This window comes from Podarcis gaigeae (genome assembly GCF_964106915.1).
Source record: "Podarcis gaigeae genome assembly, chromosome: 2".
Lineage (NCBI taxonomy): Eukaryota > Metazoa > Chordata > Lepidosauria > Squamata > Lacertidae > Podarcis > Podarcis gaigeae.
In genome coordinates this window covers 14,241,669-14,313,757 of record NC_139679.1, presented here as the reverse complement: position 1 = coordinate 14,313,757, position 72,089 = coordinate 14,241,669, and the positions used below count along the sequence as shown (strand labels likewise).

The 72,089-nt window shown below is 44.0% G+C and overlaps 1 protein-coding gene and 2 long non-coding RNA genes across 5 annotated transcripts; all 3 read left to right on the top strand.

Annotated features, from left to right (window-relative positions):
* The first annotated feature begins 7,145 nt into the window (after positions 1 to 7,145).
* Positions 7,146 to 18,366, top strand: LOC310840015. Its single transcript, XR_014561760.1, has 4 exons — positions 7,146 to 7,265; positions 7,673 to 7,795; positions 16,426 to 16,513; positions 17,915 to 18,366. It is a non-coding gene; the product is annotated as an uncharacterized lncRNA (long non-coding RNA).
* Positions 18,367 to 33,350: 14,984 nt separating this feature from the next.
* Positions 33,351 to 43,162, top strand: LOC310839998. Of its 2 annotated transcripts, XR_014561737.1 has the most exons (4): positions 33,351 to 33,682; positions 33,966 to 34,174; positions 41,105 to 41,229; positions 43,088 to 43,162. It is a non-coding gene; the product is annotated as an uncharacterized lncRNA (long non-coding RNA). The 2 variants fall into 2 exon arrangements; XR_014561738.1 differs by having other exon boundaries at positions 33,351 to 34,174.
* A 12,444-nt stretch (positions 43,163 to 55,606) lies between these two features.
* LOC310838650 (claudin-34-like) lies at positions 55,607 to 59,418 on the top strand. 2 transcript variants are annotated; one of them, XR_014561100.1, is made up of 2 exons: positions 55,607 to 56,045; positions 58,290 to 58,478. XR_014561100.1 is itself a non-coding variant. In XM_083726202.1 (2 exons), exon 2 carries the CDS (start codon positions 58,291 to 58,293, stop codon positions 59,215 to 59,217), a length of 927 nt encoding a protein of 308 aa, XP_083582328.1. In that variant the 5' UTR covers positions 57,261 to 57,587; position 58,290; the 3' UTR covers positions 59,218 to 59,418. The 2 variants fall into 2 exon arrangements, 1 of the variants encoding a protein (XP_083582328.1); XM_083726202.1 differs by lacking the exon at positions 55,607 to 56,045 and adding an exon at positions 57,261 to 57,587 and having other exon boundaries at positions 58,290 to 59,418.
* The last annotated feature ends 12,671 nt before the right edge of the window (positions 59,419 to 72,089 follow it).

The following is a 72,089-nucleotide window of genomic DNA, read 5'->3' as shown; positions in this document are numbered from 1 at the left end:
GGTCTCTGCCCCTTCTCACGGCGCAAGCCTAATAATATCTGTATGCCTGAGTCCCAGCCAGCCCAAATAGCACTTACTCCCAGGGAAATATGACTCGGGCTGTGGCCTGGGTTGGACTGGTCATGTTGTGCGGATGCCCGATTATCGTCTTCCAAAGCAGCTACAGTGGTACCTCGGGTTACAGACGCTTCAGGTTACAGACTCCGCTAGCCCAGAAATAGTACCTTGGGTTAAGAACTTTGCTTCAGGATGAGAACAGAAATTGTGCTCCGGCGGCAGCAGGAGGCCCCATTAGCTAAAGTGGTGCTTCAGGTTAAGAGCAGTTTCAGGTTAAGAACAGACCTCTGGAACAAATTAAGTACTTAACCCAAGGTACCACTCTAGTCTATTCTGAACTTAAAAATGGAAAGCATAATGCTGGTGGTCAACAAAAGAGTTTTAAAGACTGTCTCAAGGCAAATCTTTAAAAATGTAGTATAAACACCAACAACTGGGAAACACTGACCTGCGAGCACTACAGTTGGAGAGCAGGCTTTACCAAAGGTGTCATGGGCTTTGAAGACACTCGAACTCAGGACACAAGGGAGAAACGTGCTAAGAGGAAGGCACACTTGGCAAATCCACACCGTGATCAACTCCCGCCCGGAAACCAATGTCCCCCACTGTGGAAGGATGTGTGGGTCCAGAATTGGCCTCCACAGAAGAGTCGATGGAAGAAGATTGAAAAAAATTTAAAGTATATTTAAAAAAACATTGTAAAATTAATGAATGTTAGAAAGATGCTGGAATGAACTTACATGGTCTTAGCAGAAAGGTCACAAAGAATTAAGTTAAAATGGATTGTTAATGGGTTAAAGTGTAAAATTTAAGGTTAAATTGCGTTAAGATAAATTATGGAACAAAATCTGAGAAAGAGGGAAAGGACTTGCTGAAACAATTATGAATTAATACAAAAAGGGAGGCACGAGGAAGTCATGGAAACAAGTAAATGAAAGATAAAGATATGAAAATACTGGATGTTAGTGTTTTTAAATGTTATTTGTGTATCTGAAGAAGTGTGCATGCACACGAAAGCTCATACCAAGAACTGACTTAGTTGGTCTTTAAGGTGCTACTGGAAGGAATTTTTTTTGTTTTGACTATGGCAGACCAACACGGCTACCTATCTGTAATTTAAATGTTATTGTTTGGCTGTATTGTTTTGGGGTTTTCTCTTTTTTTTCTTTTTCTTTTTTCCCTCTTTTTTTCTTCTTTTTAGTATTGTATTTTCCTTTATTTTTGAAGTATTGTAATCCTTTTTATTATTATTGTCTGTTCTTTTTTTGTAATTGTTAAACTTTAATAAATATGTTTTTTTAAAAAAAACAACAACAAAAAACAGAATTGGCCTCCACAGTCACTTATGGACTCACGGTTAAAACTGTGTTTATGGAAGACAATATTACTCGGCTACGAGTGATAGCCAAAGAAGAAGAACTCACCACTGCTGCCTTTCCCATGAGGGTGGGCGACTGCCTCAGGTGGCCCACACAAGGGATGAGGTGACTGCCTCAGGTGGCAGAATCCCAATATGGCACTTTATTGTCAGCCATATCCCTGATGTAGATCTTTGCTCACCTCTTTTCCCCCAGCGGGGAAGGGGAGACACCATTTTGTGGCTCGCCTCAGGTACCACATTGGCCCTGGTTGGTGGACTCCCAACTCTCACCAGTGTTCCAGAGACTCTGGAAGAGGCAGGTCCCCCCGAAAAATGTGGAGGGCCCTCACCCGACAAGTTGCTTCTCATGGGTTGCAAGCAGTGCCTCCTACCATCCAGACTCTGAGGTTGGTCGTTCAAAGAAATAATTAAAATCAACTGTAAGTTGAAAAGAGATTAAAAGGCATTCTGCGTGCGTGGATAAGCTTGCATATAAACAAAAATGTTTGAAGCAGGTGCTGAAAAGAGTAAAGGAGAAGGCAGGGAGTTTCAAAGTGTAGTCAGTAGGCAGGGAGTTCCAAAGTGAAGCCGTTGCCATGCTAAGATGTTGATTTCTTACAACTGCGGGACCAATATTGTATGGCACCTGTAACAGTGCCACTTGAAGCAGTCAGGTGGGCACATATGGGGCTTGGCGATCCTGCAAATAAGCTTGCAAGTCTTTTAAGGGTTGTATATCAGAATAGGAACAGCTTGAACTTGACCCAGTAGCAAATTGGCACACAACATAGATCTCTGAGCAGAGGTGTTAGATGTGCCAGTAACCATGCTGCAGCATTCTGCACTGACTGCAGTTTCAAGATCAAGCCCATAGTCATACAGTCTTGAAATCACTAATGCCTGTACCACTTGCGTCAAGATATAGATATAGATAGTTTTTCTATTATTTAGTATCCGCTAATCCCAGAATCAGCCACGACTGGACCTAATGGTCAGCGGTCCCTTTACCTTTTAATCCAAAATCAATGCAGTACTTTCTTCTGTTCTTTTCCCACTTTCCCCTCTGTGTTCTAAACTGTAGTACAAATTACAGGCTTTATTTGAATTGCATACTCAACTATTAGCCTAAGATTAAGATAAAGTAATATTAGTCACTTTTCACATATGAAAATCACTACTGTATCACGAAAAGCTTTCCTTGTGAAACAGAATCATGCTGGTCCAAGTGTACTAAACCTGTTTCAAATTTCTTATTGGCCTGAACTAGCACAGTGTCAGCTGAACTAAGAAACACATTACTTGCTTTTCTAATTACAGTTACATCACTTTTGTAATGCATTACATGGAGACCAACAAATTATTTCTGTTTGATTTGACAAGTAAGCTATATTATAAATTCTCCAAGGAGCCCAGAGCAGCACATATAGGGTTAATCTTCTTACAACCATCTTGTGAAGTAGGCCACTCAGAATCTTTTCATGCTTGGGGGGCAGTCCTAGTTCATCCGTGTTTGCAGCAATAAATGCACAATGGGACCTGGAGACATATTTAAGTGGACACATTCTAAGAGTCCCTTAGTTTAGAAATAGACATCCCTCCTAGGCATTTTTAATGTCTGTCACAGCAAACACTGATCAAACGTTCTGTCCAGACTGCCGTATAATCTATGAAATCATGTAATTTGGAGTGAACGTGGTGCCCTACAGATGTTCTGGACTACTATTCCCATCAGTCCCAAACAGCCTGGCCAAAGATCAGGGGTGATGGGAGTTGTAGTATACGTTTGCTACCCAGTTCTCAATGAGATTTGAATCTGGATTTTCTGCCCAGTCTCAAAACTCTTCCCGATACATAGAAGGGGATATATATGATTACAGTATTGGACATTGTGTGAGGAAGGCTAGTTGATTATCTTGGTGTTCATATCTCATTTCCCCCCCTACAATAGGACAAAACAGACATTTAAGGCACCAAATGTGCTTCCCCACTTTCCTATTCCCCTTAACCCTTACAGGCCATCTTTATGTGAGTTCTAGTTTGTGTTGTGTATTGAGTGAAATGATTTTATATCTGTATTATTATTGTCTGTATTGCATTAGGGTAAAGTAACTGCCTTTTGGTTCCAGAGGGTACAGCTACTATTGGTTCATTTAAGCTGCTATATTTGGATCCTCTGTCTTATTGGTTTCCTCCAAAAGGCAGGACTGTGATTGCCTGATATTGTTCCCTCCAAAATGTATCCTTTCTAGCTTGTTCCCTGTCCCTATAATGTAGCTCTCCCCTCCTCAAGTCTCAGTCTTGTTTGCTTTAATAAAGAAGTGTTACTAGAGAACTGTCTCCAGCATATTATGTCAAGAGAGCTGAAATCACAAACCCCACGTCACAACAGTTTGAACAACCAAAAGCAACTTTTAGGTTTCTCCCAGGATAGCATGGGAACATGGCCTAGGTCAAAGCTTAATGACTACGTAACCATTCCAAATTTGAGCAGTGAAAACCCATAGCAGCCCTGATTCCATTTAATTTGATGCTTTCTCCTCTGAGCTTGAAAGTACTTGATTTGTACTTGCTGTATGGAAACCAACAGATTAGTGAGGTAAGCACCTCCTCACGTGCGTGCCTTCTTGTCAGGAAGGAAACAGTGCGTCAGCATAGAATGTGCACCAAACAAGAATCCAGGGTATTTAGCCAAAAGAAAAGGCAAAGGATTGTTTACTTTTGGACAGCTCATACATTGTTAACAGTCTGTGGTTTAAAAAGAAAGATAAATATTACTGAGTCAATTCCGGAAAGTCGGGGGGGGGGGGGGAATAGACCATTGGATTTATTCCATATTATCCTCCCAGGGGACGCGGGTGGCGCTGTGGGTTAAACCACAGAACCTAGGACTTGCCGATCAGAAGGTCGGCAGTTCGAATCCCCGCAACGGGGTGAGCTCCCGTTGTTCGGTCCCTGCTCCTGCCAACCTAGCAGTTCGAAAGCACGTCAAAGTGCAAGTAGATAAATAGGTACCGCTCCGCCGGGAAGGTAAAAGGCATTTCCGTGTGCTGCTCTGGTTTGCCAGAAGTGGCTTAGTCATGCTGGCCACATGACCCGGAAGCTGTACGCCAGCTCCCTCGGCCAATAAAGCGAGAGGAGCGCCGCAACCCCAGAGTCGTCCACGACTGGACCTAATGGCCAGGGGTCCCTTTACCTTTACCTTATCCTCCTCCCAAATCCCAATATAGTCCCCTTCTTGCTCACCCCCACATCAACTGCACAGGCTTGGGGTGGGTATTTTCCAGAGCCATGCTTCTCACAGCAGTGCAGGAATAATAATAATAATAATAATAATAATAATAATAATAATAATAATAAAATAAATAAAAATTATGCCACCCATCTAGTTAAGAATGGGCTGATAATGGAGATGTGAAAACAGTGGAGATTTAATTATATTCTGCTATTGAAGAAAGCCTATGGAGGCTTAAATAAGGCTCTTCATAGTCTCCTATCTGACTACTCATCAGATCCTCAACTCCTGAGGATCCATGCCATGGCTATAGGACTTTGGTAGCAACGTTTGAGAAGCCAAGTGAGGGCTAGCAGAGGGTCTGCCAACACCTACTACCCAGTGGCATAGTGTGGGTTGTCAGCAAGGCAAATAATTTGCGCCCCCTAACCCGTGGATTTGCACCCCCTAACCCTAACCCCCAGATGTTGCGCCCGGTGCGGCCGGCCCCCCTTGCACCCCCCACGCTATGCCACTGCTAATACCCCTTCCCTGCAGTTGTCACATGCTTTGCATAGATCCCAGGTTTAGTAATCACAGGATTCATCTAGCTATTCATCAGTCCCTGTCAGTTCAGACTCCATGTGTGTATATGTGAAATTAAGATTTCTTTTTGCCCCAACATGCATTATTTTACACTTGTTTACAATTAATTCTGTTTGTCATTTTACTTCCCATTCACTCGGTTTGTGGGGGTCTGTTCTTGTTTTAACGACCCTGAACAATTTAGTATCTTCGGCAAATGAAGGCTGTGAATGAAAATTAATATATATATTTAAATTAGTTTTTTACAAATTAAAAATTGCACTGTAGATGCAGATATAGTCCAGGGTTACAGTACTCAATATTGCTGAGCTGGAGAGTGGCTTGCAAAAGCTCTGCAATGTTGTTTGGTGTCTTTATCAAACAAAAAACAAAGGAGAGGGCCTGTAATTGCACAGAAAACACAAATAAAGGCAATGGGATTCATAAACAGTATACAGTATGGCTGTGTACATATTAGCAGTTAAACATGTAGAGAGGTTCGCTTCAAGTTGCATTTTACCTTGCTGTGTGCACCAGAGAGGAGGTGGGGATGTTGTCACTGGATGTTCATTAGCTGATGTGTTTCCTTGAGCCTGCAAACCACCAACCAGAGGTTGTCATCTGCACACGTGCAACAGCTGTCTTAAATGTACACACCTCAACTTAACTTCTAAGTGATTGTGGCTTATGTTTTCAGTTTGGATGGAGCCTGGTTTGAGGGGGAAATGCATCAAGCTGCAGGATAGATATGGATTATGGCCATAGCTGTCAACCTTCCCTTTTTTTTGCGGGAAATTCCCTTATTCCAGCGCTGTTTCCCACTGCTTCCCGCTGCTATCCCGGATTGTTAGATATCCCATAGACTGTCCCCAGGACAGGTGAGGCTGCTGATTCCTTATTTTCGAGGCTGGTGATCCCTTAATTTCAAATCTGAAAGTTGACAGCTATGATTATGGCTAAAGTCAAATGTACTAGAGTTCAAACAGCAGTGGTGTGAGCGCACCGGAGCCAGTGTAAACAATAATGTGTACACAGGATGTTTTTGACAGAAAGAGCAATACAATATTGTGTCTGTGGTTCTGATGTTTTTATTCACATGTCAGAATAGGCAGGGGGTGTGACACCCTTCACACCCCCACTGAATCAGATCAGGACTGTGGAACTCCCTGTGCCATTTTCTCAACAAAGATAGCTCCCCTCATCTAGCTGCTGAAACAACACAAGTGATGGAAATGTTCCCCCAGAATGGATAATTGCATATAAGTGAAAGAGTACCCAATCACCTACTCTGGATGATTACCTGAATCAAGTATAGGAGGTAGCCTGTCTGTATAGTTAAACCATGGGTAGGCAAACTAAGGCCTGGGGGCCGGATTTGGCCTAATTGCCTTCTAAATCTGGCTCGCAGACAGTCCAGGAATCATCGTGTTTTTTACATGAGTAGAATGTGTCCTTTTATTTAAAATGCATCTCTGGGTTATTTGTGGGGCCTGCCTGGTGTTTTTACATGAGTAGAATGTGTGCTTTTATTTAAAATGCATCTCTGGGTTATTTTAGGGGCATAGGAATTCATTCATATATTTTTTTCAAAATATAGTCCAGCCCTCCACAAGGTCTGAGGGACAGTGGACCAGCCCCCTGCTGAAAAAGTTTGGGTTAAACTGACCAATATGATTTCAGAGAGTGGTAGAGAAGACAGGATTATGATCATTTTGTTGAAAATTTACTTATACTTTTATTATATATAAATTACAGGAAAATATAAACCCACATGTGTTGCTGGGAGTGCTTTGAGATTACATATCCGATTAAATTTAATGTAGTTTTGGGAGTAAATACTACCTAGGTTTTGTAAATATATTTTCTGTTATTGCTGTATTGGTTTGTTAATTATAATTGTATTCTTTTTATTTTTCTCTCATTTTATTTAGTAGTTATTCTATTTTTTGCTGTTTTTCTAGCAAAAGAGGTGCCGGAACTCACCATGAACACCTCCCTTGTTCTTGTACAATGCAATGATGCCTACCTGAGTGGTGCCAGAACTGAGTTCTGGTGAGTTCCGGCTAGAAAAAGCTCTGGTTATTCTGATTATTAATATATTAATGTGGTACTATTGCCGCATGATGTTGAAAATGTCATTGTGATATCACTGATGCAGAATGCTAAAAATGTTAAAGAAATAAATATGCCATTTCAGTTTCCCCCTCAAAATCTACTCCCATCCCCACCTCAATGCTGCCAGCCAACTGAATGCAGATGTGCTGTGCTTTTACTCGCTAACAGCATAACATGAATATCCAAAGTCCAAATGAAAACCAATCTCTGTGGCTTAGAATGAAGGCACATCTGAGAGAAGGGGAATACTTTAATCTTTTACCTAGACTTCCAAAAATACCTAATACTAGTCTTTTATTAACTTTATTTGAGCTTAAATACATGTACTCTGTTTACCCACACAGCTGTTCTGAAATGGGCCGGACTGAAACTGTGACTCAGAATAGAAATCTGAATATTCCACACATAGTTGTATAAAAGGAAAGAATTCTGGAGAGCACTAAGCGAGGAACAGAAACAAAACAATGGTGAGACATTTTATATCGTAAGGGCTGTAGAGTTCAGATAAAGGCACATTACAGCATACTCCTATAGTACAACTTATAAATTGCACAAGTAATAAATTGCAGCAGATAATGTGTGGAACAGCATCAGATTTTTGTACAAAAACATGTGTTACAACTAAGGATGGGGAGAAATTTGATTCAGTTCTCAGTTAAACACAAACCTATCAAAAGTTATGCTTCCCAAAACAATATGTGAAGCAAAACATAGCCATCCTTTGAAATCCACAGTTTTCTTAATTTTGCGGCCAAGTAATGTGTATTGGGACGCAGGTGGCGCTGTGGGTTAAAGCCTCAGCGCCTAGGACTTGCTGATCGAAAGGTCGGCGGTTCGAATCCCTGCGGCGGGGTGCGCTCCCGCTGCTCGGTCCCAGCGCCTGCCAACCTAGCAGTTCGAAAGCACCTCCGGGTGCAAGTAGATAAATAGGGACCGCTTACCAGCGGGAAGGTAAACGGCGTTTCCGTGTGCGGCTCTGGCTCGCCAGATGCAGCTTTGTCATGCTGGCCACGTGACCCGGAAGTGTCTCCGGACAGCGCTGGCCCCTGGCCTCTTGAGTGAGATGGGCGCACAACCCCAGAGTCTGTCAAGACTGGCCCGTACGGGCAGGGGTACCTTTACCTTTACCTTTAATGTGTATGGAAATTCATATGCTGGAGCAAAGTATGCATAAAACTATATATATTAGTAAAAACAAGATACAAAAATGCATTCTATTAGGGGAACTTGCTCTGTGAAAAAAACATTAGGAGAAAGCCCATTAAAAAAATGGATTAATTTTCATGAGAACTTTTTTTTAAATCACAGATTAATGTGGAACTGTGAAGAGCTGAATTTACTATTGGAAAAATGAGAACCTGAGAGAACCTGAAACTGACAGATTCACACCTCCCTAGTTACAACATTACCACACACAGACATGTTGCTATTGTGATATCTCTCAGTGTGCAACATTTCTGGTTCTTCCACTGTAACTGTCTAAATAGTCCACAGTTGGTCAATCATTTCCTGCCAGGCGGCCATTCCTTTGAGAGGGAAATTGCATGTGCACTGGGACTATATTTCTTAGTATTCTGTGGTACAGAAGGAGGACACATAGGACAGGGATTTCTTAGTCATGAAGGCAGAGCTGTGGGACCTCCTATAAGAAGGCCAACTGACTCCATCTCTGTAGGCCTGCTGCCGCCTGACTACTTGGTATAGTACCTGAGGGAAAATCTGTTTAGTGGATAGTCTTTATTCACATTTCTGCTGAGATGTGTTTCCCCCCCACACCTTTAAAAAATACATATTGATGGTGCTTAATCAGGGTTGACTCAACATCTGGCTTCCAGAACCTAATCCACTGGCAGGGCCCACTACTGATGTCTGTCTTTGGTGATCCTTAATTTCCTCTCTGGTCCAGCATTCTTGGTTGCGCTTGCCAGCTGTATTGAGTCACTGTTTTAATTTCCCATAGTGCCCTTGGCAGAGCATCAATTTAGCCTCCCAATGCTTCCTGCAGCCTTCATATCACAGCCAGGCAAGCCAATCAGGGCTCACTGATAGAAAAATGAACCTATCAGGGTACATTAACTGCTGGCTGGGTGGGTGGGTCCTTTTAAGACAGGCAAGTGAGGTATACTTATTATAATTAATAAAATTCAATTGGCAAGAAAGTAACTTTCTGAAAGCAGTTTTTTGCCAGCTGTCACACAAATACTACTGAGAATATTGTTAGTGCCAGTTTAGAACTACTACCAGTCTTAAAAAAACAAAAACCCGACACCATGAATGTGGGACTTTTTGAAAAGACATAACTGGCCAAGTTGAGAAGAAATTTGGGGACATGTCTCCTCATGTCCAAATGGTTCAGCCCAAAAATTGTTTCACAGTTCAGTTATACAATTTCCCACAAATTGTAAAGATTCAGGTCAAAGAATCCATATTATATGTAGATGGTTGTATTTCATAGGGTGATACATTGCATATAATTTATATGCCTTCATACCAGACATCTAACAAAGCTTCTCTCCTGCTTCTCTTTCAACTCCTACTTCTTTTTGGGCTCAACATTAAAGGGAGCAATTAAGAGGGATTATTTAATTAGTGTGACCTAATATTTTATGAAGTCAGATCAATTAGGTTTTATCTTTGTTGAAAGACATAAAAGGCAAAAAATGTGCTGATCAGGACAATTAACACACAGGCATGAGCAAATACTGCAAGTCTTTTAAGGCATAAGCACACGTGCTGGGTCTGTGCCCTGAGCTCAAAGAAAAGGGATAAGCTCTGGTCAGTTCACAGGACCATGTTGCATATGAAAGCTATGGGGAACAGTGGTATCTGAATGGTAGAGCATCTTCAGGTAGGGCTGAGAGTGACTCCTGCCTGAAAACCCAGATAGGCACAACTAATAATAATAATAATAATATAATAATAATAATAATATCTTTATTGTCATTGCCCCCTCTCGGGGACCACGAAATTACTTGGCTGCTCCATCCACCCAGGTAGGGCACTCCACTCAAAATCAGAACAACTATAAAAACACTAATTAAAACAATATAGTATAATACAGCAAGGAAGATTAGATGACTTTCAAAGTCCAGGTTTCCCATTCAGGGCCGAGATCGCTCTGGAGAAGAAGCTGTTCTTAAGAGGGCTCGTTCTTGTCTTCATCGTCCTGTATCTCCGTCCCGAAGGCAGGAGCTCGAAGAGACAGTGACCAGGATGCGATGGATCTTTTACCATGTCCAGTGCCTTCCTATGGCACCTTGTGGCATAAATCTGCTCTAAGGTGGAGAGTGGGCAGCCAGCAATGCTCTCTGCTGCCTTAACAACTCTGTACAACCCCATCCTGTCCTGGGTAGTACAGCTTCCGTACCACACACATAAGCCATAAGTGAGCACGCTCTCAATGGCACAGTGATAGAAGGCAAGCAGCAGTTTCTGCGGAAGATGGTTTTTCCTTAGGATTCTCAAAAAGTACAGTCTCTGCTGCGCCTTCTTCACAAGCCCCCTTGTGTTGACAGTCCAGGACAGATCCTCTTGTAATTCAATACCCAAAAATCTGAACGTTGTTACCCTCTCCACACAGACCCCATCAATCAAAAGTGGCTGGACATTGCTCTTCTGTCTCCTGAAGTCCACCACAAGCTCCTTTGTCTTCCTTGTATTTATGAGCAAGTTGTTAGCTCTGCACCACTCTGTCAGCCGCTCCACCTCATCTCTATAGTCCGTGTACTAGTGTACTAGTCAGTGTACACAATACTGAGTTGGATACAGCAAGCTATCTAACAAACAAACAAATGCTGGCTCCTTCGGCCTGAAAGTGAGATGATCACCACACCTCATAGTTTCCTTTGACTTAACTGTCCAGGGGTCCTTTACCTTTCACCTTAGATAGAGCAATGGCCTGACTCAGGATAACACAGCTTCCTCTGTTCCAGTGGTGGGGCCCAGGGTTAAGAGGCTGAAGTTCATTATTTTCTGGAAAACCTTCAAAATTTGGGTTCAGTCAAGAGGTGATGAGTTAAGCTTGCAATAAAATTTGGATCCTTTGCAACTCCAGTTCAAGGCACAGAAACAGTAGTAGTAGAAATCATATCACAATATATGAGAAGGAGCCTTGGGAATCTCTGCCTCCCAAAATCATTTACATGCAGATCCTAACCATGTTTACATCGAAATAAGTTCCCCTGGTTTCAAATAGGGCTTCATTTGAAGGCAGCAGGGCATACCCAGAACTAGTATAAAATGCACATTTGGGCAATGGTATTATCAGGAGAATCGAAATGTTACAAAATAGTGTGCAAGCTTTGGAGTTCCCCAGAACTCTTAATCAGACAAGGAATTAAAAATGCAAATGGCGTGTTTGTAGGGGGAGGAGGAAACTGTTGGTGTCATTCACATCATCATTGTCTGATAAAACTCTTCAGGTGGTGTGTGGGAGGAGTTAACAAACATTCAAACAGAGTCTTTTCAGATGCTTGATTCAAATTGCACCCTGGCTTTCTGAGAAGGAGAAAGCACAATATGAAAGATTTCCCAATCTCTGCAAATAAAACAGCCAGCAATTACGCAGTTCTGGCTCCTTAAATATAGTGCTTATTCCTGCCCTTAAGATACCTTGATTACTTCCATTCCAGTGTCACAACAACTGGACATTGGACTGGTCTCAACAACCCTGAGAGCTTCAGTCAATACATTTGGTTCCTGAAAATGGCTTCGGTGTGGATCAGCCACAGAGGAAATTCATGTTGGGTATAGCAGAGTGGTTAATGAGACAACCCACACACCATTCGAGCTTGCAAATAAGCTAGACTGGCTGCATTGAGACCAATGAGATGTACACTTCAATTTCCAAGGTCTGCTTCATACCATATGGAAATAACCAGAGCTTGCACTAAGTGCCACAGCTTGAGAATTTCAGCTGAAGCCATTTTGAATACCAGAGCCTCACCTTGCAGTTTGTGAATCACAGACTAAGGCTGATGTTTTAGTTTGGACTATATTAAACCACTGCTAATATAGTTTGGACTATATTAATCTTTGACAAGATTAGAGCGGAGCAGAATATCTTCCAGATGTTCAGCTTTAGCTTCTGCCATTCTCAACCAGCATGACTAACGATCAGAAAAGGGAGCTGGGCTACATTCAACAGCATATGGCGGGCACCATGGTTGGCCCTCCCTGATCTACAGTGGGCAAAATGGCAATCAATATATTAAGAGGCAGTGAAGTTCATCCCAGTCTCCTGCTTTTGCATGGCCCCCCAATTGACCTTGGGAGTTGCCAAACTGAGCTGATTTTATTATGTGGGAAATTTCATTGCATGTCTCTGATTTCTCTGGTAGAAATTCAAAAGGCAAACCTCTGAAGTCTGTTGCTTCTTCCTCCAGGGCATTATCTGCCATTCTTATTAAAGATCTAGTTATGTTCTTTTTTCCCCCTTTCATCTGGCCACCATAAATTCAGTGAATTCTATAGCCAAAGTTCAGGACAAGTGAAAAGTTGGCTGAAATATTACCATTTAGTACAAATATTTATTATGCAGTAAATCCACCCGTCTCTCTACACATTGGTCATTGATTCATTCAACAAAGCTAGGGCGTGTTCTGCCTATCGCTCAATGTGCTGCTGGGAATCCTACCAATGCGCAATTCATTCTTGATTCATTCATGCTTAGTGAATGTTGCAAAACCCACCAGTTGTTTCATACATTAAAAAGAATATGGAAACAAGATGTGTAAAGATCCAAATAAATCAGAGGGTTTATTTATTTATAGAGGGGAAGTATCCCTTTTTTCCACAGCAGCTTACACATTGAACAAAACACTGCAGTGCAACCTATTACAAAGCAGGGCATCCATCCAGTCAAATAAAAAAAGCAGCACATCTTTAACTCTCTGTGCTACAAATGGAAAAATAATGTGGGAACTCAAAGCACATAATATCAGCCATTGGTAAATCAAGGCATTGCAGTGGTCCTAAAAGTGACTAAACTGAACGGAATGCAGTGAAGTTGCTACAAGTTTGCGGAAAATGTTTTGCCAAATGTTGGGAGATCTCCCAGGGGCTGAATGAGTCTCCCCCACCCTGATGAGTTTTCCCCTGATGCAGAAGATTCTTTTGCAGAGCGTAACAACTTTAGTCTTACATACAAGTAGTTGGGCAGAACATCCATTTCAATGGCAGCATCCTCACTGCAAGGGAATGAGTTACAGCCAGCAAAAATACATGGAGTTCCCTGTCACTTTAAAGATCAAACACATTTATATTTTAGTAAAAAATATTAAAAAGCCCCTGCAATTCTGGGGTGCATCAATAGGAGTATAGCATCTAGATCAAGGGAAGTAATAGTGCCACTGTATTCTGCTCTGGTCAGACCTCACCTGGAGTACTGTGTCCAGTTCTGGGCACCACAGTTCAAGAAGGACACTGACAAACTGGAACGTGTCCAGAGGAGGGCAACCAAAATGGTCAAAGGCCTGGAAACGATGCCTTATGAGGAACGGCTAAGGGAGCTGGGCATGTTTAGCCTGGAGAAGAGGAGGTTAAGGGGTGATATGATAGCCATGTTCAAATATATAAAAGGATGCCACATAGAGGAGGGAGAAAGGTTGTTTTCTGCTGCTCCAGAGAAGCAGACACGGAGCAATGGAACCAAACTACAAGAAAGAAGATTCCACCTAAACATTAGGAAGAACTTCCTGACAGTAAGAGCTGTTCGACAGTGGAATTTGCTACCAAGTAGTGTGGTGGAGTCTCCTTCTTTGGAGGTCTTTAAGCAGAGGCTTGACAACCATATGTCAGGAGTGCTCTGATGGTGTTTCCTGCTTGGCAGGGAGTTGGACTCGATGGCCCTTGTGGTCTCTTCCAACTCTATGATTCTATGATTCTAAAAGCTTTCATAAGCTGGAGTTAAATGGTCCTGCAATGCACATTCCAAGCCCAGTTTCTGTACAGGCTTGATAAGTAGAAGGGGAAGCAGATCCACACCATGGGCCGAGCTTCTGTCCTTCTCGTCCTCTGTCGTCCCCTTCTTGTGCCCTCCATCTTTCCCAACATCCTGTCCTTCGCCACCCTCTCACACTGATGCTTTGAGTTTGGATAGCTGAAGAAGGGAAACCTACAGACAGATGCGTAGCCTTCCGTGCAATCTGGAACTCTGGTTGTGCAGGGTTCCAAATAACTTGGAAGTCTATGCACATAGAATCCCACATATGAAGTTTCCCTTCCTCAGACATGGCCATCAGAGGGCCAGGAAGGCAACTAACATTGGGGGCAGGGCAAACAGTGTGGCCCCCGCTTCCCTTTCTACTCATGGAAACTTCTTAACTCCTATATAAGCCATGAAGGGCAAAGGCAGAGAAAAGTGGGTGCGGTGGGTGTTGCCCGCCCCAGGTGCCATCCCTGGGGGGTGTGTGTGTGTGACATCATCACGCTGCTCCCTGATGCTCACTGTGGGCAGCTCACCCCCAGGAGGCTCATGGTGAGTGACGCGCACCCCGGGACGCTCACCCAGCCCCCCTGGAATGCTCGCCCCACTCCCATGGGCAGCTAGCCCCACTACAGCAGGCGGCTAGCCCCACCCCCTGGGTGCACACCATTCCAGGTGCTGCAGCAGCTGGCTCCGCCTCTGATGAAGGGGACTTTGGTTTGTCACTAAAAGCCGGTGTGGTGCAGCTTGTTAAGGGTGCTAGGAACTGTGAATCTCAGGGGCAAACTACACCTCCCAGAATTCTTTGGAAGAAGTTATGTGCTCTGTATGGAATGTACATAGAAAAGAGAGCAAACCCAACACCCTGAACTTTGCATGCTGGAGGGGGTTTGTTGTTTAGTCATTTAATCATGTCTGACTCTTTGTGACCCCATGGACCAGAGCACGCCAGGCACCTCCTGTCTTCTACTGCCTCCTGCAGTTTGGTCAAACTCACGCTGGTAGCTTCGAGAACACTGTCCAACCATCTCGTCCTCTGTCGTCCCCTTCTTGTGCCCTCCATCTTTCCCAACATCAGGGTCTTTTCCAGGGAGTCTCCTCTTCTCATGAGGTGACCAAAATATTGGAGCCTCAGCTTCAGGATCTGTCCTTCCAGTGAGCACTCAGGGCTGATTTCCTTCAGAATGGGTAGGTTTGATCTTCTTGCAGTCCATGGGACTCTCAAGAGTCTCCTCCAGCACCAGAATTCAAAAGCATCCATTCTTCAGCAATCAGCTTTTTTTTATGGTCCAGCTCTCACTTCCATACATCACTACTGGGAAAACCATAGCTTTAACTATACGGACCTTTGTTGGCAAGGAGATGTCTCTGCTTTTTAAGATGCTGGCTAGGTTGGAGGGAGTTAGGATATGGTATAGATGCTCCTCCTCTGACCTTGGTCAGCCTCTGCTGCTGATGTGGAGACTGTCACTGCAGAAGTCTCTGCTGTGCCCATGAGAAGTGCAGAACATGGACACCTTCCACAGGCAGCAGTCAATACATGCTCTGGAAACAGGGCATTACAGGTGGGGGGGACGGGAGAAGCAGAGCCAGCCATGGACCTGCTGGATCCTTAACTACCCCATTCCCCCGAGGGGCCTGAGCTGAGCTGCCACAGCAAAAGAGAAGCTGCAACACCCCCTGCCATCCCCCCCCCCCCCGGCTGGCACATGCTTACAGAGCTTTGGATACACTCGTTGATTTGTTGGTTTGCTACTCCCTGGTAAAAGTTTGGATTGCTCTTTGTAGCCATCTGCTTCTGGGTACAGCCAGTGCTTTCTGGTCAGGATGGGGACAGAGCAAAGTGCCTCTTCCCAGTAGTTTATTCCTCCACTGTAGGGGCAGCAGCGGAGGAATAAACTGCACAAAAAGCACAAAAAGCAAAAGCACGCCGTAATTCAGACAGAGATGATGTGGGGGCAGCAGATGGCGGCTGTTTAAAATTGTAGATGCAAATGCACCTGAGTAAACTTAATAAAAGTTAATCCAAGGCTCGCTGCTTTTAATGACCGTGTTCCAAACATAATTGTAACATTAGGAAATCGACGTTATTTGGAGGAATGCTAGAAACATTTTCTGTGATTCAGGGGTAGCTAGATGGGCACCAACAAGTTGTCTTCTTTAATCTCGCAGCTATCCCACTTCACATCGCAAGGCATCTTTGTGGAAGGAGCAAGATCTTTCTGAGTCAAGATCTTTGGTTGTTGGGCCATTTCTTCAGGTGGGCTACACTGAATGGTAGGTAGAGGGCTGAGGCCTACAACCACCACCCAAGCCCCTGCTAAATCCCCTTCTTGTTACTTAAAAGGAGTGTGCGAGTGGGGTGGGAGCCACTCTAAACAAAGGAAATTTTTAATTTTTTTATAATAACAAAAATGACCCTGAGTTCACATGATTATTTTTTTTAAAAGGAATCATTTTCGTCTGATTCATGTTAGAACTGGTGTGGGAAATCTTTTGTCTTCCAGAAGCTGGTAAACTACAACTCCCATCATCCCTAGCCAATGGCCATGCTTGTTTGGGATGATAGGAGTTATAGTTCAGAAGCATCTGAAGGGCCAAGCATTCCCCCTACCTGTGTTAGTGGATACACATTTTCTAGATCTTCTATCTCTTTTTGTAAGATGTGTGATATCTTTTGACCCTTCCTGGCCCTCAGGAGATATTTGCCCCATCTCCTTCCATGTGGAGACAAACGGTGAACCCAAAGGAAGAGATAAAATCTGAAATAAGTGTAGAAGAGGCAGCAACACAGATGAGCCATCTTTACCAGGCTCGACAACTTTAATTTGCCTGGAGGAAAATGTTTTGCTAAATGTTTTAAAATTGACTTAATGGGTGCAGATCAGGAAAAGAACTTGTTATGAAATTTTGATCTCTTGTTTAAAGTCAATTTTAAAGTGCTGAACTCTGCAGTCAGCTGGAATGAAGAATACTGATGAGTGTGATGCACAGACTTTGTGAGAAGTCTTCCTGAAAACATTTCAGGGCACCAGAGAGCCAAGGTCAGCTTTTCCAACAACTGGGCAACTTTAGCCAGTGAAAATTCCTTGGAAAGAGTGCTTCTGTAGATGGGAGTTAGGGTTTACAGATTGCAATCCTTCTGGCTCCCACTCATTTAAACTTTTATATTAATGATTTGGTGCCGTATTTAGCGAACAGAAAGATCTCAATCTTGATGCATGCAGATGATTTAGTGTTCCTCTCTCTTTCCCGATCGGGCCTCAGAAATCTCTTGGAAGTGGTCAGTACATACTGTAAACGGGAAAACCTATCAATAAATTACTCTAAGACCAAGATTATGATTTTTGGCAAACACAGTCCTATGTATAGATGGTGTTTAGGACAGCAAGTTATAGAACAACCTCACTGATATAGATACCTGGGTGTACTCTTTAGCAAAACCCTCTTTTGGAAGTGTTATATGAAGGCAGTAAAAGTCAGAGAACAGAAAAACATAGGAGCATTGATGAAGTTCTATTACAATAAGGGAGGGCGGCTGATAAAGCCTGGCCTAAAGATAAATGCTCTATGGTGTTGAAATCTATGGTTCTGATTCAAAGCCCATTAACGTTTTGGAAACTGCAGAATTTTTTTTGAAAGCTATGCTCTCTAGCAACAGGAATAGCAGCTCTTCCTCATACAGAATCTGGATGACCATCAGTTAAGCAAGAGCTGACTGCCCCCAATTAAAATATATTAAAAGTATTGCTACTATGCCAGCTGAGTGTTTTCCTGTACTGTGCTATATGGAATTGAGTAATAACCAACTCTGGAAAACAGCTTGTTGAGATGTTTTAGGCTATTATTATTATTATTATTATTATTATTATTATCCAAAACTGAGCACTGCTTTGAGTTTGAAGAAGTGTCAACTAAGGGATTGACTCTTCTGGATAGAATCTATTCTCTTTTGCTCCTTTTCTGTGCCCTGATGTCATGCTTATCCAGAATTGTGATGTGGTACTAGAAATTCTCTAGTGCGGGTTGTGTGATGACAGCCTGACATTTTTATGTATGTAAGAAGATGTAGAAAAATGATCTCCATAAAAATAATGTCCAAAAAAAGAAAAACAGACATTAGCTTTTTCAGAGAATTGGAAGCTTCTCAGAAGAACTGCTATTGTTCTCCGTACAAATGTTCATCTTTCCTGCTCTACCGCATGGAATCCCATCAAGTACATTTTATTCCACTCTGGGCTTTCTTTAGAAAAAGCCTAATTGACATGTACATACACATCTTAAGCATGAGTCACAGGCTTCAGCTTGTTCAGGGTTTTTTAAGTGTGCAGTTTGAAATAAAATTCAGAGTTGGGGGGAAAGTTGTGCAGTTGGAAAGCTGATATTGTGTCGTTTGAATTAGACACATTAGACCTATGTGTTTAGTAAGCACTTAAATGACAGGCAATGTGAGGGGAAGCATGTTGTTGTTGTTGTTGTTGTTGTTGTTGTTGTTGTGGGTATCTGTCTTTCTCTAGAGGCAATGGAGTCTGCCTCCAGGGGTGAAGTCAGATGACTGCATTAGCAGTACCAAAGTGACTTCCCTGGGGCACAAACCTGGGCAGTGTGTGTAGGTCCTGGGCTGCCCAGATAACAAGACCCCCTCTTGTCCTCCCTGATATGGTCCAAAGGAAAACAGAGCAAGATGTTTGGCACAGCTTGGCTGCAGGAGTTGCTGGAAGGAGGTGTACAAGGCACCATCTAACCTTCTTAAAAGGTAAAGGGCCCCCTGACCATTAGGTCCAGTCGTGGCCGACTCTGGGGTTGCGGCGCTCATCTCACTTTATTGGCCGAGGGAGCCGGCGTACAGCTTCCGGATCATGTGGCCAGCATGATTAAGCTTCTGCTCTTTAGTGCTCAGTTGGAGCAAACAGCAATTTGATGTTTTTCCAGATTGACATTTTCTTCAGTTTAGCTTAAGAGAGTGGGTTTTCCTTGGGAAAGGAGTAGGGCGGGGGGGGGGGGGGAACCTCTCAGACCCATTCTTTCTAGGCATGGGAGAAGCAGAAATGTCGATGATCCCTAAGTTAGGTCCCTTATGTGATGTATCTAGTCCCTGTGCATTGTTCCTTTAAGAACAACCCAGCTTTGAGAGTTGCTCCTTCCCCTCTTTCCTGCAACTCGGAGAAGCTCTGATGCAGGCCTGTGTTCAGAGCTCAAGAAGGCTGTTAAACAGACACCTGTGCTCAATAACTTACTTAGTGCTTAGTTCAGTAATATATACAAACAATGATATTGGATCCAATCCTTTTTTTGTTTTTTGTTTAAATGGTGCTGGTACTTCATAAAAGTGATGTGGGTGAAGTCAAAGATTCAACAGACAACACATACCTTCCTGAGTTGCTGCATTCACAGCCCCCAATCTTGTATAAACGCAACAGGTTTGAGTCCCTATGCTTTCAGAATTTATGCGCTGAGGAAGAAAATCCATTGGACATATTATATATGAATGGGTAGATCCAGATCAGTTTTACTCTGAGGACAGACGTTTCCAGTCAATGAGTTCATCTCTAGAGTGAAAGCCAACATTTATTTCTTTTTATGAATTACATCTCATAAAACATCTTGAAGCAATTTCACAATGAAAACAATTACACAATTTTGCATAGAAGCACAATGGCAACAATTAAAAAAGCACTTTCAAATGTAAAAACAACTTCAAATCCTAAAAGTGACGTTGCCACAGATTGTAAACTTGGATTCTTAATTATTGACACCCCCCCAACACACTAACAAAATAGATAAAGTTTGAAGCAACCCCAGTATAGTGATCCCCCGTGTTCAAAGAAATGAAGCCATGATTTCAGCTCCTCTCCTGATGTCAGCTACTTCTATCACCTCAATAGATTTATGACACTGCAATTAACTTCCTTCCCAGATCAACTGTGGAGACTGGAAAAGTGACATGTAACAACAGCACCTTGTTCTAAATTGCATAGATGGCCTAATGTCGAGGCTCATGAGTCACTCTTGACAGATGTGAATTTTCTTCTGGCATAGACTGATAGCGAGATGATGCGATAGAATCTTAGATAATATTCCTGAGAAATTTTTCAGCACGGCCCTGTGATGTAAGTAACCTGTTCTAGGGAAATGTAGCCCATGTTCCCATATTCTCTCTGAGTACAAAATCAACTTAGGGAGGAGGATTTTGAGCAGGTTGAGCAACGCTTAAGGCAGTTCCTTCCCAACTGGTCTTCCACTTCAGCTCACAACCTCTTATTGAGGCTGTGCTTGGTTAAAACAAAACAAACAAACCAAAATGGTGGGAAGTTCCACACAACTGCATGCAACATCTGTTTGCTTCTTCGCTAATGATTCTTCATGCCATGTTGCATTAGAAAGTTGAGTCTGGAAAGACCCATGTTCAAGAGCTGGAATCTCTCTCTCTCTCCCTCCCTCTCTCCCTCTCTCTCTCTCTCTCTCTCTCTCTCTCTCTCGCCTCACAGTGTTGATGTGAGGTTAAAAGGAAAGGTCTATGGAGCCAGTATGGTGTAGTGATTAAGAGCAGTAGACTTGTAATCTGGTGAACTGGGTTCGATTCCCCGCTCCTCCACATGCAGCTGCTGGGTGACCTTGGGCTAGTCACACTTCTCTGAAGTCTCTCAGCCCCACTTACCTCACAGAGTGTTTGTTGTGGGGGAGGAAGGGAAAGGAGAATGTTAGCCGCTTTGAGACTCCTTTGGGTAGTGATAAAGCAGGATATCAAATCCAAACTCTTCTTCTTCTCTTATTGCGACATTTATAATATTGCATTATACATTTCATTTAATTATCAGTGCTGGGCCCAGTGCATTGATTATTCATCAAGCCAGCACCAACACCCTTCGGCAACTGCCTTTAGGGCAAGGCCCACAGCTGTTGCCCATATTGTACACCTGGTTTGGCAGCCACCTGCTATTTTTAGTTCTGCTGTAGCCTGTGATGCGACCGTGGGAAAATGTAGGAAATCAAAATGGCAGTCCGTGTCTTTGCAGTGCTGCTGTCGCTCCCCACCAGGTTAGCCCACTGTGACCCCACCGTGTAAGAGCAAGGCCACAAGATGCAACTGCCCTTTGGCTTTAACTCAACTGCACAAATGTTAGCTGCTGTGTCTCATTTTTGTCTTTTTTGTTGCCCATATGGGCCAACACTGGGTTTTGATACAGAGCTTCAGCCATGTTACGCTTCTGGGTACAGAATCCATAGGTACTAGCCCTAATACTGGTATTAGCTGTAATCTTGAAATAGCAAACAGTGGTCCATGAAGCCTGACAGACAGGGACAGACCAATTTCTAAACAACCGAGAAACATGTTGTTTTTTGCCCTGTTACAGTCAGAAAATCTAAAGTTTGTGATCAGACTTGGTTGTTCTTCTTTTAAATTACTTTTAAGGACTCATGAAGAAGGGATCATGCTTTTCTAGAGAGGACAATGTTCTCAGGCATGCAGGAAGGTGGTACTGCACATTAGATCTATTTTCTATTGCTGAATGTTACCTCTCCAAGTTGATTGGGATAATATTGCTTGTTATGTAGGTGGGTTATATTGGTGTTATGTTGCAGCATGATGTTTGATAATGATCCTACAGTTATACAGCCACCATTATTAAGTGGCACTTGCAGGAAATTTAACAGTTAATTTAAGGGAAACTCTGTACGGGAGTTATTCTGCCCACTCTATGCATTCAGAGGTGAATGAGGACAGCACCGGGGTCCAAATAAGTTGGGGTTGTGTCTGTTTTGCAGGAAAACTAACAAAACAAACACTTTTGTGTCCCAGAGTGAGCTCTATAAAGGATTCTGCAAGCATGCATATATATGTGTGTGCCCAATGTCATGGTATCTAAAGGTAAAGGTAAAGGTACCCCTGCCCGTACAGGCCAGTCTTGACAGACTCTGGGGTTGGTGCGCCCATCTCACTCAAGAGGCCGGGGGCCAGCGCTGTCCGGAGACACTTCCGGGTCACGTGGCCAGCGTGACAAAGCTGCATCTGGCGAGCCAGTGCAGCACACGGAAACGCCGTTTACCTTCCCGCCAGTAAGCGGTCCCTATTTATCTACTTGCACCCAGGGGTGCTTTCGAACTGCTAGGTTGGCAGGCGCTGGGACCGAGCAGCGGGAGCGCACCCCGCCGCAGGGATTCGAACCGCCGACCTTTTGATCGGCAAACCCAAGGTGCTGAGGCTTTTACCCACAGCGCCACCTGTCATGGTATCTACTGGCTAGTATTTCTGACATCATAAATATTACTCTTCTTTTCCTATGGCCAAAGCACTTTGAAAACTGTTTTTGAAATATTCCCTTCTCTGTTTTTGCAACAGGAAAGGTGGATTTGGTAAGAGAACACCCTCCAATATTTTTGTCCCCCAAATTGGGAGATCAGGAGGGGCACACCTTCCAGTCTTGTTCTCTGATGATTGTTAGCAGGGTTGTTCCAAAGCACTGAACCAGAAGATGCTTTGGCGCAACCCTGTTAATGATCAACAGAGTGCTGGACCAAAAAACAGAGCATTCTGGGATTGGCTTCTTTGATCCGGTATGTCCCACTAAAAACAGGACACTTAGGGGGTACATAAGGGTTGCTGGGAATTATAGGTCTAGAGCAGGGTTGCACAATCTGCGGCCCTCCAGATGTCTCTGTACTACAACTTCTGTCACCCCTGATCACTGTCTTTGCTGGCTGGGACTGATGGGAGTTGTAGTCCAGAAACATCTGGAGGGCTGCAGGTTGTGCACCCCTGGTCTAGAGGGATAAACCATAGTGCCCAGAATTCTTTAAGGGAAGGAATGTGCTTCAAATGTGTTTTAAAGGTATTGTCTGTCCACAGCCTAAGGCTCACACAATTTACCTGTCCTTAAGTGTGAGCAACAGGATGCGGGTGGCGCTGTGGGTTAAACCACAGAACCTAGGACTTGCCGATCAGAAAGTTGGCAGTTCGAATCCCCGCGACGGGGTGAGCTCCCGTTGCTCGGTCCCTGCTCCTGCCAACCTAGCAGTTCGAAAGCACGTCAAAGTGCAAGTAGATCAATAGGTACCACTCCGGCGGGAAGGTAAATGGCGTTTCCGTGCGCTGCTCTGGTTCGCCACATGACCCGGAAGCTGTATGCCGGCTCCCTCGGCCAGTAAAGCGAGATGAGCGCCGCAACCTCAGAGTCGGTCACGACTGGACCTAATGGTCAGGGGTCCCTTTACTTTACCTAAGTGTGAGCATCTGCAGACAGACATAAGATGAATGTGCATTGCCCCACAAACTTGGCACTTTCAATAGGGACTACTGGAGTAAGTGAGAAGTCATTAGAGATTTCAGCAGGAGGAAACAAGTACCGGTAGTTCAGCTGGTTTTAAACTTAAGTCATTTTACTTATTAGCATGCCACACACACACACACACACACACACACACCAGTCTTACTTACTATGAGGTCAAATGGACATTTTGTTGCTGTTGTTTAGTCATTTAGTCGTGTCTGACTCTTTGTGACCCCATGGACCAGAGCTTGCCAGGCACTTTAGGTAGCGGATTTGGGGCCACCTTTAAAAAGCAGCCAATTGGCAGCTATGTGACACAAAATGAAACTGTACCATAAAACAGACACATGGTATACAGGGCAACTACAGTCATAAAGGTAAAGGTAAAGGTACCCCTTCCCCGTACGGGCCAGTCTTGACAGACTCTGGGGTTGTGCGCCCATCTCACTTAAGAGGCCAGGGGCCAGCGCTGTCCGGAGACACTTCCGGGTCACGTGGCCAGCGTGACATCGCTGCTCTGGCGAGCCAGAGCCGCACACAGAAACGCCATTTACCTTCCCGCTGGTAAGCGGTCCCTATTTATCTACTTGCACCCGGAGGTGCTTTCGAACTGCTAGGTTGGCAGGCGCTGGGACCGAGCAGCGGGTGCGCACCCCGCCGCAGGGATTCGAACCGCCGACCTTTCGATCGGCAAGTCCTAGGCACTGAGGCTTTAACCCACAGCGCCACCTGCATCCCAACTACAGTCATACCTTGGGTTAAATGTGCTTCGGGGTGAGTGCATTCGAGTTGCGCTCCGCGGCAACCTGGAAGTAACGGAGCGCGTTACTTCCGGGTTTCACCACTTGTGCATGCACAGACGCTCAAAAGGATGTCATGCGCATGCGCAGAAGTGGCGAAAAGTGACACGTGTGTTCGCAGATGTGCCATCGCTGGTTAGGTTTGCTTCTAGATGTGAATGGGGCTCCGGAACAGATTGCATCCAGAGGTACCACTGTATACATCATGAAGTGGGTTGGGGAGGAATCAATGTGGGAGCTGCCATTTTCTTCACAATGTACCCATTATGAGCCAGTGTGGTGTAGTGGTTAAGAGCAGTAGTCTTTTAATTTGGTGATCCAGGTTCGCGTCTCCGCTCCTCCACATGCAGCTGCTGGGTGAGCTTGAGCTAGCCACACTTCTCTGAAGTCTCTCAGCCCCACTCACCTTGTGGGGGAGGAAGGGAAAGGAGAATGTTATCCGCTTTGAGACTCCTTCGGGTAGTGATAAAGCAGGATATCAAATCCAAACTCCTCCTCCTCCTCCTCTTCTTCTTCTTCTGCTCTTTGGCGCTGTGTCTTTTATCCCTTGGGGAAATCATTTACATTTCTCTCTCAGGGCAACAAATTGTCTTGGGCTAGCCTTGGCTGAACTACTTACCAAATACCCTTGGCAAATACCCCTGGTGTCTTTGCCACAGCCTGATGGGTTCTGCAAAGATGGCATGGAGACTAAGGAGGAGGAAGCTGACGGGCTGTAAGTAAGAAGGCCGGCAGATGGGGACTGGCTGAGGGCAGACTAAAGTTAGTGGGCAGAGGTGCCCATTTGTGCCCAGAGCATGCGCTGTACGTCATGCTTGTGTGACATCATGCGTCTGACACGCATGTGTGATGTCATGCACAGGATGTGCATCTCATGTGCAATGTCACATCATTGGGAGGAAGTTGAGTGCAGAGGGGGAGCTGGTCACTGAAGCTGCGCCTCCTCCACTCCCTCAGCATTGAGGGGCCCAGCCCCCTCCCAGCAGATATGGGGGGGGGGACTGAAGACACCTCAGCCTCATACAGTTGGCACCCCTGCTGGTGGGGCAGTTGTCCATTCACCCAAATGGAGCAGCCTCCACTCCCTGCATGCATTTCTTATTTCTCCATGATAAAAAGAATAGCAATTTACAGATCAATTATGCGCACATTTGAATAGAACATGCCTTCAAGTAGACATTATACAAAGGTTTTAGCCACGCACAAGGACATTGCTGGATAATGTTATGGTATGTGAAGCATTGTATGGAACCTCCATTTGATGAACTTTTCAAATTCTGCATTTTGAGGATTTAAATATGGCACCTGGCAGATCCAAGAAGCTGGGAGCAGCCCAGGAAACTTTAGCACCCTCCGCTATCCAAATGAGACCTCAAAAGGCTTGTGATATTTGATTGATTGATTGAATTTATATACCGCCCTATACCCGAGGGTTTCAGTTTGAAGACAGGAAAAAGTTGGCTTATGGAAAAGTATAAGAGTTGAATTTTATTATGGTGTAAGAATTTTGCATATGTTTTTAAAGCTGATAGATGGAGAATCAAAAGTGTTTTCTTTTTCTTTCCTTTCTTTTAGTCTTCATGTTAAAAAAACCAACGCTTGATATTTGAAGTTGACTTCAGAATATTGATTTCTTTGTTTTTCTTTGCTGTAATAAAAATAGCTTTACAGACAAATTAGACCTCAAAAGGTGGGAGGCATTTTTCACTCAGCTCCAGTTTTAATTCCTCTTCCAGCTAAATGCAGAAAAACATCACTCATGGGTGCAAACCTGGAAGCAACTTTGCTCCGTGTGCATATTATTTGTAGCTTTACTGTTTATTTAACACAAAAGCTGAAAATTCAGGAAAGGGGGAAAGCTTTTAGGGTGACTTTGGGTTTTTTTAAGCTCAGTGCTCAGCTCCAGTACTGCCACCACCACCACCGTACTGTATATAGATTATATACTTCCAAAATGCAGGCATCTGTATGCGTATCACTCTTATTGGTTCTGAATCCAACATGCAATTGCCTCGTTGCTTTTGTGGATAGAGTAAAATACCAGCCTTAGAACCCAGGCAGGAGATAGCCCACGGAGATCAAATTAAAAGCAGGTTTTACCAAATAAATAGACTGACAGAACAGTTGAAAAAGTTCAGATTTGACCAATGGGCTGACTACCCACGCCTCTTGCAAGGAATACAAAAATCCCAGCTGGGATTGAGATTTTGTCTGTTGAAAATCTAAGTTACTTATTTACATTGAACACCCTATGCAAATAATACTATGTAAATTCTGTCACAATTATCAGTTCTATATGTGTGTGCGTGCATGTGCACATGCTTCTGTGCCTACGGGTTTTGGCCCAGGCTGTTTAGAAAGGCAAGTTGGGACTTCAATCCCGCAGATAGTTTTTGTTTTTATATAATAATTTTTATTAGTTTTTTAACAAAAAGACAAACAAAACACAAAACAAAAACATATAAAAAACATTTAAAACATGACTTCCCCATACCTCCCTTTCACTGCATCCTTGTTTTACAACTCTTTAGCAACCCTTCAGTCAATTTCTCTAGTAGTTTTCTTTAAATTTCCTTAATGTTAATGTTTACAGCTGTAATTCTCTATTTCTTACCCCCAGACATCTTATCAGTCCTCAATTTTACAACAATTTTTAAGATATATTTTATATTTCTTCCAGTCCTCTTCCACTGTCTCTTTCCCCTGGTCACGGATTCTGCCGGTCATCTCTGCCAGTCCCATAAAGTCAATCACCTTTGTCTGCCATTCTTCCAGAGTAGGTAGTTCTTGCATCTTCCAATACTTTGCCAACAGGATCCTTGCTGCTGTGGTCGCATACATAAAAAAAGTCCTATCCTTCCTTGGCACCAACTGGCCGACCATGCCCAAGAGAAAAGCCTCCGGTTTCTTTATAAATGTCCACTTAAGGACTTTTTTAATTTCATTATAGATCATTTCCCAAAAGGCTTTGATCTTTGGGCAGGTCCACCAAAGATGATAGAAAGTACCTTCAGACTCATTACATTTCCAACATTTATTATTGGGCAAATGGTAGATTTTTGCAAGCTTGACTGATAGTACTGGGCAATATTCCTAGATTAGTTTCGGTACGGAGTGCACAAGGTATTTGAAAATTATTATTGATCTACAGAAAACTGTACAAGGAAAAACACACTTGAGACGCATTTGACCTATGATTATTGGACAAGCATGTCTGGATACCACAAATCACCCTGGAGTCTTCAGATGACCTATTTATTGAGCATTCATTCCATACCCTCCAAGTGTCCCTATTTTCATCAAGAAACGTTAGAGGGCATGTCATCCTGATTTGCTTGCCTAAAGTTTGTGCAGATAATATATCTGCTATTTATTGAGCGTTGGCTGGGATTTCTTTGTGGGGAGATTATACAGCAATGCACATGTTGTGCAATGTTTATGTATCTTCCTGTCCATCATTAATTCATCCCACATGCTCTTAGTGAAACTCTAACTGCGTAAAGTCGGTTTCTATTCAAAAGCAGATTTATTGTACTAGGGTGACAGAGCACGTTAATCCACCCTAATTGTTCAAACAGCAGCCACGAAATTAAAAGACGCCTGCTTCTTGGGAGAAAAGCAATGACAAACCTAGACAGCATCTTAAAAGGGATGCATGAATCAGCTTTCCTTTTTCTCAGTTTCTCATTTTTCCAATCTTAAGTTCAGTTCTCTATATCCGTTTGATAATTATGTTTTTATTAGTTTTTATTAAAGTTTTTTGTGTTACCAAACGAACAGATAAACAGGGAAAGGCACACCTATTGCCTCCGATTTCAATTCATAGTCTTATTCACAGCATTTAATACACACATTCCTGCATGCAGTTTTGCCTAACATACACATTTTGGCAAGCCTTTCCCCCTAATATTATGATTTTTTTGGTATGTTATTCTTCACTAATATGTTCATTTTTTGCACACTTTACACCGATATGTCTGGAGGGCTGCATTGCAGAATTCAGAGAAGTGTGACTTTTAAAGGTTCACATATTGAAACAGTTCATGTATTGTTTTGTGATGTGCAAGTTACATAGATCCGTCTTTGAATGAGAAGTGAATGAAATTTCTCCCCTGCCCCTGACCTGCTGTCAGTAGTGAAGCTAGATAATTTTAGACTCTGGACTGAATGGTCTTATGGGGGCGGCCCCCTTCAGGTGTTAATGTGGATTACTTCACTTTCTTCAAAATGTGCTAGATTTGGGGCCCATTCTTCATGTTCCCTGGATATCTGCCTGAAAGTACAGTGGTACCTCGGGTTACATACACTTCAGGTTACATACTGTCAGGGGTTCAAAAGGAGAGACACAGGAGGGGGAGCAAATGGAGAGTGAGGAGGAGGAGTACGAGGGGGGCGCAGGCAGTGACAGTGGCCAGAGTTATTCCACAAGCCTCTCTAGCGAATCGGAGGACTCATAGAAGGGAGTGCCGGTGGCCAGAGCGAGGGGGGCTCCAGGGGGGAAGCCCCAGGAGGAAGGGGCCAGCGGGGAGTCCCTGAGCAGCAGTTGGAGATCAGGACCAGCGTCTCCACCAGAGCGCAGTGGGGAGGGGGAGTCCCAGGAGTCGGGACCAGTGTCCTCACCACCAGAGGGAGGAGAGGAGTCAGGTTTGGCAACGCCCACATCAGGAAGCGGGGAAACGGTCAGAAGGAAAGTCACCGGCTGGGCGCGCGCGCCAAGTTCAAATGTACAGGAGCGCGGCACAGCGGGGAGCCCGGGAAGGGAGCCAGGTCCTAAAGCCCGCCGGAGGGAGGGGCAAGACTCAGGGGGCTCAGCGTCAGAGGAGTCCAGGAAGGAGGAAACCCCAGAGGGCAGAAGGACCCAGCGAAGGAAAGAACAGCGTAAGAGGTGGAGCCGGGCTAGAATCTTAAACTGGTGTGGGTGGAGCAGTGAGTCAGAGGGGACTTAGCCGGTCTAGCGTCAAGACGTGGGTCTGCGCGCCCAGAGCTTGGAAATGGAAACTAAACTTTAATAAAGACTTTTGTATATAACATCCACTGGGCGTTGGTCCTCTGTGAGCTGGGACCTAGCGGCAGTCCTGACACATACGCTTCAGGTTACAGACTCTGCTAACTCAGAAATAGTACCTTGGGTTAAAAACATTGCTTCAGGATGAGAACAGAAATCGTGCTTTGGTGGCACGGCAGCAGCAGGAGGCCCCATTAGCTAAAGTGGTGCTTCAGGTTAAGAACAGTTTCAGGTTAAGAACGGACCACCAGAATTAATTAAGTTCTTAACCCAAGGTACCACTGTATTATACTGCCTGCCGCCTCTGAGACTGGTATGGTAGCAATAGCCACATGGTTTCTGCCGGAGGGGTGTGTGTTTCCTCTGTGGAGGTGTCTGAAGAAGATTCTTCAGCAACAGGTTCCTGAAATAGTCCAGGGAGACTATTCACCACGCTTAGGTGTCCTCATATCCCCGTAGTCCTGGGAGCATAACAGAAATGCAGTGAAATGGCTTGAACAACTGCTAATAGCAAGTAGTGCGGACAGAGTAGCGTCGCACGTCCCAGTGGAAGGGCTCTCTTTATTGAATGTTAATTCACAAAGTCGTTTTGCCCTGAGGATGATTCACACAACACAAGAAGAGCCCTAATGGATGAAGTCCAAGGCCCATCTGGATCAAGCCAAAATCCAACCAGATGCCTGTGGGAAGCTCACAGTCACAACATGAGCAAAACAGCACTGCCTCCATTTCTGTTCCTCAGTACCTGGTATTCAGAAGCATACGGAGACCTCCTCAAACAACAAAGGTGTTAGGTATATAGTCATCACAGCTAATAGCCATTGATAGCATCCTCCATGTCTTTATCTCTTAAAGTTGCTGTTCATCACTACATCTTGTGAGAATTAATTCCATAGTTTAACTGTGTACTGTGTGATGAAGGCTTTCCCTTTGTCCTGCATCTTCCAAATTCCAGCTTCATTGGTTCTGTCATTAGGACAGAGGGAGAAAAACATCTGTTTCTGCTCACCATGCATAATTTTATGCACCACTGTTATGTGTCATCCTTCCTTTTCTTGCCTTTTTACTGAACTAAAAAGCCCCAAGTGTTGTAACCCTTTTTTTTGAAGGGAGCTGTTATTTTACGTGGCGAGGCTGACTTTTCCCAGGTCATTTCAGCGCAGTGGCATGGTCTTGGAAATCATTCGGTGTCAACCGAGACTGTGACTCACCAGGTCCTGGCTTGGCCTACTTTTCAGGGAAAGCTTTCTAGGATGTGGAAAACAAGTCCTTGTCCTGTGTCAGAGTATTCGTAAGACCCATTAACTCCCTTCTTCTGCCAATATCCCCAAGAACTCAAGACTCCTTCAAAGCTGGATTTCCTTTATGTTATTTTTATTCACTCACTTTATAAACCGTCCTTTGGTAACAAGACTCTTGGGGTGGCATATAATTTAAAATCAAATACAATCAAGTCACAAAAAAGAAAAGGGTAAAACCACAGAATCACAGAGGCTCTAGCAAATCTCACTAAAAATCCAGTATAGCTATAAAACAATGGTAAAGCCATCTTTACAGAAAATTCAGTCTAAAATTGCTGGGTATTTTGTTGTTGTATAAAAGAAATGTTCCATCCCCAAAAGGGCATACAAATGTGTGTCAGGCAGTCTTCTCTGGCGAGGGCATCTCACAACAGTCCTAGGCTCTTTTATTTTTATGTTGTGAACAGTATACAAATATAATAATAATAATAATAATAATAATAATAATAATAATAATAATGCTTTTTCTTATTAGAGCAGGGATGGGAAACCTCTGGTCTGTGGGTCATTCTTGGCACATCAAGGGCTGCCTTTGGTTTGCAAGGCAATTTCCCCCAAACCATGCTTAGCTGTCATTCACATGGGCAAGGCGCGGGTTCAGTTCTGTGTTCGCGCACAGCAGAATGTAAACCCCACTCCTTGTTCTTCAGCAGATGAGCTTTTAAAACAAGAGCTTAAAACAGAGTCTACCACCTTCTGAGGTAGTGCATTCCACTGTTGAACAGCTCTCACCATCAGAAAATTCTTTCTAATGTTTAGGAATGTCTTATCCTTTCTTGTAGGTTGAATCCATTGGAGCTGCAGAAAACAAGCTTGCTCCATCTTCTAGCTTCAGATATTTGAAGATGGCTGTCATATCACTTCTCAGTCTCCTCTTCTTCCAGGCTAAGCATGCCTAGCTCCTTCAAACACTCCTCATAATGCTTGGTTTCCAGGCCCTTTATCATCTCATTCATATGGGTTCCAACTTGTCAATATCCCTTCTTAAACAGTGGTGCCCAAAACTGGACACTGTACTCCAGGTGGGCTTCAGAATCCTTTAACTCAAAGGTTGGTGGACCTTGGGATTCTAGTAGAAAGCAAAGTAGATCCCACAAGCCTGAAGTCTACTCCTCTCTGCTCGGAGGAGGTGGGACCAATGCACCCTTAACCGATGTCTCTCTGTATACACCACACCCTCAACAACAGCCCTACTCTCCACTGTCAATGCAAGCAGCCTGAAGCTCTTTAAAGAACCTTTGAAGTTAAGAAGAAGCAAAAGAATCTTGAACTCAAACGAACCCATGAATGGGACCAACAATTTACCAAAGTCACATTATGAAACCAATACCGGAGGAAATTACAGTACCTCTCACAGCACAATCAACATCTTGATTAGAGAGGTGCGTGGGAGGGCAATTCCACCAAATAAAACTGCTTTGATGGAAATTACTGATGATTTTAAGAGAGGCAGCACTCTGAAGCATAGTGTGTCTGTATGCGCAGAGGGTGCATGACGCCTGATCCTTCTCGAAAGGCAAAGGAAGCCACGGCAAATCTAGCGAACCCGACAGAAAATTGTGCGCTCGCACCTGTCGTGAAGACAGAAGAGCCGTTCAAACAACTTCATAAAAGTTACTGCACCATAATATATTTTAACTGGGTCTACACATCTGCCTACACAAACTTGGGTGTTAGTCATTTGTGGTGCCTTGTAAACCTGAAAGGGCATGGGAAAGAAGTGACTTTTCTCAGCTAACAAACTGAGTGCCAATTCACATTTATGGCAGTCCCCGTATGACAAGACTGGAAACAGCGACCAGTTTTGCCAGGGCGTGTACCCACTGGGACTGGTGGGGTGGAAGTCGGAGCAGTGCCAGGTTTAGGGTGGCACAGCAGTTCCCCTGCACAGGACGCTAAGCCAGGGGGGTACATCATCATCACCCCCACCCCCACCACCACCACCACCATCATCCTCATCATCATATCCTATATTTGTATAGGTGCCTACTGAGAAGAACCATTTAAAACGCAACTGTACCCAAAGTAGTTATTGTGAAAATAAGAAATGGGGGAGGGGGATTTTGTCCTTGCTCAGGGCACCAAAGTATTACCAAAGTTCACCCCTGGTCAGGGAGGCCAACAGAATAAGTGGAGGCTAAGCCACTGAAAAGCAAACCCAGCTAATCTAAGTTTTGCTCCCAGCCTCCTCCCTGTTGTGCTCCATGAAGGGCAAAAATGAGGTGGAGGAGGATGAGGAAGCTGACATGCGGTGCTAACCTTTGGACTGGATTTAAGGAAGGAGGCAGGCAGAAAGGGGCTGGCTGAGGTTGGTGGGGTTGTGCCCCACTTGTCCTAAGGTACCAGTCTCCACTGCATAATCATCATCATCTCCACCTGCCCTGGTTGGTGCATGCAGTGGGGCTGTGAACGCAGTGGTAACATCACTTGAGGACACCCCTATGTAAGCATCTTCTGGCAACTGTCCTGGTTTCCATGGCAACAGGATGCTGCAACAAAGGGGTGACTGGCATAGCAGGTCCCGTGATACCAGAGGCTGAAGAGGGCAGAAAGCGTGTCAACCTTGACCAAGACCTTTGTACTGCTAGCCCATACTGCCACCAGAAGCAGTAGCCTCTCCCTTTTCTTTTGCTTTGCACCAAGTGTTTTTGCGTGGTTGGAATCTGCCTGCTAAACTCTGCTAAGGCCTCTTGCCAGTGGTGTAGCATGGGTTGCCAGCCCCCAGGGCTGTATGGAGTTGGAATGGGGGAAACAGATGGAGTTTTCATGTGCATTCAACTGCCTAACAGTGTCTGCGTCACCCAGGAGATTGCAGCTGCAGAGAAAAGAAGAGTTGTTCTGTTGTCTGGAGCGGTCACTTCCTGGTTCGCATGGAGAAGCCATTTGCAATGAAGCCCAGCTACAGAAGCACGCAGCTGAATTGTGGCAGCACCAGGGGTTGAAATTTTGCGCCCCCTAACAATGTGGTACCTGGGGCAACCACCCACTACCTCTTGTCTGTCTGAATGGAGGAGAGTGGGGAGGGGTGTGTGAGCATTTGTAGAAACTAGAGATGTAGGTAGAATTTACATTCATTGCCCCACTCACTTTTGCCTCTGGCCTCACAGCCAACGGCATGTGACCCCATGAAATTTCCCAGAAGGGAATGCAACCCTCAGGTCGAAAACAGTTCCCCACCCCTGTAGTAAATGAAAACACAGGATCTGATGTCATCTTGTTTCCATCTTGTCAGCTCAAGTTTCCTTGAGCCCCCCCCCCAACTTTATAGACTGGCATCAGTAGAAGCAGGAAAACACAGGCGCGAGATCACACCATAGTGTTTTTGTTGACTGCCTAGATATTGCCTGGAGACAAGGGAAGGGGAGACAGTGGATTGCTTCTTTTGGCTGCTGCACAGAGATCTCCACAATGCCTGTTTCCAGACTTAGGTATGGGAAGCATGCAAAGCCCACATTCAAAGACAAACCAACTGTGATTACCAGATGCCTGGAGAAAAGAACATGATGATTATTGGGTGCAGAGATTTTTGACCTTTGATCCAACAAGGCAAGTTTTATGCTCTTTTGCACAGCTCTGCCCTTTCAGGTTATTGTTCTGCTCTCTCCTTCCATTGTCTTGGCTGTTTGTGCTATTAAATAAGAATATGACATACTTATTATTTACCTTAGTCTAGTGCAAAGATGGGCCAGGCTGGCAATATATTACGAGCTGGGTTGCCATTGTTAGCCAAATACCTTAATTGCACGTAGTAGTTAGCAAACCTGCATTGTATTTCCAAGAACCCAGCTACAATCCTGATTCACAGCTGTTATATAAAAAAGAGAGGTGCCAGTATTCAGCTTCCCTGGAAAACATCGTCCTCTTACCTTGAAGCGCACACAGAGATAAACACACACACATTCATACAGGGGCTGCTTTTAATATTTTAATAAATATATTAATATTTCTGCTTCACTCTCTCTGCTTCCCACAATTTCTTATTATCGTTCTCATTGCCCTCTCCACTGCTTCTCTAATATTTCTCTTTTATTAGAGCAGAAGGGTGGAGAGGGCATAGAGAGAGAGAGAAGGAAAATGATGGAGAGGGAGAAATGGAAAGATTGATATATATTCATTAGAAGTGGCCCCCATATAGATGTCTTCTCAATCCTTCTCTGCTGATTTGCCAGGTCTCCAGGACAGTGGTGTAGCATGGGGGGAGGGGGTGCAGGGCAGTTACCCTGGGTGCAGAATTGTTTGGGGCACAAAATTTCAACACCCAGTGCTGCCTTGATACAGCTGCACATTTCTGGTGCTGGATTCCATTGAAAATGGCTTCTCCATGTGAACCAATATATGATCTCTCCAGACAATGGAATGACTCTTCTTTTCATAACTGTGGCTACAATCTCTTGGGTGACGTGGACGCCGTTAGGTAGTTGAATGAGCATGTGTACTCCATCTGCTTACCTCCCACTCACCCTCTCTGCATGACCCTGGGTGCTAGCAACCCACGCTCCGCCACTGCTCCAGGATATCCAAGTACTGACATCTCTGGAAAGTCTAAAATCTGAAACTGGAACCATAGCTCAAGGGGCAGAGTCCAAATTCCAAAGCTTGACTTAGCAGAAGGCAAATAATAATAATAATAATAATAATAATAATAATAATAATAATTTATTTATACCCCACCCACCTGGGCAGCTTCCAACAAAATATTAAAATACCATAATAGATCAAACATTAAAAGCTTCCCTAAACAGGGCTGCCTTCAGGTGTCTTCTAAAAGTCTGGTAGTTGTTCTCTTTGACATCTGGTGGGAGGGCGCCACTACCGAGAAGGCCCTCTGCCTGGTTCCCTGTAACTTGGCTTCTTGCAGTGAGGGAACCGCCAGAAGGCCCTCGGCGCTGGACCTCAGTGTCCAGGCAGAACGATGGAGGTGGAGACGCTCCTTCAGGTATACTGGACCAAGGCTGTTTAGGGCTTTAAAGGTCAGCACCAACACTTTGAATTGTGCTCGGAAATGTAGTCCAACAGCATTTGGTGAGCCACAAGTTCCCCACTCAGCTCTGGGGTCTGTTCTAAATGCCAAATCTCAGCCTTCGAACATGAAGAAAGGTGCATATGCAGAGTGCCTCTTCCTCACTACTGAGCAACTAGATGGGGGCAAGGCTTTCATATAAGAGACCATGCCATTTCGAGATTTCCAGAATCACATTTAATATGCCTTGTATATAATTACTGTTATGTGTATATGTATGTGTGCTTTAGCAATTCACTCACGCAGAAATGAGCCAGCATCCAACTACCATGTTCTGAGAGCTAATAGATTTCCAAGAAAACTCATCAGAGTGGAATCAGGGTCTGCGATATGCAGCACAATAGACTGGGTTGGAACCAATAAGACTCTCAATGACTGATTAGGTTGTGCATCCACTCCATCTTGGTAATTGCTTTTCCCATCTAGATGAACAGTACAGGCAGCCTGTTCTCAGGTGGTCTCACGGTGGGGTCTATTGATACATAAATGCAGTGGTTAATTGCTAAAATTGAGAGATGCTGGGGCCCAAATTGGTTGGGATGCAATATCCCCTAACAAAGACACTGCTCATTCCTAGATGAGTGTGGGTGTAATGGCTTGATTGATATTGGAGAAAGGCCTTGTATACGTGCACTGTGAAATCACTCCGCCTTCTTGTTTTATTATCTAGCTATCTATGTGATTTCTATTCTGTCCCTCCAAAGGAGACCAGGACAGCAAGCACCAAAGTAATAAAATAGTATTTTAAAATGCCATACATTTAAAAACATTTTTGAACATTAGGAACATGTAAAAACAAGCCAATAGTTTCAAGGTTGCCAGGAACAGCTACAGTGAGGGGGGGGAAGTATTTGATCCCCTGCTAAATTTGCCCGTTTGCCCCCTGACGAAGAAATGACCAGTCCATAATTTTCATGGTAGGTTTATTGTGTGAGAGAGGTGCTTCTAATCTCAGCTTGTTACATACATACAGTGAAGATACCAGGTAGCCTGACATCTGGCTGGGGATCAAATACTTATTTCACTCATTATAATGTACATCAATCTCTGACTTTTGTCTTCTGGGTTTCTGGGGGGTTTTCCTGTTGTTATTCTGTCTCTCACAGCTACAATAAACCTACCATTAAAATTATGGACTGGTCATTTCTTCGTCGGGGGGCAAACGGGCAAATTTAGCAGGGGATCAAATACTTTCCCCCCTCACTGTATGTACCCTTAACTCATCGAGTACCTGGGTCAACAGCAATCATTAAATGTTGTTGGTGAGAGTGGCTAGCATTGGCATCCTTCACTGTTTGGCTCTCCTCCCATCTCATCAGAGAGTAGTAGAAGTTCCATGTCTAAGTGGGATGCAAATCCATTTGGCCTCTAGCACAGAGCTGTGAGTCCAGTGGAGGCTCCAGATGCTTCTGAACTGCAACTCTCATCATCCCGGACTGCGGACCATGCTGGCTGGAGCTGATGGAAGTTGAGAGTCCATTCAGTGGACCACTCTTAGGGATGGGCCAATCTGTCCGTTTTGGTTTCTCTCCATTTCTCACTTTTCCAATCAGTTCTCCACATCAGTTTACCGTTGTTGTTATTTTAAATGTCCTCGTGAAAATTCCATTTCAACAGCAAGTTATACATTCTTGACAAATTCTTAATTTTAGGATCTAGCAGTTCTGTTTCCAATTTTGATTTTTCCACCTTGTCTAAGTTATATGCCTCCATTATCTGGTAATAATGAAACCAATCTCGCACTCTATTTTTTTAATTTTTCAAAACTCTGCAGTTTTAATCTGTCTCCCTCTTGTTCCAAAATTTCCCAATATTTCGGCCATTTGGCCTCCATATTGAGCTTTTTCTGAGCCTTCGCTTCCATTGGTGACAACCACCTTGGGGTTTTATTTTCAAGCAAGTCCTTATATCTTATCCAGACATTAAACAGTGCTTTTCTGACAATATGGTTTTTAAATGCTTTATGTGCTTTGACCTTATCATACCACAAGTATGCATGCCACCCAAATACATTGTTAAAACCTTCTAAGTCCAGCACGTAAGTGTTTTCAAGAAGCGGCCATTCTCTCAGCCAACAAAAGACGGCTGATTCATAATAAAGTTTTAAGTCTGGCAGGGCAAATCCACCTCTTTCTTTAGCATCAGTTAATATCTTGAATTTTATTCGAGGCTTCTTGCCCGTCCTCGTGAAAATTCAACAGCTTTTTAGTGCAAAGGCTTCCTAACATACACATGTCTGCGTGCAATATTAAATGTGGTGTTGCAAGCAATTTCCCCTAAAATGACGTCTTTTTATGCTGTCTTTATGCCCACCTTACGTGCATGCACTTTTGTACAGAACTGCATTGCGAGATTTGGAGAAGTGCAAATTTCAAATAATAACTGTGATTTGGTTCTTGCATTGTTTTGGAAAGTGCAAATTAGATAAGTTTGCATTTAATTACATTTCTTCCCCATTGCTAGGCCACAGGTTTCCCCATCCCTGTTCTACTGCACATGCATGCAAGTACACACTGATGAACCCTAAGGTTGTAAGCCTAATGTACACTTAACTCAGAGTAAGTCCCATTGAACTCAATCAGACTTCTTTCTGAGTAAAGATGCCTAGGATTCCTCTGTAAGGCCCGTTCTAATTAATGTAAAAGGTAAAGGGACTCCTGACCATTGTCCAGTCACGATTCTGGGGTTGCGGCGCTCATCTCGCTTTATTGGCCGAGGGAGCCAGCATACAGCTTCTGGGTCATTATTAAGCCGCTTCTGGTGAACCAGAGCAACACACGGAAACGCCGTTTACCTTCCCGCCAGACCGGCACCTATTTATCTTCTTGCACTTTAACATGCTTTCAAACTGCTAGGTTGGCAGGAGCAGGGACCAAGCAACGGGAGCTCACCCCGTCACGGGGATTCAAACTGCCAACCTTCTGATTGGCAAGCCCTAGGCTCTGTGGTTTAGACCACAGTGCCCCCAGCTTCCCATTACACCTGTACACCAGGCCATTACACAGATTGCAGCTGCTGAGCTGTATTTTGAATGGTTGATAATACATTAAGAATATAAGAGCCCTACTGTATCAGGCCAATGGCCCATCTAATCCAGTATCCTGTTTTCATAGTGGCCCACCAGATGCCCTGCAAGCGTTGGACAATGTTGGACAATGCTTTCCTAGTATTCTTAGCCACAAAAAGCATTCTATGGACTCAGTAGAAGACCAGGCAGGCTCTTGCAGAGTCTACTAATGCAACGTAACAGCAGACAGAGTAGATCCTTCAGTAATGTGTGATGGTGTTGGGGAGGCTTGGGTGGGCATGATACTGGACATGAGAACAGCAGTGTTAAAAGTCTGTCCCTTTTTAAAATCCATGCAAATGCTGTTCTGCTGTTCCATATGTTCTTGAGCTGAGGCTTGGTTCAGATGAGGTGCTAACTGGGTGATAACCATAAACAACTCTCTAAATCACAGTACTGTGTTAATTTTCAGGGCAAATTTACCCCGCGGGAGGATAAGATGGACGTGAGATGACCTCATTTTTCAGATTACATTATTATAAATCCTCTCCTGCATGTTTTGTGTTAAATTCTAAATTGTGGACAATGAAAATTCCAATAAAATTACCTAAAACCAATAAATTATTACACATTGGTAATTTTGCTATAATTTAAACCAGATCCTAAACATTCCTAAAGTGGGCTGGCTATATGCTTGCTGTGTCTTGGAGATTGCAGCTGTGTCTAGAGCTGCATTTCTTCAGCAACATGTGAGCTGGCATCTATGGCTTTTTATCAACTTCATGCTTGACCACTGCAATGTGTTTGGCTACAAGCCAGTGACGCAGCCAAAATATGCAAGTGGTCAGTTCAGAGGTTGAAAATGAATACCTGTGCACCAAGCATGGGTATCTCTCTCTCTCTCTCCCTCCCTCTCTCTCTTTTTTCCTTCTTTCTTTCTCTCTCGCCAACCTCCCCTTCCCCCTCTTCAGCTTGTCCCAGTGTACATCAACCCCCCAGTGTGCAACTCCCCTTGCCAGGATCGCCTTCCTCAGTGTCCTGCCAGTTCATGAGACCAAATTTATACTGCAGATTTTGGGAAATAGCAAGGCAATATCAATTTCTAACAGGACAGGTTAGAACATGTTTATCCACCAAAGATCAAACCTATCCATTCTTAAGGAAATCAGCCCCGAGTGCTCACTGGAAGGACAGATCCTGAAGCTGAGGCTCCAATACTTTGGCCACCTCATGAGAAGAGAAGACTCCCTGGAAAAGACCCTGATGTTGGGAAAGGTGGAGGGCACAAGGAGAAGAGGACGACAGAGGACGAGATGGTTGGATAGTGTTCTCGAAGCTACCAGCATGAGTTTGACCAAACTGCGGGAGGCAGTGGAAGACAGGAGTGCCTGGCGTGCTCTGGTCCATGGGGTCACGAAGAGTCGGACACGACTAAATGAGTAAACAACAACAACAACAAGTTATGATGCCTACATGCTGCTTCCATGAACAGAGGCTGCATGGAGTTACAGGTCCCATGTTCCATGTGACAGCCCTTCAGATATTTGAAGATGACTTTCAGACTTCTCTTCTCCAGGCTAAACATGAACATGCATCCTTACCACGTCTGTCTGTAATGTAATGTGTGATGTCGCAATATGCACAAACCATCTGCCTTGATCATAGCTTTTGTTGTACATATGCTTGTGAGTGCCCAAGGGTTCATGCTCACCCACCAAATATATGGAGAGGCTGTTCAAGAAAGGGCATGAAGGGGGAGATACAGGTCACTGGCCAGACCACTGGACTCTCACCAAGAGTTCTTTCAGAGGCCCCATTAGACTCTTCCTGCATTTGACACTTCTAGAAAGGAGTTCAGAATGCCTTCCACAGGTTAGAGAGTTTGCAGTTGAGATTTCTGAAGTTTTGCATTTGATTTCATAGGGAAGGGGGGTTTCTTTGTTACTAAATTGTCCCTGACGTTTTTAGCTGGTGCATTATGCAAATTTAGCAGCTATGGAAATCGGTGTGTTAAAAAAAAAAAAAAGACAACAGAGACACTTTGTAGCCCAGGAATCAGGTGCTTCAGAGATGTTGAGTTTACATGGAAAGCAACCTGAGTAACTGAATATTCTTTGGGCATCAGATATTGCTGCACACACTTTATTTAACCAACCCGGCTAGTGAGTTCACACTCCTCTCCATCTTCGCTAAAGTAAATTGAACCCAATTCTAGTCCTGTTATTACGTCTTTGGTTCTGTAAACACAAATTTCAGAAAAGCAATCATGTTTGACTCATGGGGGAGGGTGCATATACCTGTAGAGATGCAGGAGTCAAAAGAAGGAGGCTGGTGTACTTGGGAAATCGTGCCACAATAAACCACGACACCTTTTCTCTATTGAATGCCATTTTGGCCAATCCCTAACATAAGGCAAAGTAGTATCAACCCATTATTGCCTGTTCCACAGATAAATAATAATGAACAGTCTAGGGAACAGTGGGTTGCACAAGTATGTACTGGCCAAAGGAAGGATGTTTGTGCAATAGCAAAGACAAAAGGACAACAAGTTAATCAAAGAAATATATAATCAAGGTAAGCATTCCGTATCCCTGACCATTTCTGAAGCACATAAGATGCTATACACAAGTGGACACAGTAAATTAGTCAATAAAAATGAAGAATCTGTTTAAAAAAACCTTGCAAACAAGATCGCCCCATTTCACCAGCTGAGTCCTCAGTGGATTTCAATAGTTTCCGGTTGCAGATTTGCTGGATTGATGCAGAGACAGTCAAATGTGTTTTACATGTGAGTGCTCTGGAAAAAAAGAGCTTGCCAACCAAATAGGACTGAAAGAACTTGTGCAGGTGTATCACAAAATCTTATGTAGGATAGAGATAGATGTGTCACTCTATTCTGGTCCAGGGGAGGGAATAGGCCTGACTCTTACCCTGTGCAGATGGTCAGAGCTGGAATCAAGTAGTAAAGGATGTATCAGAATGTTTGTCTTGATCTCACATTGTTTTTTGTTAGAAGAGACTTCTTTCTTTTGTTGATAATTCACTACAACCGCATTTGTTTCATTATTTGTTCGTTAGGCTCATATTTATTTTCATTACTCTATTTCTTTTCATTGCCACTGTGTGACGGCAGCAGTAAAGCTGATTTTGGCAGCCGTTCTTGGTGGTCACCATTTTATTTCCCCATAGTACCCTGCACATAGCACTGTATCAGGGCATTCGAGAGGGAAATAGCAACTCTTAGACAACAACAACAATTTTATTATTTGTATCCTGCCCATCTGACTGTGTTGCCCCAGCCACTCTGGGCAGCATATACAGAAACATAATAAAACATCAAACATTAAAAATGGCCCTAGTTCCCTAGCTCTTAGTTTCTTATGGCAGCCTTTATTCCACACCCACACATAGAATGACCCAACATGACGCATTCTGAGGAAATAAAATGTAATTTGATTCATAACATATTCACTAGATTCCCATTTGATTCATATTTGTTTTCATTTTTCTTTTACTTTTATGTTTCACCATTCTGGTTGATCATCATTTTATTTCCCCAGAATGGCCTGGACACTGCATCATTCCAAGGCATTCTAGGGGTAAATAGCAACTCATTTTCTTGTGGCAGACTTAATTTCCTCTCCACACCCTCAAAGAATGCATCATCATATCCCTCAACACTTTGAAGCCAAAATCCAGGACACCACCTTCCTGGACACCATCTCCCCATAGTTTAAGGGTTTGGGGCAGCATGCAACATCACAACCCCCAAAAAAGCACATTTCTTGGGGAATCATGCCACAAAATCACATGAGACCACAGCAACCAAAATGGCTGCCATTCTCTTGCAATAAAAAACAGGATGTCCCATTTTTCCCAGGACACGTGCAGGGTATTCATTAATACAACACTTTTGGGGAGTGTAAAATCTCAGGTGAGAGGAGCACCCACCCAAATGGGCTCTGCTAATGACATCATGTAGGTGTCAAAGTGAGAGTTTCACAGATATGGATAACATGTTTAGGTGGCATAACATCATCAACTGGGGAGGCTTGAGGACCACCCAAGGGACAGACTGACCAGGGATGGTGGTGACTCTTCCATGGTCACCCATGGTGTAGGAAAGGAAAGGTAGACATTCAGTCTGCCTTTAGTCCAGAGGTGGGGAAATTGTATCTCTCCAGAAGTTGCTGGACTACAACTCCCATCATCCCTGACCATTGGCTACACTAGCTAGGGCTGATGGGAGCCATCTGGATGGCTACAGGTTAACCACCCTTGCTTTAGTCCAGCCCAAGTGTCATTAATTCAATCTCATTCTGCATCTTCCTAGGACCAAATCTGATCTATCAGTTCCTAGTGTTTGACCATACTGCTGAGTCATTCAATACAAAACGTGAATGATGCTCTCAGTGTGCTTTCTCTGTCATAGCCTTTGATGCCTCAGAGGAAGCGGGCGTAAAATATGCCCAAGAACATAAGAAGAGACCCGCTGAATCAGGTTAGTGGCTCATGTAGTCCAGCATCCTTTTCTCACAGTGGCCAACCAGATACCTATACAGTGGTACCTCAGGTTAAGAACTTACTTCGTTCTGGAGGTCTGTTCTTAACCTGAAACTGTTCTTAACCTGAAGCACCATTTTAGCTAATGGGGCCTCCTGCTGCTGCCGCGCCTCCGGAGCACGATTTCTGTTCTCATCCTGAAGCAAAGCTCTTAACCCGAGGTACTATTTCTGGGTTAGCGGAGTCTGTAACCTGAAGCATACGTAACCTGAAGCGTATGTGTTAGAGGTATCGGGTGCTTGCTGGAGAACAATCAGGCAATATGCCTCAATAGTCTGTTCTAAAGCTTTCTTATTGGTGGTAAAAACCTTTAGAATGCAGAGCGCCTCTATTCCATGTCTTGCTCATTCACTGGCAGAATCTGAGAGTGGGCGGTCTTTAAATCTTCCCCAGCAGAGTAGTTTCTTGACCCCCAGTCTGCGCCTCCCCTCTCTGCGTGAAAGTTTACTGCGCAAGGAAGGCTTGGGTAACGGGGACCTCTCTCCTCCCCGCTTTGTTCAGGCCAGGTGTCCTGGCACCACCTTGCATCCTCTGAGCCCCTGAGGAAGTGCTGCTTCCCACGATCTTTGGGGGCTCTCTGTAATCCATCCGCCTTTTCCCCTCTTTCTCCTGAGCCGATGGCAGTTCCCTGACAGTGCCGTATGTAACCTGAGGTACCACTGTATATTGGAAGCATTTATCCAACCAAAAAACATGTACATAAGTTTGTGTATGAGGGGAAAGTGTGTGTGAAGGATGCATATATGTTGGTGAAAACAACATACAGTGGTACCTCAGGTTAAGTACTTAATTTGTTCCGGAGGTCCGTACTTAACCCGAAACTGTTCTTAACCTGAAGCACTACTTAGCTAATGGGGCCTCCTGCTGCTGCCGTGCGCCAGAGCATGATTTCTATTCTCATCCTGAAGCAAAGTTCTTAACCTGAAGCACTATTTCTGGGTTAGCGGAGTCTGTAACCTGAAGCATATGTAACCTGAAGCGTATGTAACCCGAGGTACCACTGTACAAAAATGCCTCCTACTGGGGAAAACTGCTTGCCAGAATGAGATGAAATGAGATGAAATCACGTACAAGTCTGTATGCTAGGAGATTTGTTGGCTAGCATCCGTCTGTCTCGGGAGACAATGGAAGACTGCTCCTTTGAGGGGTGAAGTCAAGCCATTGGAGAGTTACAGTGCTTGTCATGCCCTAAAATTCTGAAATTTCTTTTGCGAGGACTGTTAAACATAGTAGTCATAGGGTGCTGCCAGAATGTGGTGAATTGATGGAGAAATGAGAAGCCAGTGTGGAAGGATTTTCCTATCCCCACCTCCAGCCAAAGCACCTAGCTTTTCTCACAGGTGCTCTCCTAGAATCATCTTGGACAAACCAGTTACAGCCTGTTCTAGGTGGGTGACTCACACTCTAAATATTTGGAACAACTTACAGCCCCGTTGTCCCCCAACTTAAGGCCGTATCAAAGCCTGAAGAAATCAGGTCCTCTTCCTTTACTTTCCATAACAGAGGAGCGTGACTCACAATGGTTCATTATAGGTGCACAAACATCAACCTCACTTTTCATTCTTGACATTCTGTAGACAATTCTGAATTATAGGTTAACTCGGTTGGCACTCAGGTAGCCAAGGTCAGGACATCCCAGGGATGGCAAATATGATGGGCTGCGTCTCAGCGAGATACCTGCTGTCCCTACTATTTTCGTTCCAGTTATTTACATTCCATTCCCAGAACGCGCACAAAGAGACACTTGTACAACTCGGACGAAGCCTTAGGAGGAAGAGGGTGGTGACATCAGAACAGAGCTCCTGTTTTTTTGTTGACAGTAAGGACAGAGAAACCGTTGTTACTAGAGCACTCCATGAACATTTTTGTTTTTTTAAAAAAATCCTTTCAAATTACATACCCCACCAGGAACACTCCATTCTGCCAGGAACCTCATTGTTCCTACCTCATTGTTGGTAATTATAACCTACTTCTGTACTTGTTTTGAAACTTGGAGCCAAATATTGTTTTTCCTCAGAGGGTCATCAACACACATACCTCTTGATGAACAGTTAAGCCATCGCAAACAGAGCTATTTGTATGTCACACTCCATGCAGAAGCATAGAAAAACATCAATGGACAGTATATGAAACACTTTCTCTGGGATTCAGCTTTGCAGTTAGAATCTCTGTTTCCACTAAAAAAAAAAATCAAGTTTGAATCCTCAAGGTGATTATAAAGATACACCTGGCAACATGCAGGCAGTAGATTCTCAGAGATGACATGTAAGAGGATTAGGGGTTGGGTGGGGCTGCACAATGCGCTATATAACATCTTGCCACAATTCACAACTGCCAGAAGCAGACTAAAATACTCCAAGTAGTAAAATGGCTACATATATTATGATAAAGTTAAGACATCATCGTGTGCATGCATGCCTACTTGCAGATCAAAGAACTCATCTTTTCTTTGAAGAGAGTTTTGGTATTCACACATATACTCCAAAGTCCATGGTCTGAGTACTCCAAACTCTTCCCCTCCTCTCTTTCTTTGGTGCTGCTGGCCTGTGCTAAATCATGGATGGATGCTTAAAAGAATCCTTTTAATACTCAATTAATTTACCCACATGTTTTGAGCCTGGATTTTGTAATCAAAGGACAACACAAAGTGGGGGGAGAGACTTATATTGAGCTCTTTGGGATTTTCAGAGATTTTTGTGGGAGTGGGGGGGTGTTACTAGATGCTGCGATATGGAGCACAGAGCCAGACGTAGGCTGAAGAGCAGAAATGAATTCTTGTGGTTTTCCGTGTACGAGATCCATCCCAGTATATAAGCACTACGGTTTGGGAGGAGGCCAGTTGTTTGGAAAGCACAAGGTTGACAGAAAAAGACACCCAGACTTTTGTGGACTGTGGCAGATGAGAACAGAGGGAGTGCAATTTGGGCAGAATGTAAGTAAAGCTTAATTCCACAGAAACAGAAAAGATGTTTGACTTTCTAGGAAATGGCACTGCTGTTCAGATCGCAAGTTACCCAACCTCACAATTACTTAGGGTCATGCAAACAGACCGATAGCCCATTCTAGTCCAATGCACTGATGTCCACAAAAGCCGGATGGGTGATTCAAGGAAGCTTCCAGGCAGGGCATGAAGGCACTTAGCTCTTCCCCCCTCCCAGAACTGATATTCCAGGACAAACCTTGTATTTTGATTCTGCAAATGCATCTCTAGCTCATCTTTTTGGTTAACTGTGCAAATCGTTCCTGCGATCCTGAAAACTCAAAGAGTTACAAAGGCACTTCTCCAGTTGTGCACTCTGTGGACAATTCTGCTGCAGAAACCACCTTCATGCCTAGAGCTGCCTAGAGTGATGTGCAGAGAAGATGTGCAGAGAAGATATAACTGCTTCAAGGGAGCATCTGAGGCCACTATAACTGTTTTTGTTCTTTGGGAAATGATATAATTACAAAGCCAGGATTCCCAAGAACTAAAAGGGTGGAGATCTTGGAGGCTGATGGAGAACTTGGTGCTGCTTCCTTAGGTTCCAATATTCCCAGAAACTGCAGAGAAGGAGGAGCCAGGAGATTTAGAATGTTGCCCAAAGAAAAATACAGCAGATGAAGGGCCTGTGGCGGCGGGGGGGGGGGGGGCGACGACCTGGCACCCTACTCTGCTGCCTATTTGCACAATTCATGTAGCAGTATAGATAGAGCATGTGCAGCAAAACCTCACTGCCTTTTGGAATACTGCTTTTGCTGCTTCCCGTTCAATACCACCAGCCTAATCCCACACAAGTTAGGGAGGGATCCATGCATGTGGAAAGCTAGAAATTCACTCCTCTATACCACTGGTACAAGCAACCATTCAGTATTTCCCACATCACTACAGTTTTTCTGTTCCATTTTTCCAGATTCCAGATCAGACTAATGCAGCCGCAAAGGCTCCACTTGCAGTTGCAGGCACTGATTCTAAATCTATCATGTGTGCACTATGCATTGAAAGCAGAGTCGCCAAGAATCCTGGGAACTGTAGTTTAAGGGTGCTGGGACCTCTACATGTGAAGTGTAAATTACAACCCCCAAGGTTCTTTGGGGGAAGCCATGTGCCTTTAATGTATGGTGTGGGTATGATGTAGTCATTCACTGCACTGGAGAAGAGACTCTTAGAAGGAGATAAGAAAACATTTCTCTGAGTTGTCATTTTGTTTTCAGGAAGGAAAAACCTAATGAGACAGAAAGTTTCCATCAGTGATTTGTGATTTCCCACTAGAATGGAAAGTGCTTTTATATGCTTATGTATGCGCACACCATATATATATAGGGTCTGGGCACGTGAGAGAGTTTTCTTGCACAGTAATAACTACTTTTTAAAGTTTTGGCAAAGCCAGTAGAATAGCAGAGCAGTTGAGGTTGGTGTCACGGCACGAAGCAAGCTGTTTCCTTGGAACTCATGTTTCCAATTGCCTAAAAGCACTCGTTTATGTTATCCGGTAGGCTTTCCCTTCAGATGTGATGAAATTATGAAATACCCAGCAAATGACTCTAGGAAATGTTTGTAATGTTTTGGGGCACGTAGCACATTTGAGTTTGGGGCTGTGTGTGTGTTTTAAGCCTATTGATCCTTTCACGGTGACTGAAGATCCCTCCAGGAAACCCCTTATTTTTATTCCATGCCTCCCAATTGCACCTGAGGCTGCTACCCCCCCCCCCGGATCATTCCAGCACCTCCCAGGGCATGGTATTACCCTAGCCCATGCCTTCTCCATGAGTTTTATGGCTGAGGGGAAGTTTAAACCCTGGAACCCGAGGTCCTATTCCAACACTACACCATACTGGCTTTCACACTCACAAACAAGCACACACACCAGCGGGAATGTCAGCATTGGAGGTGTAGATTTCACCCTAACATTTTGTCTAAAAAAAACTATCCCCCAGGAGCGACAAACCGCTCTTAACCTAGAGGCGTTCCTGTCTTTTATTGCCAGTAGAAGACGCCAACCCAAACTCTTCCCCTGTTGCCTCTGCAAGAACTTTCCAGCAGTAAAAAAGGGAGGTTCGAACAATAAAAGAAATAGAGGGGGAGGGCAGGCCTTCTCAGGCCATAAAAATTATATTGGACATCAGCTCAGTGAATGAAGATGCTGTCAAATGACTGATGGAGCAAACATTGCCATGTTTCTTCTCATGTTGAGATCATATGACTTACCTTTAAAGCCAATTCAATTGTGATTGTCCTCTTCACTCCTTTAAACACACTCTAAACAAAGCTACAGAATTATTCCTGGTAGACGCATGTAGTTCTTTCTAGGGAGATATTACCTCTATTCTTGTCAACACTCCTAGTAAAGGGTGATGTAGTAAATCGATAGAGGTGTCATAAGTAGGTGAGACACGCGGCAAATCCAGTGAATGCTATAGTAAACACTTGGGCATTGCACACACCATACATTTAAAGCCCATTGTTCCCCCCAAAAGAACCCTGGGAACAGTAGTTTACCCGTCATAGAACTACAATTCCCAACACACTTCACAAACTACAGGTATGCACAATTTTTGGGGGTGTGAATAGAGGGCACACACCAGTGGCTTTTGGAGATGCCGGGATCTCTGTGGATTCCAACACCTTTTTCTTCTGTTAAGCTTTGGGGTATCCCCCAAGGAGACACAGGGGAGGGGTCCACCAGAGGACACCTCGTCCGAGGCTCCCTCAAACCCGCAGCTCTGTGGCTCATATAGGGATGACTGAGAGATTTGATTCAGTTTGCTTTTTTTAAATTTTCACTTACTAGAACAAGCTGCAAACCGAAACACAGCACATTGCCATATTTTGCAGTGCACTGCTTTAGCCAAGCAATGTGTGCAAAACTACACATGCTAGTGTAAATGCGCCCAGGAATGCATATATTTGTGAAAATAACATACAAAAACGCATTACTAAATGTTAGGGGAAATGGACATATGGGGGAAAATATGCCTTGCACATTATCCTTGCATGAGAGCCATAATTACATCTCTGGGTAGAAACTGGAATGTTTATATTCGGTGGATTGTCCTCCTTGATCTCTCTGTGGAAACAGCAATGACAACTTTGATATAACTACCGCTGCTCAAGCGACGCAAAACGAAACCTCCAGAAGGCTTTGTGAAAACACTGGGTTCTCTGCAAAGATTTAGGTGTACAAGGAAGATTATGCAACTGGGCCATGTGTGTCCATAAAGGCGTGGTTTGTTAATAACACAGAGACAGTAGTAGGAGCCCCACATGCATGTTGTTCTGGGGTAACTTTCAGCACTCCTGTGCTAAATTTGGCCATGGAGGCTGGTATTTTAAGACAAATTTAGGGCCCCACCAACTTCAGCCAGACCTAGCCTGATTAAAGCGTACCCACCCCTGTCTCAGGTGATTCCAACTGTACAGTGCAGTGCTCATCTGTATTAAAAGTAAAGCAAGAGTAAGTAAACATCTATTGCCTGTTCAGTTGAATGGAGGCTTTTAGTGGAGAAGGGTGTCTGTCAGTAGATTGCTATATGGAGCCTCCAAGCTGAGAGGCAGACTACCTCTGAATATGCTGAATAAGTTGTGGAGACTATCCACAGAAAAGAGCTTAATCAATCTCCCCCTCTCTCCAAGCAGCCTCTGCATTTCAACCAAAGCCTCCAAATGTGCTGCTGAGGCATCCCCAAAGGAAACCTGCAGGCCATGAAGTGGAAAACAAATCATTTCCCCTGTTTTCTCTCTCACACACACGCAGGTGCAAGCTGGCTAGGGAGGGAATCAGGGGTGAGACCCGAGAGAGCAAACAGGCACATTAAGAAACATGGTTCTGATGGACTTTGGTAGGATGGGTGATCAGAGCCTACCCCTACCTTAATTTTTGTGTCTGAAGACTTGCTTGATATTTGAGAGAGAGAAAATGTCAAATGGACCCTTAAAAGGGAAAAGCAAAGATCTGTCTGGTATAGAGAGTAAAGAATCTGATTGTAATTCATAGACACATATTACTCAGGTATGAGCCATGGGTGGTGCAACTTCTTTTCTGCTTATTTATTTATTATGTCACCATCCGAACATTTCCCAGACACCCTCTGGTTTTCACGGTGCTGATGTTAGCTTGCGGTGATGAGAGAGGATCGTTCTGTACTGAGCGAAGAAGCGCACAGGAAGAGAATTGGCCATAGATCCACGAGCTCCTCGCCGCAACTGGTGTTTACAATCTATCCTCTCTACCCTGTGCTGCTGGCCCTTTGTCCAGACACCAAAACAAAACCTTAAAAACCTTGCTGTGTCTCTTGTGCCTCTTGGGAAGTCTGTGGCTTCTGCCTCCCCTCTTGTGGTGAGTGCTTGTGGGGAGCCATTGTTGTCCTTCACTGATGGGGACACCGCGATCAATCATGCTGTGGAGCAATCCCAAACAACAAACTCGACACCACAGTCTCACTGTGGTCTTGTACACCAGAGACAATACCATGGCGGTTTAGACCTTGAGTCTACATTTCCTTCAAGTAGCTGCCATAGAAGGAATACAAGGGATTTTCATCAGCTTGCACAGCTCAATCTCCTAGTGAGCAGCATCCATGCCAGTCAGTGTAGCAGTGATGTGGATCACCACACCTTCTGGTCCTCACCCCTGGCTTCTATGGAAGTACTATGGTCACGAGGCTCAAAGAAGTATTTTTGCTTGCATTTTTCAGCAGCACCTAAGCCACCAAGGTAACATCTGAATCAGCCCTCTCTTGTCATGGAGAAGAATTTTTCTTTTCCTTATTGGGTCAATGCAGCATGATCACAAAATTAAGGTTCAAGTCAAGAGGTTGAATCCAACAAAGCAATGGCCAAGGAGAAATATTTCCATTCCTGCAACAGAACTTGCCCTCCCTCTCCTCCTGCATGCAGCCTCCCTCCCCCCTCCCCCCCAAAAGTGCTCCAGAGCAGATTGTGTGTGTTTGTGAGTGTGTGAGAGAGAGTAAAGGGAATGCAGGGTAGTTCTGTTTTGTGAGCTGTTGTGCTTCTGCAACAACTTTGTTGGACATTCAACCAAATGGTTGGCATCAGAGCTGGCTCAAAACATTTTGCTGCCTGAAGTGGAACAGCAAATCTCTTCCTCCCCGTCCGCCACTATCCCAAGTCAAGGTGTGCCTCATCTTTTCCTCTTTGTGGTGGGGAAGTTTGGGCTCACTGGGGGCATCTTGCCAACAACTCCCCATCTCTAACCTGCAAACACAAAAAACCTGGAGCTGGCACAGTCCAAATTAGTAATACCATGTTTGGGACAGCTGTTTTTTGAGACAACTGCCACCTGAATTTGTCTTTTCATATATATTTGTATATATGCCCCATTTCCCTTTCCCAACTAAAAACATGAGATCTGGCAATTTGCCTTCTCTGTTTGTAGTGCCAGTGTTTTCCCTGGCAGCTGTCTCTGTCATTTTCTATCTTCAGTTTTGGATTTCAAGCAGCGGTTGGGTTGTTTACCCATCAATAGCCCTAGATTCCTGGAGGGAGGAGGTTGAAATTAGGAAGCATAAATTATCCAGACAAGACAAGGCAGGCATATCGTAACCTGCACACTTGCCAGTGTTGAGAAGAGGATCGTACTCCTGGCAGGCACTAAGTAAATAACAGGCTTTGACTTGGAGCTTCATTCCCACCGCTGATCTCAGTAGCTCTCATAATTAACAGACGAACTCACTGACCTCAGTGGCTCCTTGTCAGGCTGAAACATGAGTCACTCCCAGCCTATGTGCTGTGAAATCCTGTGCACACTTCCCTGGGAGTAGGTCCACAGTGCAACTCAACTTCTGGGGAGATGCATATAGAATCGTACCGAAAATCATTTAAGCAGCAGCTATCAGAAGCTTGGAAAACGTTGGTTTATGGCGATAGCGTCTGGAAATAGCACGGAGATGAAAATACAGATTGTGGAGACCTTGAAGTCCAGTCTTCAGTTCCTGGGGCAGTAACACATGATGGCTCCCCCATTTGCTTGAATGTATAAGGGGATGTACACAGAAAGATAGAGTTGCCTCTTACATTCATCGGGGAGGTCCACTTGTAACAAATCAGTGCCACCCTGAATTCACTTGGAAGGATGGGGTACAAATTTAGCAAATAATCATAAAATAATAAAATGTATTGGGGCATGCAGGAGGATCAGGTAGCTTGGTTCTATTGAAAGTCATGTTACTTTTATAGTTACTATGTGAGATATTACTGTATTTTTCGCTCTATAGGATGCACTTTTCCCCTTCTAAAAAGTAAGGGGAAATGTGTGTGCGTCTTATGGAGCGAATGCAGGCTGCGCGGCTAAGCCCAAAAACCAGAACAGGGAGACGGAGCGCTGCGCAGCACTCCGTCTCGTTGTTCTAGCTTGGGGTTAGCTGCGCAAAGCCTCTGCAGGGCAGTGGGGGGAAGGCACCCTGATGCTCTGCAGAGGCTTCAAAGGCTGTCCCCGAAGCCAGAATAGCAAGAGGCTATCCCAGAAGCCAGATCCCTCTTGCTGTTCTGGCTTAGGGGGTTCAGAATTTTTTTCTTCTTGTTTCCTCTCCCCCAAACTAGGTGCTTCTTAGCGCCCGGTGCATCCTATAGAGCAAAAAATACGGTATTTCTTTGTAGAAAAGACTGAGGAAATCTGAATCTCAATTCCTGCTGTGCATGCAGGAATGCACAACAGGGATCTCAGTTCCTCAGTTCTTTTACCTGTGAAATGGGTTCATTAGCCCTTTTCACACTGAAAACTGCTAATTGTATTAGCAAGCCCCGCTTGTTTTGTGACATTTCATCAAAGATTGCTTGTTCTGTTTCTCCACCTTTATATTGTTGCATATTGAAATATAATTATTTCACCTGCTGTTAGCAGCAGTGATGGGGCTAAAGGGGCACAAAAAGGAGGGCTCTGCTGTCTCTGCTGCCACCATGCACTCTTGACATCAGGAAAAGGGAGATGGGCAAGCATTGGGCTCTGTGCTGGCACCTGGGCCTTGGCATATGTCCAGCTGGACCACTGACACTGGGGCTAACGGATGCAGTTACTGCATTAGCAGTTAACCCGGCTAATTTGAAAGACGACATTTTCAAGGCAGAGCTTTTTATTGCTATCTTCCAGTAGATGGTGCCATCTACTGGAAAGTGGGTGAAAGACCATTGTATGTGAAAGTAGAATTCACAAGTCAGTAAAGGGGCTTGTGCAGATCCTTTTAAAAAAAGAAAAGAATGAAATTAAGCCTAGTTTGCTTGCACAAAATTTATGTGGAGGTTAGATGATGCCAACTCTATTTAGCATTCATCCTGATTTGCTTCTGGGTTCCACCATCAGTACTTTACCCTATAATACTTTTTACTGCATTGCCCTGTCACTCCCCTAACTGCAAATAAGTCCTTTTAAAAAGTGGATTTGTTGCACCAGAGTGCTTTAATTCTGCTTTAATTGGGCAAACTGACATGGTCAGCATGCAACTGAATCGCTCCTGCAAAACACTGACCACAGTCCCTTCCTCTCAGAATTGGCCTGCCAATCATGATTGAAAACTTGTCGCTTTCTCCCTCCTGCTTTTGGCTTACGTCAATGACTTCAGGAGCTTGTCTTCACTCTTATTTCTTTCATGACTGAAGTTTCCTAAGCAGAAGCATTAGCAATCAGAATAAGTGTTGCAAAATCTGAACTGTTACATAAAAACAAAACACCTTAAAGGAGCTCACTGCCTTTGCTTGTGAATTAACCTACATGCAGGGAGCGGCCTTCACGCCTCACAGTGGGGTGATGTTCCTCCAGCCTCATGAGGAGCCTCTTTTGTGGGGCTAGCGAGTCGGGGCCTAGGCCACGTGGAAAGGGTCTTGCAGGGTGCGGCCTTCAGGCCCCACAGCCAGGCAAATTCATTTCATACTGTAGCCTTATGAGGCTTTTCCCTCGGGTGGGAAAAATATTGCACCTGGGAAAGGGAGATGGGAGTCAACAGACACTCAAGGAATAGTTTCAGAGAAAAAGCTTTATTTCTACCATCCATGAACTGGTAGAAGGAGCAAGTGTGATAAGTCACAAACAAGCACGGGTTCACAGTCATTTGCACAGAGTATATATTCCCCTTCCAGTTCCCTCCCCTTTCTCCTCCTTCTCGAGTCCTGCCTCATGAGTTCCCCTGAGCATGAACAGAAAGCTCCTGTCTTGGGACTCTTGGCGCCCTTCCCAGGAAAGGGGGGTGAGAGTGGTTCAGCATGTCCAACGTGAGTTGCAACTGAATGAGATAAAAGTCAGTTCTGTTCTTTTAGCGAGGTCAACTGGCCTGGGAAATTGTTCTATTCAGCTACCTTTGTTACAACAGAGCAAATGAGCTAATGCCTTTTAGCTGCTGAAAAAATGATTTTGAGAAGCTTTGAGCCTGCTTTGGGCCTAGGTGGGGTTACCTGTCCTCGCCTTCCTTCAATACCACACCATATTGTAGCACCCTGCTTGTGGTTAACGCTTAGCTGGAATGAAATATTCAATGCAGCTATAGAGAAATTAAAATAATAATTTATTTGTCAGACAAATAAATGAGAGACACAGTGGTATATGGTTACCAAAGCTCTGTCCACTCAAGTCCTGATGGCCAGCACTTATATTTCCTCAGCCCAGCCCCCTTGCTCCTCCTTTGGCTGCCTCTGTCCCATCAGCCTGGTTGAAATTCCTATTGGCTGTTTGCTAGAACCAATTATAAAAGATACACCCATTTCCTATTACCTTTTATGGGAGACAAAGAGCTATATTTCCTTCTATGCATAAATGGCAGACAAGTAGCCATATATCTTACATTTGCCTCGACAAGGCACCTTAATTATCAGATCATCTTTGTCCTATTGCCCTATTGCCCGATTCACTCCAAAACAGATGGCTAAAACAGATGGCTCATGGTTTTAAACAGATCTTGGGTTCACATTCTCACACACCATCAATGAAATAAGAATCTAACATAAGAATCTAGCATTTCTTACTTTCTAAATCCTTTGCATAATTACATTTAAGCCAATATATTTCATACATAACATATATAGATTTTTAGAAGCAAAGGCCTTTTCAAAGTAAAAAGGAACTTAGTAAAAACACTTTCCAAAGGCAATCCCTTAAATTTATACCCCCCTTTCAAGCCAGCTGCTGTTTCTATTAGCTCTTGCCCTTTAACCTTAGGAAAATGTGGCTAAAGCCTAATGGGAGGCACATGGTATTATTTTCTGTTAAACAATAAATCCTACTATTTACTAACTCTTAATTGGTGTTTTTGCAGCTTGATCAGGGGGGCCCTTGGCCAGGAGGATAAACATCTGCCAAAATCCTTAACCAGCTGGTCTTCTGCCTGGCATAAAAACACACAAGCATCTGCAGATATATTTTTTGAGCTCATTTTAAAATACAGGTCTTGATCAGATGCCTCAATATGGCAGCCATTTTGTGTTTTGCTATGTTCTCCTTGGTAGCCAATTGGTGGACTGGCCCATGTAGCACTTTCCCAAAATTGGTCTGGCTCCATATAAGGCAGCTTACTCTCTTCTTATCATATGAAATACCCCACTTTGTATATTAATAGGAGCACAGGATGTTCTGCATTTATATCCTAAAAGGCGGCGGGGGGGGGGGGGAATCTCTTGAGCGATATGTCCAAATGTGTTTTTACGCTTGGGGGGCTGCTGCATCGCTTGTTCCTGAACCTTTTCTTCCTTCCAAATGCCCTGAAGATCCATTGCACACCTTGACTTGCATGAAACCTCCTCTCTCTTATTTGCTCAGGGAACCAGACCGGGAGAAGGAGGAATGAAGGAAAACAGAAATCCGGCCTGAGAACGGAGGTCCCTGTCAAGAGAATGGCCAAGATCTCCTCAGGTGAGGATGAAAGGGGAGGCAGGGAAAAGCAAAGAGCCCCTGAAAACATCCCCACACTGGAGAAGAACTTGTCGGCCAAACCCCTGCACGGAAGTGTATCTGCATGAAGACGGTCAGCACTTTTCTATTGGATGGGTGTCACCGAGCAGAGTTTTCAATGGAGATGGTGTATCCGGATTAAGTGGAGGAAACAGAAAGGGAGAGCATTTGGGTGTGGATGATGTCATGCAGATACAGAACTGGACTTGCGTCTTTGAGGGGGGTGAGCTCCCATTGCTCAGTCCCAGCTCCTGCCAACCTAGCAGTTCCAAACCACGTCAAAGTGCAAGTAGATAAATAGGTACCGCTCCAGCGGGAAGGTAAACGGCATTTCTGTGCACTGTTCTGGTTTCGCCAGAATGGCCACATGACCCGTAGAAACTGTCTGCAGACCAATGTCAGCTCCCTCAGCCAGTAAAGCCAATGAGTGGCGCAACCCCAAAGTCGTGACTGGACTTAACTGTCAGGGGTCCTTTACCTTTACCTTTTTAAAAGCACACTGCACACTGCCATGCGATGTGAAAGTGCTTCATCTTATCAATGGTCACAACTCCTGAAATGAATGGATGGCTCCAATGCTCCATTTGCTGCCTTCCTTCAAACATCAACATTTGTGTATGTTCTAAGATGTTTCAAATAGTCAAAAAGATGACAGTTTTTAATTCCTCTGAATTTGATATCTACTTTAGATTTTTAAAGGCTGGCTCCCAAAGTTATTTCAGGTGAAATAGAGGGATTTAGGCCCATTGCTTGGCCGAATGTTAATCACACACACACACACACACACACTTCAGTGGAAACTGCATGCAGCTGAGCAGCTCACATTCGGAGGATCAACACAGAAAGGAACAGGAAGGAAGCAACACAAATATTTTGACTGAAGTGTCTTAGGAAAGCGATTTTAAATCATGGACACCTAGGTTCTGAAAATGGTATTGCCCGTATTGGTGTGACTGGTGGGTCCCATGGCAAAATTCCATGTTGTCCCAGGTTTGTAGGGAGTCTGCAATAATTTTGCCAAGGAAATTCTTATGGTTCAGGGCCTCACTCTATTAGCCTTTCTTGTACATGGAGATCCTTTATGAAAGGCATTCAGGCCCATCAAACAAATCTGTGCTGAGGTACACATACTGTATCACCATTTTTACTGCCGGAACTGCTTTGAATCTGACTTCAGGAAGAATGTGTTTTAACTGCGCAGTGTCCTGGAAAAGACACTCTGCATTGGGAAAGAAGGGAACTGAGTTCCCTCCCATTTTCCACTTCCTGATGTTCCAAATGGCCAGTACCCTGGAGTTAAGATTTGTGTTGTTGTCAGGATTCTAACTGCAACTGTAACTGACCTAAGAATTCTGCAGAGCAGTTGCTGCTGTGGCTGGCCGGCTGCTCAGGCGAACGTCAGCTCAGTGGCCAACAGCTCAGTCTTCTTGAGGCTCAGGAGCACCTAGCAAATCCCTGCTCTGTTCCTGGCACGCTAGACTCTAGCTGAGGAAGGCATTTCACGTAAGTTTATGGATTAAACATTCCTCACTATGCCATCAGGTGTGTTTATGCTCAGTGGAAAAGGATAGCTGCAGTAAAGGTAAAGGGACTACTGACCATTAGGTCCAGTCGTGACCGACTCTGGGGTTGCGGCGCTCATCTCGCTTTATTGGCCGAGGGAGCCGGCATACAGCTTCTGGGTCATTATTAAGCCACTTCTGGCGAACCAGAGCAGTGCACAGAAATGCCGTTTGCCTTCCCATTGGAGCGGTACCTATTTATCTACTTGCACTTTGACGTGCTTTCGAACTGCTAGGTGGGCAGGAGCAGGGGCCGAGCAACGGGAGCTCACCCCGTTGTGGGGATTCGAACCGCCAACCTTCTGATCGGCAAGTCCTAGGCTCTGTGGTTTAACCCACAAAACAGCAAAATCATGAGCAGCTTCCCATCCACAACAGCTTGCTTAGGTTCTTGCCATTTTCACAGGAACAATGCAACAGTAGATTAAATCAGTAGCAGTGTGCTGGAAGAAAGTATGAGTGTCGGCATCTCTGGATCAGGTGTCTCTACCTAACCAGGGGGTGGGAGAGAGCAGGAACTCTTTCTTTTGCTTCTTCTTTCTGTGCATGGAAGGAAGAATGCAGGAGGGAGGATGTCCTTCAATGACTAGACATGCTTGTTATTCCCTCTCTCACTGCATCTTGTCTTCTCTTTTGTTTCCAGGATGTCTGCCAAGGTCTCCCCTGCTCCCCTCCTCTCCAAACCCCCCATGCGAGTGAAAGAAGGCTCCCTGGTGGTCAGGTGGCTGAGTTTAGTTTCCGGTCTCCACTTGTGTGCATTCCTGATGGATATTGTGGCCTGGATTATGTGCATTGCCTCAACAGCCGTTGTCAACTGGCGAGTGTGGCGTGTGGACAACATCAAGGGAATCGGCTCTGGAAACATCTGGGTTGGAATCTGGCAGGTCTGTTTTTGGAAAGACCCTTCTAACGACGGAAACTCTTATTACCATTGTGAAGAGCTCCATGAACAACATCCAAGCCTCCCGAGGGAAATTTTTATTGCTCAGGACTTAATGGCCTTAGCTGCCATTATGAATTCAGCAGCCCTTGGATTACAGTCATTTGCCCTCTTCAATGTGTTCAAGCCCAGAAAACATAAGGATTTTCTCTTAACCTTTTTTGGGCTTGGAGCTCTGCTGAACTTACCAGCAGGGATACTCGTCCTGATTTCCGTGATATGGAACATGTCTGCTGTCTTACAAAATGGGGAAATTGACTTCCCTGAATCTTTTGAATTGCCTCAAATTCCCAGCGAGCAGCATATTGGACCTTCTATTTATCTAGGCTATATCGCTGCATTTTTCCAGCTGCTGAGTGCAGCATTTGTTGGGATGGAGAGATGCTGCATCAGGACCACTGCAAGTGAGAGTCTAACTACTTGTACAAAGTGTGGTTCTCTCCTGGATCTCTCCTCTGCAGTTGAGATGGAGGAAAGCTGTGCAAGTGATCTTGTAATTCCAGAGGAATCCTGCGTAGTAGAGATGGAGGAAAGCCGTACGCCCCAAAGCTCACCTGAAGGACATCATAGCCAACCTGATGTCCCGAAACATACAATTATATATGTGATTCGCTTCAACCGTAAAGACTAAACTATCAGATCCAGATCCACAGAGATCGCTCCATACGCGCATGGATCTGCGTGGATCAGGGTATGATAGTTTTGTTTTGGGACTTCAGGTGGGCTTTGATGTCCTTCAAGTGAGGAGGCCTCTTTTTTATGACTAGTAGTTATTTATTTATTTATTCATTAAAGATTTTGTTGATTTACAAAAGTGTGCAATGTCTCTCCCTCATGTAACACTTTTACAAATCATTTTCATTTGTTGAGGGGGGGGGGGAAGATGGGTGGGGGTGGGGTCGGGTGGCGATTTTTCTATTTTACTTACTATACGTAGGGTTTGGTGTCAGCATTGTTTGTGCAGATGCTTTGCTGTTTGCTTGTAATTAATAAACCAATATTAATTAAAATATTGACTCTGTTTGCATGATCTTGGCCAGTCTTAATGCACACTCTCGTCCCATTTTTCAGAGCCTCCTCCAGAGGAGACCCACTAAAGCCTAACCGGTGGGTCTACTCCTGTGTAGGATTCAGCTCTTGATAATTGTGTAGTTGGGTCTGGGTTAAAGGCAGATATACACGGATCCTCATGGATCCTCCACTTTTTTAAAAATAACTCCAACAAATGCAGTGTCAAATCACACCTGGAAGGCATGCCTACAGACTGGACTATCAAAAATGTGGATGCAGCACCACAAAAACATGGACTTTCTTCACCGCCTCTATTGCATCTGAAGAAAATAGTAGCAGGAGACTCTTTTTATTATTATTAAATTTTTAACAAATTTTTCTTTTACAAATTATTCAGACATTTACATATTTGCCATATTACAAATTTTTGACTTCCACCAGCTCCTCCCACAATCCTCATATTTGTATATTTATTACGCATTTCCTTTATAATATATTGCCAGTTAATAATATCCTCTCCTCATTTTCTTTTACAATACCCTTTCCCATCACAAAGCCTCTTTAAAAACAACTAGCGTTGTCTGTTCATCACAGATATTTTCCAGATAAATCGTAAACTTTCTCCAGTCCTCAGTGAACTTGTGGTCTTTCTGGTATCTAATTTTCCCAGTCATTTTATCTAACTCTGCAAAGTCCATAAGTTTCATTCTCCACTCTTCCACTGTCGGTAGTTCCTCTTGTTTCCACTTTTGGGCCATAGCAGGAGACTCTTTCAGGTGGTTTGCAATTTAATGGAACCACCTTTACCATCGGGGTCTTGTAAAGACCTCAAGATCTCCTGCAACGATTTTGCAAATTTTTTTGCAGATAAAGTCGCTCATATTTGGAAGGAGGTAGACACCACCGTGGGAGCAGGGCTGGGGTGGGAGAGTGCTAGAGCCCTGTCTGGTCAAGTTGCATGGAATCAATTTCAATCTGTTACCCCCGAGAATGTGGTCCTGTGTGAGTGCTTGGAGGTGGTTGGAGGATGGATGGCAGCTAATGGATTGAGGTTGAATGCTGACAATATAGAAGTACTGTTCTTGGGGGACAGGGGGTGGGCTGGTGTGAAGGACTCCCTGGTCCTGCATGGGGTAACTGTGCCCCTGAAGGACCAGGTGCGCAGCCTGGGAGTCATTTTGGACTCACAGCTGTCCATGGAGGCACAGGTCGATTCTGTAGCCAGGGCAGCTGTCTACCAGTTCCATCTGGTACGCAGGCTGAGACCCTACCTGCCCGGAGACTGTGGTGCATGCTCTAGTTATCTCCCGCTTGGACTACTGCAATGCGCTCTACATGGGGCTACCTTTGAAGGTGATCTGGAAACTACAACTAATCCAGAATGTGGCAGCTAGTCTGGTGACTGGGACCTGAAGTAGACCTGAAGGAGCGTCTCCACCCCCATCGTTCTGCCCAGACACTGATGTCCAGCACCAAGGGCCTTCTGGTGGTTCCCTCACTGTGAGAAGCAAAGCGACAAGGAACCAGGCAGAGGGCCTTCTCAGTTGTGGTGCCCGCCCTGTGGAATGTCCTCCCATTAGATGTCAAAGAGATAAACAACTACCTGACATTTAGAACTACCTGAAGGCAGCCCTGTATAGGGACGTTTTTAATGTGTGACTTTTTAATGTATTTTTATTTCATTTTTTTGGAAGCCACCAAGAGTGGCTGGCGAAACCCAGGCAGATGGGCAGGGTACAAATATATAATAATAATAATAATAATAATAATAATAATAATAATAATAATAATAATTTTGTAGGATTTGATAATCTTTATAGGTCTTTCAAATATCTAATCTATATCTATCTGTCCCCTCCCCCTTTTCCCTTTCTGTACTTCCCTATCCTTATAAAATTGAATATATATATTTTTTAAAAAATTACGGCTCCACAGTTTTCTGGGTCGCCCCATATTCATTACCCAACCACCTATGCTGCTTATGGCCAGATCACTTTGGGGCACTGCCATGCTGTAAAAAGATTCTCATGAAGCACAGATCCCCATGGATCCTTAGGTTTTTTTATGTTTGGTCACCCTGAAATCACTATCAAATCACACATGATGAATATGACCACAGAATGAACCACAAAACCCACAGAGCACAGCCAAGGAACAAACACTATATTAAATACTTTAATCCTCATGGATCGTCATGATTGTTAAATGGACTCCACCAAATTATATTGTAAGATCACACCAATGTCTTACCTGTGAATGTAAATTATCAAACCAGCTAGAAGGAGGCCACCAAAGTAACCATGAAAAACAATCACCTGTTTTGCGTCAATTCAGCTACAAATGGTTTTGGGACAAAAGTTGGTTGCTTTGGGGGGGGGGTAATTATAAATGGAGGTTTAACTCCAAGTTTTCTTGCCGACAGATTCTGTCAGTGCAAACTTTGAAATAGGGGGTCTCCAACGTGGTGCCCATGGGCATCATGGTGCCTGCTGACAGCTTTCCTGGATTCCACCACGTGTTTTTAGAAAAAGAACAGGATTAGTGGTGAATTGTGCCCAGCATGACTTCAGATTGTTCATAGTATATTTGATTGGCTGCAGGGGCATACGAAGGGGCAGCAGGGTGGTGGTGCCCCGGGGTGCCATGCTGGGGGGAGGGTGACAGTATGGTCGCTGTACTTGCTGCCACTTGTGCGGCGTCCGTGTGGGCTGCCGCTCTTGTGGCAACTGTACAGGCAGCCCCTCTCGCAGCGACCGTATGGGTCATACGGGCAGCTGCTCTCGTGGCGACTGTACAGGCTGCTGCTCGCGTAGCGTCCATACAGGCAGCCCCTCTCGTGGTGGCCATATAGGCTGTACGGGCAGCTGCTCTCCTGGCGACCATAAGGTCTGCCATGCATGCACAGTCCGTACAGGACATTGTGTGCCCATCATCCAGGACTTGTTACCCTATTTTAGCTGCCACAAAATCTATTAGCATGCCACCAGAACCAGGGAAGCCTTGCCAGTTGCAGCTCACACAGTTGAAGCGAAATAAAAGATCAGGAAGAAAGTTCCCCAGACTGCAGGAAAAGATAACAGTAGCTCCAGCATCTGATTCAGTGCAGGCTGCTGAGGGGTTGGACTCCTTAAGATCACCAACTGACTATGAGACACCTGGAAAGCACTCAACCTCAGATGACCTCCACTCCACAAAGTGGGAAGAGGATTTGACAGTGACCAATATTGATTCTTTTGATAGCAGCCCCATATTCTCAACACAAAGTGAGAAGTGTTTGGACAAATCACTGATTTGTACATCAGTTCCCCCATGGCACAACTGTACCTTCCCCACACTCAGTCTACAAACCATGGGACTTGTGGGTTCAGTTGGCAACATCTGTGTGTATGACTATGACATAAACACACTGAAAGGATCAAACTGGATAAATGACTGCATAATAGATGCCTTTCTTGCCTCCAGGGTGATCATGGCCAAAGAGCTAGGTCACGATGGAACAATTTCCCCACTTACTTGCCACTTCATGCAGATATGTCAAAGATTGCCAGTGCAAGCTCTGAAGAACTGTTTGAGATATGGAGTGCTAAAGAAAGATGTTTTGATTATTCCAGTAAATGACAGAGAAGTCCACTGGATACTGATAGTAATCATTTTTAAAAGGAAGACTATGCTCTACCTAGATTCCAAACATGGATTGAACCACTCTGTGATTGATGCAATAACATCCTTCTTAGAATGTCTGTATGAGATGGATTCAAAATATCCGTATAGTTTTGCGGACTGGTCAGTTTTTGCACCAACTGATATACCCAGGCAAGGTAATTCCAGTGACTACAGTCCTTTCACATGTACCATTGCCCATCTGATTGCTTCTGCTCACAATTACAGTTCATACAAAAGGATATGGCTGCCATTAGACCCTGGATTGCAAAAGAAATAAAACAGTACAGTGGGAAAACCTATTTTGAAGGACAAGACAAATATTTTCAAGTGGAAATTGATGCTGTTACTCCCAAGAAGAGACAAATCTTGAAAGAGAGTCACATTACTGTGTCTCAATCATGCCCAGAGGGATGGAAGGATACACTAACCTATTGCTCAGATATTTTACCTTCCTTGTTTGAAGGCTGCTGGTCACTATGTTTTTTGAAGGAAGGGTGCAGGAGGCCCAGTGGTGACCTAACTGTGGTTTACTGTGAAGGAAACTGCAAGGACTGGTACCACTGCTTTCGCATAGGCATGGATTCAAAAGATCTTCCAGAGGTTTTTGTGTGTCCAGACTGTCAATCCACTGTGGCCAAATAGATTTTGAAACTGCGAACTGTCATATTCCACAGGTTGGTATAATACAGCAAAATCCAAACATATAGTTTTCATCATCATGGCAGGGATGGTCCTTTTCCATAGAATTCTTATTCATGGAGATGGTTTTTATATCCTGCTTTTCTCTACTTGAAGGAGTCTCAAAGTGGCTAAAAATCTCCTTTCCCTTCCATCCCCACAACAGACACCTTGTGAGGTAGGTGGGGCTGAGAGAGTTCAGAGAGAAGTGTGACTGGCCCAAGGTCACCCAGCAGCCTGCATGTGGAGGAGCGGGGAAGCGAACCCAGCTCACCAGATTAGAGTCCACCACTCTTAACCACTACACCACAGAAACGTATCTCTTAAAACTCTGGAGCAAGCTGTTCAGTTCAGCCTCATAGTGATACTGATTTGCAGAGGGAAGGTTGGTGATGAGCAAGATCTGTTCCCATTTCCCAACACAGAGACCATAGAGCAATTTCTGTTGGGGGCTGAACCTGCAGAGTCTTTCTGTTCAGAATTTCAGATCTGAGTTTTTTGTGATGCAGGCTGTGCCCCTAGACATGATGTGTGATTTGACGTGAGTTTGGGGTGGCCCAATGCAAAAAGCATGAGGATCCATGAGGATCCGTGCTTCAAAACCACATTTTTGGGCCATGGTATGACCAGGAAGCCGTGGATCTGAGTTTTTTGTGCTGCAGGCTGTGCCGCTGGACATGATGTGTGATTTGACAGTGAGTTTGGGGTGGCCCAATGTGAAAAGTGTGAGGATCCCTGAGGATACGTGCTTCAAAACCACGTTTTTGGGCTACGGTGTCGCCAGGAAGCCGTGGATTCGTGATTTTTGTGGTGGATACTGTGCCCATGGCCATGATATTTGATCTGATGGTGACTTTGGCCTGATCAAATGCAAAAATCATGAGGATCAATCAGGATTTGTGTTTTTTAACCATGTTTTTGCTCCATTTCGGCAGCACGAAACAGTGGATGCATGATTTTTTTGGTTCTGCTTACAGACTAAAAAGTTGTCTACAGTATCATGGTGCTTTTATTTTGTTTCACTATAAAAATCATATAAATTCATGAGGATCCATGCCTTGGATCCATGTTTATGTGGTGCTGCATCCACGTTTTTGATAGTCCAGTCTGTAGGCGTGCCTTCCAGGTGTGATTTGACACTGCATTTGTTGGAGTTATTTTTTAAAAAGTGGAGGATCCATGAGGATCCGTGTAGATCCGACTTTAACCCAGACCCAAGTGCACAATTATCAAGAACTGAATCCTACACAGGAGTAGACCCACCGGTTAGGCTTTAGTGGGTCTCCTCTGGAGGAGGCTCTGAAAAACGGGACGAGAGTGTGCATTAAGACCGGCCAAGATCATGCGAACAGAGTCAATATTTTAATTAATATTGGTTTATTAATTGGTTTATTAATTACAAGCAAACAGCAAAGAACCTGCACAAACAATGCTGACACCAAACCCTACGTACAGTAAGTAAAATAGAAAAATCACCACCCGACCCCACCCCCACCCATCGTTCCCTCCCTCCACCTCTTTCCCCTTTTCTTCCTAATGTCTCAACAAATGAAAATGATTTTTTTTTTTGAAAAAAGTTGTCATCTGTCTTCTTATGAAGCTGTTCCAGCGAATAGCTTATCTTACATAATAGCGTCACAATGGCTTCTCCTGTCAACATTTTGAATGGTCCAAGGTTAATCTCTTCCAGGTTGGCGCCTCTGGCAATGGCGGAGCTCCTCCGATCGGGAGGAACTTGCTCCGTGGAACCGCCACGGTGACGGCGGAGACCCTCTGAAATCACAAGCGGGAGAAGCTTGTGAACTTGGGATTCAGCTGGCACCTTTTGCGCCTCCCCTACTCGCGGGGAAACCCTGTTTTGGGGATCCGGAGCGACGTGGGGTGAGTGCCGTGGTGCTTCAAAGTGACTGCTTCTTGCCGGAGAGCGCTGACTTTTTCCTGTGGACAATTGGATTTTAAACAACTACCCGTGAGTAGAACGGAAAATTGGATCTTTAAATACCTTAATTTGTCATCGAAACGGGGAAGGTCTTAAACAGGAAGTCCGCCTTCCCCTTTTGTAAATAGACTGAAGAAAAGACGTTATAAGCTAAAGTCTTTGAAAGCTTTTGGCAAAGGATTTCAGCAAAAATCTGACGTTCTGCAATTCATTCAAAAATGGTGCTGAACTGTTGCAAACGATCCCCTGAAAGGTTTTTCAGTGGAAACAGGTGGGTTTTTATCACAGGAAACAGAATCAGCCCTCGACGTCTGAAGAACTTTTTTGTGAATAAATACATTAGCCGCGCGGTCACATTTTCAGCAAAAAACTAACGTTCTGCAATTCATTCAAAAATGGTGCCGAACTGTTGCAAACGATCCTCTGAAAGGTTTTTCGGTGGAATCAGGGGGGTTTTTCTCATGGGAAACAGAATTAGCCCTTGACGTCTGAACAACTTTTTTTGAAAAAATCCCTAAGCCGCGCGGTCACATTTTCAGCAAAAATCTGATGTTTTGCAATTCATTCAAAAATAGTGCTGAACTGTTGCAAACGATCCCCTGAAAGGTTTTTCCGTTGAAACGGGTGCGTTTTTACCATGGGAAACAGAATCAGCCCTCAACTTCTGAACAACTTTTTTTTGAAAAAATACCTAAGCCGCGCGGTCACAATTTCAGCAAAAATCTGACGTTCTGCAATTCATTCAAAAATGGTGCTGAACTGTTGCAAACGATCCCCTGAAAGGTTTTTCGGTGGAAACAGGTGGGTTTTTATCATGGGAAACAGAATTAGCCCTCGACGTCTGAACAACTTTTTTTTGCAAAAACCCCTAAGCCGCGCGGTCACAATTTCAGCAAAAATCTGACGTTCTGCAATTCATTCAAAAATGGTGCTGAACTGTTGCAAACGATCCCCTGAAAGGTTTTTCGGTGGAAGCAGGTGGGTTTTTATCATGGAAAACAGAATTTGCCCTCAACTTCTGAACAACGTTTTTTTGAAAAAATCCCTAAGCCGCGCGGTCACAATTGCAGCAAAAATCTGACGTTCTGTAATTCATTCAAAAATGGTGCCCTTGACGTCTGAATAACTTTGCATGGTCACAATTTCAAGGGAAACAGAATTAGCCCTCGCCGTCTGAAGAACTTTTTTGTGAATAAATACGATAGCCGCGCGGTCACATTGTCAGCAAAAAACTGACGTTCTGCAATTCATTCAAAAATGGTGCTGAACTGTTGCAAACGATCCCCTGAAAGGTTTTTCGGTGGAAACAGATGGGTTTTTATCATGGGATACAGAATTAGCCATCAACTTCTGAACAACTTTTTTTTGAAAAAATCCCTAAGCCGCGCGGTCACAATTTCAGCAAAAATCTGACATTCTGCAATTCATTCAAAAATGGTGCTGAACTGTTGCAAACGATCCCCTGAAAGGTTTTTCGGTGGAAACAGGTGGGTTTTTATCATGGGAAACAGAATTAGACCTCGACGTCTGAACAACTTTTTTTTGAAAAAATCCCTAAGCCGCGCGGTCACAATTTCAGCAAAAATCTGACATTCTGCAATTCATTCAAAAATGGTCCTGAACTGTTGCAAACGATCCCCTGAAAGGTTTTTCGGTGGAAACAGGTGGGTTTTTATCATGGGAAACAGAATTAGCCCTCGACAGCTGAACAACTTTTTTTGAAAAAATCCGTAAGCCGCCCGGTCACAATTTCAGCAAAAATCTGACGTTCTGCAATTCATTCAAAAATGGTGCTGAACTGTTGCAAACGATCCCCTGAAAGGTTTTTCGGTGGAAACAGGTGGGTTTTTATCATGGGAAACAGAATTAGACCTCGACGTCTGAACAACTTTTTTTTGAAAAAATCCCGAAGCCGCGCGGTCACAATTGCAGCAAAAATCTGACGTTATGCAATTCATTCAAAAATGGTGCTGAACTGTTGCAAAGGATCCCCTGAAAGGTTTTTCGGTGGAAACAGGTGGGTTTTTATCATCGGAAACAGAATAAGTCCTCAACATCTGAACAACTTTTTCTTGAAAAAATCCCTAAGCCGCGCGGTCACAATTTCAGGAAAAATCTGACATTCTGCAATTCATTCAAAAATGGTCCTGAACTGTTGCAAACGATCCCCTGAAAGGTTTTTCGGTGGAAACAGATGCGTTTTTATCATCAGAAACAGAATTAGCCCTCAACGTCTGAACAACTTTTTTTTTGCAAAAATCCCTAAGACGCGCGGTCACAATTTCAGCAAAAATCTGACGTTCAGCAATTCATTCAAAAATGGTGCTGAACTGTTGCAAACGATCCCCTGAAAGGTTTTTCAGTGGAAACAGGTGGGTTTTTATCATCGGAAACAGAATAAGTCCTCAACATCTGAACAACTTTTTCTTGAAAAAATCCCTAAGCCGCGCGGTCATAATTTCAGGAAAAATCTCACGTTCTGCAATTTCCTCATAAATGGTGCTGAACTGTTGCAAACGATCCCCTGAAAGGTTTTTCGGTGGAAACAGATGCGTTTTTATCATCAGAAACAGAATTAGCCCTCAACGTCTGAACAACTTTTTTTTTGCAAAAATCCCTAAGCCGCGTGGTCACAATTTCAGCAAAAATCAGACGTTCTGCAATTCATTCAAAAATGGTGCTGAACTGTTGCAAACGATCCCCTGAAAGGTTTTTCGGTGGAAACAGGTGGGTTTTTATCATCGGAAACAGAATAAGTCCTCAACATCTGAACAACTTTTTCTTGAAAAAATCCCTAAGCCGCGCGGTCACAATTTCAGGAAAAATCTGACGTTCTGCAATTCATTCAAAAATGGTGCTGAACTGTTGCAAACGATCCCCTGAAAGGTTTTTCGGTGGAAACAGGTGGGTTTTTATCATCGGAAACAGAATAAGTCCTCAACATCTGAACAACTTTTTCTTGAAAAAATCCCTAAGCCGCGCGGTCACAATTTCAGGAAAAATCTGACGTTCTGCAATTCATTCAAAAATGGTGCTGAACTGTTGCAAACGATCCCCTGAAAGGTTTTTCGGTGGAAACAGGTGGGTTTTCATCATCGGAAACAGAATAAGTCCTCAACATCTGAACAACTTTTTCTTGAAAAAATCCCTACGCCGCGCGATCACAATTTCAGCAAAAATCTGACGTTCTGCAATTCATTCAAAAATGGTGCTGAACTGTTGCAAACGATCCCTTGAAAGGTTTTTCAGTGGAAACAGGTGGGTTTTTATCATGGGAAACAGAATTAGCCCTCAACGTATGAACAACTTTTTTTTGAAAAAATCCCTAAACCGCGCGGTCACAATTTCAGCAAAAATCTGCTCTTCTGCAATTTCCTCAAAAATGGTGCTGAACTGTTGCAAACGATCCCCTGAAAGGTTTTTCGGTGGAAACAGGTGGGTTTTTATCATGGGAAACAGAATTAGCCCTTGACGTCTGAACAACTTTTTTTGCAAAAATCCCTAAGCCGCGCGGTCACAATTTCAGCAAAAATCTGACGTTTTGCAATTCATTCAAAAATGGTGCTGAACTGTTGCAAACGATCCCCTGAAAGGTTTTTTGGTGGAAACAGGTGGGTTTTTATCATGGGAAACAGAATTAGCCCTCGACGTCTGAACAACTTTTTTTTGAAAAAATCCCTAATCCGCGCGGTCACAATTGCAGCAATAATCTCACGTTCTGCAATTCATTCAAAAATGGTCCTGAACTGTTGCAAACGATCCCCTGAAAGGTTTTTCGGTGGAAACAGGTGGGTTTTTATCATGGGAAACAGAATTAGCCCTCGCAGCTGAACAACTTTTTTTGAAAAAATCCCTAAGCCGCGCGGTCACAATTTCAGCAAAAATCTGACGTTCTGCAATTCATTCAAAAATGGTGCTGAACTGTTGCAAAGGATCCCCTGAAAGGTTTTTCGGTGGAAACAGGTGGGTTTTTATCATCGGAAACAGAATAAGTCCTCAACATCTGAACAACTTTTTCTTGAAAAAATCCCTAAGCCGCGCGGTCACAATTTCAGGAAAAATCTGACATTCTGCAATTCATTCAAAAATGGTCCTGAGCTGTTGCAAACGATCCCCTGAAAGGTTTTTCGGTGGAAACAGATGCGTTTTTATCATCAGAAACAGAATTAGACCTCGACGTCTGAACAACTTTTTTTTGAAAAAATCCCTAAGCCGCGCGGTCACAATTTCAGCAAAAATCTGACATTCTGCAATTCATTCAAAAATGGTCCTGAACTGTTGCAAACGATCCCCTGAAAGGTTTTTCGGTGGAAACAGGTGGGTTTTTATCATGGGAAACAGAATTAGCCCTCGACAGCTGAACAACTTTTTTTGAAAAAATCCGTAAGCCGCCCGGTCACAATTTCAGCAAAAATCTGACGTTCTGCAATTCATTCAAAAATGGTGCTGAACTGTTGCAAACGATCCCCTGAAAGGTTTTTCGGTGGAAACAGGTGGGTTTTTATCATGGGAAACAGAATTAGACCTCGACGTCTGAACAACTTTTTTTTGAAAAAATCCCGAAGCCGCGCGGTCACAATTGCAGCAAAAATCTGACGTTATGCAATTCATTCAAAAATGGTCCTGAACTGTTGCAAAGGATCCCCTGAAAGGTTTTTCGGTGGAAACAGGTGGGTTTTTATCATCGGAAACAGAATAAGTCCTCAACATCTGAACAACTTTTTCTTGAAAAAATCCCTAAGCCGCGCGGTCACAATTTCAGGAAAAATCTGACATTCTGCAATTCATTCAAAAATGGTCCTGAACTGTTGCAAACGATCCCCTGAAAGGTTTTTCGGTGGAAACAGATGCGTTTTTATCATCAGAAACAGAATTAGCCCTCAACGTCTGAACAACTTTTTTTTTGCAAAAATCCCTAAGCCGCGCGGTCACAATTTCAGCAAAAATCTGACGTTCTGCAATTCATTCAAAAATGGTGCTGAACTGTTGCAAACGATCCCCTGAAACGTTTTTCAGTGGAAACAGGTGGGTTTTTATCATCGGAAACAGAATAAGTCCTCAACATCTGAACAACTTTTTCTTGAAAAAATCCCTAAGCCGCGCGGTCATAATTTCAGGAAAAATCTCACGTTCTGCAATTTCCTCATAAATGGTGCTGAACTGTTGCAAACGATCCCCTGAAAGGTTTTTCGGTGGAAACAGATGCGTTTTTATCATCAGAAACAGAATTAGCCCTCAACGTCTGAACAACTTTTTTTTTGCAAAAATCCCTAAGCCGCGTGGTCACAATTTCAGCAAAAATCAGACGTTCTGCAATTCATTCAAAAATGGTGCTGAACTGTTGCAAACGATCCCCTGAAAGGTTTTTCGGTGGAAACAGGTGGGTTTTTATCATCGGAAACAGAATAAGTCCTCAACATCTGAACAACTTTTTCTTGAAAAAATCCCTAAGCCGCGCGGTCACAATTTCAGGAAAAATCTGACGTTCTGCAATTCATTCAAAAATGGTGCTGAACTGTTGCAAACGATCCCCTGAAAGGTTTTTCGGTGGAAACAGGTGGGTTTTTATCATCGGAAACAGAATAAGTCCTCAACATCTGAACAACTTTTTCTTGAAAAAATCCCTAAGCCGCGCGGTCACAATTTCAGGAAAAATCTGACGTTCTGCAATTCATTCAAAAATGGTGCTGAACTGTTGCAAACGATCCCCTGAAAGGTTTTTCGGTGGAAACAGGTGGGTTTTCATCATCGGAAACAGAATAAGTCCTCAACATCTGAACAACTTTTTCTTGAAAAAATCCCTACGCCGCGCGATCACAATTTCAGCAAAAATCTGACGTTCTGCAATTCATTCAAAAATGGTGCTGAACTGTTGCAAACGATCCCTTGAAAGGTTTTTCAGTGGAAACAGGTGGGTTTTTATCATGGGAAACAGAATTAGCCCTCAACGTATGAACAACTTTTTTTTGAAAAAATCCCTAAACCGCGCGGTCACAATTTCAGCAAAAATCTGCTCTTCTGCAATTTCCTCAAAAATGGTGCTGAACTGTTGCAAACGATCCCCTGAAAGGTTTTTCGGTGGAAACAGGTGGGTTTTTATCATGGGAAACAGAATTAGCCCTTGACGTCTGAACAACTTTTTTTGCAAAAATCCCTAAGCCGCGCGGTCACAATTTCAGCAAAAATCTGACGTTTTGCAATTCATTCAAAAA

Coding starts and splice junctions, on each gene's coding strand:
- LOC310838650 (XM_083726202.1), top strand. CDS start 58,291: ATGTCTGCCAAGGTCTCCCCTGCTCCCCTCCTCTCCAAACCCCCCATG.